This window comes from Equus przewalskii, chromosome 20 (assembly GCF_037783145.1).
Source record: "Equus przewalskii isolate Varuska chromosome 20, EquPr2, whole genome shotgun sequence".
In the NCBI taxonomy this organism is placed as follows: domain Eukaryota; kingdom Metazoa; phylum Chordata; class Mammalia; order Perissodactyla; family Equidae; genus Equus; species Equus przewalskii.
The window spans coordinates 46,732,008-46,804,096 of NC_091850.1; the positions used below are offsets into that span (position 1 = coordinate 46,732,008).

A 72,089-nucleotide genomic window follows, 5' to 3' on the forward strand; every position below is an offset into this window, starting at 1 on the left:
ACATCTTATTCACCAAGTTACTGATTCTGAGACACCAATTTCCCGTGTCCATGACAAGGCATGCTTCTGCCTGCACAGTTTGTTAAAAGATATCAACAACATATTTCAATTCTTGCTTCTTATCATCCCCACTGCAGGATATGTGTTGTTTTAAAGCAGAGCTTCACTTCTAAGGGAGACATTACAAGAAAAGATGTTAACTTTGTGCCCATCTATGACAACTAAGAACTCATTGTTTGGATTGAGACCCCAGCATGCTGTGTACTTATAGCCCATTCCATGGATTCTAATCTCTTCAAGTCTAGAAAATACTAATGTATACTTTGGCCAAGTTAGCTTGGATAGAGACTTTCACAGTTGATTCCAATCAACCAAATCGAAGAGATTGTGCAGACACCAACCATAGTAAAGGCTGAGAGAAACACACAGCCACAGTCTTGTACCAGGTTGCGCGTGTGAAGATCTGATTAAGGTTGCTCTCTGGCAGTAGGTTGGACACGGGTGAGGGTCACTGGGCTTTGAGTCAAGCAGAGTAGCACAACATCTGCATTATTAATAATGTTTTCCCTAAGAAATGACCCAAGGGAGAAACTTGGAAAATGTGGCAAGTCTGTCTCATTATATCAAAAACACAAACAGTATATTAGTTTTGTCTAAAATTCTACATATGGAATGCCACATGACCCCCTGTGTAGATTCAGTTTCATTCCTAAAATCACTTGAATTAGTTTAAAAAGTTCCATATTCTGCAAGTGAAACAAATAAATGCTTAAGAAAAATGAAGCAAATGGAAAATAGACACAGGAACTAATGATCAAGCCTGGGATTAGATTAATGTGGGAAATAGGTTATCCCTTAAGGTCTTCCTTAGTTCTTAGACATTGGCTGAAAATTTGCCAATCGAGATTCCTAGGCTCCAAATTAAAAAAATAAATAAATTAAAGTACAGCCTAGGGTATTTAGGTGAAATGTAAACCAATTAGCTCTGACGCATGAGTTTTTCTCCTGTGGATACTCAGTGAGAGGTGTATAATCAAGGTGATAGAAAAGATGCTTAAGCCATGCATATCATTACTGTAAATACTGATTTACATTTTCGTATGGTCATTCTGAGGTTTTATACCTGTGCTGAGGTAGTATAGTAATAAAATGCAATTCAATAAAAGCAATTCTGTGAAGTGCCAAAATAATAAAATCAAAATATAATATGGCATGAAATAAGATGAAAAATATCTACTATATATTAAAAACAGTGCGTTCTGCTAACTCTTAGTCACATGTGGCACTGCGTTCCAGACTGGTGTCAAATGGAAGCCTACACACCTTGAGGAACTTTGAGAAACGGGTTCAGAAAGCCAGGAAGGGCCCCAAGAGGAGTATGGAAAGCACAAAGGCCTGGAGAAGGCTCTCAGTGAGGGATGGAAAGAAAATAAAGAGAAAGTTTACCGGAAATTAGAAGAAAGAAGACCTTTGCTATTCAGTGGTAATTTGGTGATACTGTAACTTGCAGTAACATGAAGAATAGGATACGTACCTAATGAACTTGATAATCTAGTTAGGAAGACTTCCAGGCAGAACTGACTTCTTTTTGCTGTATAGAAAAAAATACAGACAGAGATGAGCTAAGTACAAAAAAGGGCTTCTTAAATTGAAAAATAAAAATAATAGCTTTCTAGACAAAGGTATAACCCAGGTTTCTATCAGGAAAATATAAAAAAGTAAACCCAACAGTGTCATGTAAAACCCTTTGTTAAGACCTCAGGAAGATCTAAACTCCTCATTTGAAAACATGATCTACTTTTTTTTAAGATTGGCCCTGAGTTATCATCTGTTGCCAATCTTTTCTTTTTTTCTTCTTCTTCTTTTCCCCAAAGCTCCCTTAGTACATAGTTGTATATTCTAGTTGTAGGTCCTTCTGGTTGTGCTATGTGGGATGCTGCCTCTGCACGGCCTGATGAGCAGTGCCACGTTCCTGCCAGGATGCACACCAGCAAAACTCTGGGCTGCCCGAGGGGAGTGCGTGAAATTAACCACTTGGCCCCATGAGCTACTTTTTATGGAAAAGGAAGATCGACACAGCAGAGCCAAGAGGCAGAGAGAATAACTACCAGGAGGAAGGTCTGAGCCCTAATCAAGGAATGGGAAACATACACCTGGCTTGATTTGAAGTTGTCAGTATTTGAAAACAAACATATAATCAATCAAAAAACATTATCTCGCTTTAAATCTGATGTGAAGGTTTGGCTATGTGTCAAATTCTGAGTTAATGGTTATTTTTTGTCGTCCTCAAGTATTTGCTATTTTTGATGAAATCTTTATACCGAAATTTGGGTACCCTGTGGGTAGCATGAAACTTGAAACTTCCCATGATGTCAAATATTTGTCTACAGAATTTTCCTCTCCCTATACCTATAACTTGGCTTTCCCTACTGTGTTCCTTGACTAATGGACACAATTTTTCTAGACCTATTGTATACTGGAAAAAATTCTGACTGAACACTACTTCTGGGTTTGAATCTCAGCTTCGATGCTTAACAAGGTAGAATTGGACAACTGAAACCTTCTATGATTATGTGTTTTTATCTGTAAAATATTGAGAGTTTTACTATTTAAGTGAATAAGTGTTGAGAAAAGTGATAGAATTCCGTGTCATTGAAATTTTTGTTCTTATTACATTGCTAGTGTCATTATTGCTGTTTGAAGTGACTGCTAAATGCCTAGACATAACCTGGCCTGTGACTTTAGAGTAAATTGGTCACTTCCAAAGGCTCTGGGATGAGAAACCAATGAATATTAATAAAAATTATTTTTAGAGTCCAAGACACTGGATGGGGGAGTCAGCTTTTGTAAACTCTTTATGTCGTAGATGAAGGCTCCAGCTGTCCTAAAGTGTTTTTCACTTAAGAATGTTACAGGGGCTGGCCCCGTGGCCAAATGGCGAAGTTCGTGCACTCCACTTCTGCTGCATGGGGTTTTGCTGGTTTGGATCCTGGGTGCAGATCTAGCACTGTTCATCAAGCCATGCTGAGGCGGCGTCCCACATAGCACAGCCAGAAGGACCTACAACTAGAATATACAACTATATACTGGGGGGCTTTGGGGAGAAGAAAAACAATGATTAGCAACAGATGTTAGCTCAGGTGTCAATCTTTAAAAAAAAATGTTACAAAAGGAGAAGCTTTGACATTTTATTTTTTTCTCCTTTAATATTTCTAAAGCATTAATTTTGTTAGTTAAAATCTAAATGTCTCCATGGAAAAATAATCATATTTAATAAAAATGTTAAATTAAGGTTGAAAGTCTCCTGTTGGTATTCATTGGCACATTTTGTTCTTGTTCTTCTAGGGATTTTCTTTAGAGAGGGAGAAGGCAGACAAGGAAATGGATCTTTGACATATTTTTATGCTTTCTTCCCAAGCAGTAGCCTCTGAAGTGATATGACAATCTGCTCTGGTGTCATTGCATTGCTCTCTTTGAAGAACTTAACTGCTAAAGTAATATCAGAGAAATAAAAAGACAGTTTAAAAAAGAAGTCTAGAAATATCCGACATTCAGGCAGAAAAATAAATAAGGGATGATATAGTAAACATTTTTTATTTGGTAGTATCCCATTAGTATTATAGTTTTTAACTGCTGACCAATAAACGGAATAGAAAAGTAAGTGCTCTAATATCTTGACACAGCCTTTCTTTAATCAGGAAAAGAGAAAAGGGGGATTTAATACTGTTCTGGAAATTTTCCCCATGTTGAGACTGTGATGAGGTGTGTCAGCGTGAGTACAGGTCTCCATGTTGGGAAAGGTGTATATTTAGGAAAAGAGAGCATTTGTCTCCTTGTGGGTGTTTTCCTGTGCTTTAGTCATGTTGTTGCACAGCTTTATGGATAACATGCCAGCTTCTAAAGGGGTGGGGCATGGGCTAAAATCCTGCAGTCACTTTCAAATAAACTAGAAGTTTCAGTGTGTAAAATTGTGTGACAGTCCTACTACTGTCACTATGCTATGTCATTAAAATACACAAATTGTCAGAAAATCACATTGCAAATGCAGAAAAGCATATATAGGTGTTAACAAACCCAGGGAATATGGGAAGAACTTAATTTGTTTATAAGGGATTAAATGAATCATGGCTATGAGACCTAGGGATGACTTTAGGACAAAATTCCGTGAAACGCAGTCTCGATAGGTCTCATTATTTTTTGTGAGACTGCTCCTGGGTGAGGGGCCTCTGGACACTCTTCTGGATCCCTTTTCCAGTCATGCTCCATTTACTGATACTGTTGAGTGTTGCTTGCTAAGCATTCACAGCTGCCCCCTTCCCAGAGAGGTGTCCTGGCCAAACAAGGTCTGCCTCACCAGCCTGGGAAGGGGAGATTCACTTCCACCCTCCACCCACCACAGGCAGGCACGGTAAAAAGGACAGGCTGGTGAGTCATGGACTCTGTTTTATGGTGCGATTGGAGCTTTAACCAGTCCTGTTCTTGTTTCAATGATCTTTCCTTTCCTATCTGGGTTTTCTCCCTGCCCTTCTAAGGACACTCTTTCGCTTAATCACTTAAACACGAATCTCAGTCTCTGCTTCTGGAGAACAGACCAAAGGCAGTGCCTTAAAATTTCAATTATTATCAGTTGTAGTGATTATCAACACTTAGCCGAATCAGAAATGAACATGGGCAGGGACACTTTGCCAATGAGCAAAGTCTGGATATACAATAATGACAAGGAAGAAAGACACAAAGCCTCTGCATAAAAAGCAGAAAATCATAATTTGAACAATACAGTTCTTTTTTTTTGCCGAACAAAGCCATCTGGGATTGTTTATTTCCTTGTGAGAACCTTTTTTTTTCGGTAATATACAAATAATGATCTCAACAGAGCATTATTTAGATTAATATGATGAATTTCCCTTTTTTTTCTGTTTGGTTTTCTTTATGGGCACAAAATTATTCATCAGATCACTTTGTGCTCCTTTTTATTGTCTGCATAATCTGTGGATATCTTTCACATTTCTGTTATTAGTTTGTGTATTCTCTCTTGACTAATATTACCCCTGGTGACTTAGGAGATTCTTATTTTCTTCTTAGAAAATTTGTAGAGAATCAATTCTGTCTTTGTTGATCTTCTCTAATCTATTTTTCCTATTTCATTAGTTTCTGTGTTTACATTTATCATTTCCTCATTTCTTCATCATCTGGGTTTAATTTCTGTGTTCTCTCTCTAATCACATGGGTTTATGCTTAGGTAGGATTTTGTGCCTCTTATAGTTTACATTTCCTAAAAAACATAAGTTGATCTCCCTTTCATATGTGTCAATATTTTATATTTTTATTATTAATCAACAAACTATTTTTAATTTGTATTGCAGGTTGTTAGGTAGCTCCGGGATGCTTACAGGTATATGTCTTCATTTCCAAGCGTAAGATAATTATCTTGTTATCTTTATCTTTAGTTGATTTCTTACCTATTTGCAATGTGACCAGAGGACATTTTGTTTTTATCTTTTGAAATTTGTTGAGACATGCTTTTTGGCACTAAAACATAATTTTTTTGTGTGTGTCTAAATATTACATTTGGACTGGAACAACATTCTGACATTTTGGACGCCAAGTTCAATACAGGTTCATTAGATCAGGTTTGCTGGTGCCCTAGTTCTCATGTCCTGTTTCTTTGCTGGTTGTTTTTTAAGAATCGCTCATTAGGATTCTGAAATGTTTTATTTCTCTTTTCACTCTATTGATTTTTATTTGATATATTTTGAAACTATGTTATTAGGTAAATATAGATATCTACCTTTTAATTTTTTGATTGTTATGAAATGCTTCCATTTCTTATATTTTCTTTATCTTAGAGCATAGTTACTTATATTAAGATAACCATGCTGATATTCTTTTATTCAGCATTCTTGATATTTATTTCTACGCTTTTGCTTTTAAGCCTTTCGTATCCATGTATATGTGAGTCTTGAAAACAAAATGTAGTTTATTTTTTAATCCAGTCTGATAATCTTTGAATTTTAATTAAAGCATTCAGTGCATACCCATTTAACATAATTACTGCTATGTTTGGTGTTAATTATCTTATCTTATTATGGATTAACTTATTTAGTATTTATTATATTATTTTATATTATATTATCTATGTTCTTTCTTTGTCCTGGCTACTAATTATTTCTCTCTCTCTTGCTTTACCTTTGATTCAACTGAAAGTTTTTCATTATTCCATTTTTCTCTCAGAGAATATAGTATGGATATTTTATCTTACTATCCTTCCACACACTGCAAGGACCTTAGAATACTTTGTGTGTTCATTTTCTCTTGTGTTATGGGATATTTTTCTATGACTTTTAATTCTCCATATTTTTTTCCTTCTTTTTTTTCCTTTGAGGAAGATTAGCCCTGAGCTAACATTTGCTGCCAATCCTCCTCTTTTTGCTGAGGAAGACTGGCCCTGAGCCAACATCCGTGACCATCTTCCTCTGCTTTGTATGTGGGATGCCTGCCACAGCATGGCTTTCTAAGAGGTGCCACGTCCACACCTGGGATCTGAACTGGCGAACCCTGGGCTACTGAAGCGGAACGTGTGCACTTAACCTCTGCACCACCAGGTGGCCCCTTAATTCTCCATATTTTTAATGTCACATCATTATAATTATTATTTTATAATTCAATATTAATTTTGAATTATGTAAATTTACACTGACTGCCTCTAATCCATTGCCATGTGGATCACTCCAGCCCACTTCCCTTGCCAACTGTAACCTCCCACTCCAAAAGAGAGAAATATGCCTCCCATCATCTGCCATCCTTTTTATTAATTGTTCAATTCCAGGATATATTCATCTATAGTGGAGCCAGAATTGTTAAATACTGCCCCCATGGAAAACAACATTAGCAGCCAGACTGATACCGGTTTCCTTTGTCTTTGGTCTTGCAGACCACACTCATTTCCAAACTTATTTAGGTCAGTACATTTTTCCCCAACCCACTTCCTAAGGCAGTTTCACATATTTGTAATACAGTTTGATTGTTTTGTCATATTCTGCATTCCATCCTGGAATCCCTGACCTTCTAAATTTTACATATATATGTAGACATGAAGGTTCACCTTTTTGGCTGTGAGGGTCTATGGATTTTGACAAATGCATAGTGTTGTGTATCTCAAACTATAGTATCATACGGAATAGTTTCACTGCTCTAAAAAGTTTCCTCTTCTTCACCCATTCAATCCTTTGCTTCTCCAGAATTCCTGGCAACTACCAATTTTTCATTGTCTCTATAATTTTACCTTTTCAAGAATGCTGTATAATTGGAATTCATTGTAGTATGTAACATTTTCAGATTGGCTGCTTTCACTTAGAGATATGGATTTCAGATTCATCCGTGTCTTTTTGTGGCTTGATAGTACATTTCCTTTTACTGTTGAATAATGTTCCCTTGTATGGGTGTACCAGAGTCTGTTTTTTCATTCTTCTGTTAAAGACTACTACATTGCTTCCAGTACTTGATGATTATGAGTAAAGCTTCTATAAACATTAGCATGCAGGTTTTGTGGGGGCTTAAATTTTAAATTAACTGAGCAAATACCTGGGAGCAAGATAGCTGGATTGTATGGTAAGACTATGTTTAGCTTTGCAAAATAACTGTTAAACTGTCTTGCAAAGTGTGTCATTATGCATTCCCACCAGCAATGAATGAGAGTTCCGGTTGCTCTGCCAGCAACTGGTATTTTCAGTTTTTGAATTTTAGCCTTTCTAATAAGTGTGTAGGATCTCATTATTTTAACCTAATTTAATTATCTTCCCACATGCTTCTTGTCATTTGTCTATCTTCTTTAGTGAAGTTTCTCTGCTTAGATCCTTTGCTCATTTTTAAATTGGGTTGTTTTCCTGTTAAGTTTTAAGAGTTCTCTGTATATTTTGAATACAATTTCTATACCAGATTTGTGTTTGTAAATATTTTTCCCCATCAGTGACTTGTCTCTTCATTCTTCTAATAGTGTCTTTCTCAGAGAAGTTCTTAATTTTAATAAAGTTTTTTCCTTTATTCACTGACCTTTTGGTGTTGTATCTAAAAACTCATCAGCAAACCATAGAATTTTCTTCTATGTCTTCTTCTAGAAGTTGCGTAGTTCTATATTTTGCATTTAGGTTTATGATGCTTTTGAATTTTTCTTTATGAAAGACGTAAGGTCTGTGCCTATGTATGTGGAAACCCAGTCATCCCAGGACCAGTTGTTCTAAAGTTTCATCTACTGATTACCCTTGCTCCTTTGTCAAAGATCAGTTTATTGTATCTGTGTGGTCTCTTTCTGGGTTCTCCACTCTGTTCCATTGACCTGTATGTCTGTTCTTTCAACAACATCTCACTGTCCTGATTACTGCAGTTTATAATGTCTTGAAATTGAGTAATGAGTGTCCTCCAACTTTGTTCTTTTTCCTCAGTGTTGTTGGCTTAGTCTAGATCTTTTACCTTTCCATATACACTTTAGAACCAGTTTGTCAATATCTACCAACTAGCTTTCTGGGATTTTGATCAGGGTTGTACTGGATCACATGGTGAACAACATCATAATATTGAGTCTTATGTTCCATGAAAACTAAGTTTCTCTTCATTTATTTACGTGTTCTTTGATTTCTCTCATCAGAGTTTTACAGTTTTCTTCATATAAACACTTTACATTTCTATTATATTTGTAACTAAGTATTTCACTTTCCTGGGAGCCATTATAAATGTTTATTTTTAAAATTTCAGATTCCAGTTGTTCATTTGTGGTATATAGAAAAACAATTGAATTTTGAATATTAACCATTAAACTGAAACCTTGTTATACTAACTTACTACTTTCAGTAGTTTTTCTTTTGGTGGAGTTTTTTAAGTAGGACAATCATGTCATCTATAAATAAAAAGCCTTTTTAAAAAAAATCCATGTATTTATTTTTTAGCCATAAAAACATATTTTCATTCAAATTTCTTATTTTCCTTGAATCAAAATATGTATTCTTGCTTTCCCCCTGATTTTTCATTATGATTTATTGAGAAAAATAAGATTTTATAGGATACTCATAATTAAATCATATCCATTTAATCGTTATACATTTTGCTTTAAGTTAATATTCACCTCCTTTAAACTTAAATGATATTTTGATAATTATTCCTTTGGAAAATATGTTTAAAAGAACTTCTAGTGAAGATAAAAAAAAACTTGTTAAAGCACCAGTAACTTTTAAATTTTGATTTAGAGAGAAATAGAAAAACTTTTTATATTTTCTGTAGGATAAGTTTCTTTATATGTTGTCTTTTAGTTATATCAACACATCAATTAAGTTTCTGGTTACATATTTTAATATTTCCCGTAATCATATTAATAAAGTTTCAATTTATTGAATTACACAGATTAATGGTGATCCATCCCCCAGATGTCACCCTTTTTCATATTATACCTCTAACAATAAACAGCTAAATTTTTACTGTCTGCAGTTAAAAAATAAACTCTTTTCAGTTTTTGTAAGTATCAGCTGGCAAAGTTTTATTATTCAAGTTCTGTCCTCAAAAGCTGCTGTATGGGATATCACATGCCTGCCAGAATTTGAAGAGAGAAAATGTAAAAGAACAATGGCAATATCGGAGGAGTCATTCTATAAGCAGAAACTTTTAAATATCAGCCTGTCCTGGATCTTATCTTCACACTTTACGACAATTTATGAAAGATGAAGGCTTATGAGGACTTATTTAATTCCTGGGTCCTATTCTTTGTCTGAAGAGTTCCTTGATAATTTGACATATCAGATGCAAATAAGGAGATAAAGAGATTGAAACAAAAATGCACGTGCTACCCATTTTCTACTTAAATCCAACGTCTGCTTTTCAAAATGTGACACATTGCACTTTTATCAAGATGCAGAATTGACCCCTCTGGAAAAAAAGAAATGCAAGTATTACTTATTTTTAGTTTTTTTTCTAGTGCCTTAGTTCTGATAGAAAAAAGTCTTTATTATGACTATTTTATAATGAAATAATAATAGCATCAATAATGAAAAACCATCATGCAAATATAATACTATATTACCACTATAATTCTACTATATCATATAATACTATTATCATTAATATTATTAATGATAAAATTAACAGTAATTATTAACTGCTACTAATACTGCTAACGCAATATTTTATGGACAGCGTCCCTGAGGCTTTGTGGCATTCTTGTTCTCTTAGCTGAGGAATTTGGAATAAGTCGTGAGGAGAATACTTCAGCTGTCAACCTACCTCTTCCAAGTTCGAGCCCAAGGGAGACTTTACCCATTTTTCCCACAATCCTCCTGGCTCTGATTTACGGAGCCACCGAAGGGAGTGCTGTATATTGCAGGCCCTCCTCCTCCGCAGCTGGAGTTGCTGTGGGAGACTCCATTGCTAGAACCGTGCCTTTGCTGTTCTTACTTTCACTTCCCTCCTGTGACCTAGAATCTCTTACACTTCTTATCCTCTCCGAGCTTTGGAACATCAGAAGTCCACAATTTTTCTTTGAAGGGCTGTTGTAGAGCTAGCTTCCTACTACCACTGCGGGAAGGGAGAGCAATCAGAGCCTGATTTGGGAGCACAGTTTCACATGAATGATGAGGTATTTGTGCAGATGTGAGCGTCCGCTACAATTCTAGAATGATGCACTAAATAGGCATTTGTGTGTATCACAGGAAATTGAATTATGGCTCATTTAAAAAAATTCCTTCTCCATAGAAACCAATTTGAAATTAGCAAAAGCTAGCTGATAAAAGTAATTGCTTAAATCCTGCTATAGTACAGGGACTGGGGTTCCTCATCTTGCCACCCATGGTAGTTCATTTGATGGGGTATAGGCATAACCTTTTCCCCTAGTCCAGGAAATCTCTGGTATGTATTTAGCATGTTACAGACATAGTGTCATATTTTGTAAACACAGAAGTACTCAAACCAGAGTTACACATTATGTAAGTAATACAACCAAAATATTGGATTTTTTGAAAATAAGCAAAATTACATATGAATCTAAAAAAATAAACCTATAAACCTGCAACTTTCACAAAATTTTTTAAAAAAATAAATCTTGGAAAAATTCCCACTCATAATTGTAAGCTTCTTTATGCTTTCATTTCCTTTCTTTTTCTATATCTATTATTAATAGTTGCATCTTGGTGTTCATGTAGTTTTGCATACTGAATTTTTATAAATAATTAAATAAAATTTTACAGTGCTGTTATTCAATTTTATAACCTTTATGTTTATGATGACTCGGACTATCCCACTGAATACCAAAATCTCTTCAGCACCATACGTCTTCCATAATTCTTTGACAGTGTTTCTTCTGGCATTTGTAGTCCTTATGGACACACCTGATACTTGAAAAAAATGGAAGTTAAATTAATTATCTCCTCAGTCTCCTTTCTTTTCTTGATATATTTCTTCTGTTTCCCCATGCAAACCCTTCTCTAGTTATATCATTTGTCTCCTTCAACCCAGTATCCACTCTTTTAACCCTCTCCGACATCCAGTCCAACATGGTGGATACATGTCCTCGTGTGTGTAAGCGTTTGTTTGTGTGCATGTACAAGTTTTTTATATTTTTGAAGCTGATAGCAGTGTTTTGTGTGGTATTTAATTCAGTTTTTAAAAACATATCTGTCTATTAAAAAATCATTTTCTATTATTTTTCACGTTACCCTATTCCCATATAGTTCGTTTCTTCTACCTGCTCCACGTCTTCTGTAGAGAGCGCTCACTACAGTTCACCTGTGTATTCCTAAGTCAGGAAAATCTAAGCTGCCCCCAGCCCCCAGTTACCCTCAATGATGTCGTGGTAAATATCTTTGTGCATGATGCTTCAGGGAATTTTGTGAAAATTTCCCTGAGATTTACTCTACCATTGGCTGGTACATTAGAGGGCAAAAGCATACTTAATTTTAGTCAGGAATTCTATATTGTTTTTACTCTAAAGAGTCATTTCCTATCACTTTACCATTTCCCTTAAAGTAATCCCTGGAAAATGTTTTTCCAACTGTATGTGTTTTCCACATAACTTTTATCCTTAAATTTAAAAAGCACTGAATAAATGACAGATACATAATATGGAGAAATGGAATTACAGAAAAAGATCACAGTTCAAAATAAATATGTGTTTGACAGAAGTGCACTTGCAGCTTGGGATGAGTATTACCTGTTTTTGTTCGGAGCAGGGTGAGGCATTGACATTCGGACACATAAACCAACTTTCGAAGAGGCTGCAAGGGTAAAAGATTCAACCTTAAATCTATGTGTTTCATAATGTGCAAATAACTACTTTACCCAAATTTATTCATATACTGATGTTAAATTAACGCCTCCCCAATGTAGCAATTTTTTATGTCTTAGCTTTTGAATTCTTTTCTTTATTATTTAAGATACAGCATTTCATACTATTAAAAGTGAGAAAGCATCCAGTTGTGAGTGAAACACTTGTTTCCGGTCAGAATACAGCCTGTGAATCATTTGTGGAATTTCTTATTGCTGCTCCTCTTCTTATTTCAAAGCTGCTTTGAGCAAATTGTGAGATGAGTTAGATTTTTTTTGTTATAATTTACATATAACATTGCATAAGTTCAAGATGTACAATATGTATGTATTGCAGTATGATTACCACCCTAGCATTAGCTAACGTCTCTAACACGTCACATAATTACAATTTCCTTTTTGTGATGAGAACATTTAAGGTCTAGTCTCCCAGAACTTTGAAGTCTATTACAATATGGTTAGATGGTTTCAGTCATCCTTTGTTCTACTATTCTGTCCACTTCAGTGTTATTCCTATTATCACTTTTACTTCTCATCTTTAACACTCATAGTGGCTGCATCCTAATGACTTGTCATCCGTAGTGAGTCTCCAGTGATGAACGTCTGTCTGAGCATCCCTGTGGGCACTGTCAACAGGCTTGTCTGTCCCAAAGGGTCCGTTGCAGAGGATAAGTCTTTGAAGGCAAAATAGTTTTCCTTTCAAGACTATCTTTATTCCTCCTACTAAAAAAATAACGTACATATGGAATCTAAAATAGTCAAACACATAGAAGCAGAGAGTAGAACGGTGGTTACCGGGGGCTAAGGTGAGGGGGAATGAGGAGATCTTGGTCACGGGGTACAAAGCAGTTATGCAAGAGGAATAAGTTCTGGAGACCTAATGGACAACGATGAAACTATGGGTAACAAGAATTTATTGTATTCTTAACTACAAAGGGGGTAGGTCTCAAGTGGTATCACCACAAAAAAAAAATTAAAAAAAGAAAATGGTAGCTATCTAATTAGCTTGATGGTAGTGATTATTTTAGAATAGAAGTATATCAAATAATCAAATTGTACACCTTAAATATGCACAATTTCTAATTGTTAAACAAAATAAATAATACTGATTTTAAAAAAAAGAAAAGAAAGTACACACAGCAACAAACTTTTGGTTCAACTGGTTACTGTACCAAACTGATACATTACTAATCATTATGAAATAAGTAAAAGAAAAATTATATTCAGAAAGTAAATATGTTCCATATTACAATAAATAATTGAAATAAAATATTTCAAATAAAATAATAAATGAATGTGATCAACTGGAGTCTTTTCACAATGTCAAGAGTGAAAAAATTGCATATCTTTTAAGTTAATTTTTATTGAGTTTATGATAGTTTACAATCTTGTGAAATTTCAGTTGTACATTATTGTTTGTCAGTCGTGTTGTAGGTGCACCACTTCACCCTTTGTGCCCACCCACCCCCCCTTTCCCCTGGTAGCCACTAATCTGTTCTCTTTGTCCACATGTTTAAATTCCTCATATGAGTGGAGTCATACAGAGATTGTCCTTCTCTATGGTGCTGATATCTTAATTTTTTAATGCCTAATTCAACTAAGGTTGAGGATCATAGCAAAGATTTGTCACCTTGGTGAGGTCCCAGAGGCAGAAAGTGTAGAGTCATATATTGTGCATGAGATACGACCCTTGCAGCATGAGCTGGACCTCACACAGAATTGCCTATCATCTCTGAAGGCGGACCCCCATTGCAAAGGCGGGCCAAGAGGATGAGAAGCAGAGCTCCAAGGGTATCTGTTTATACATGATGGAATACTACTCAGCCATAAGAAATGACGAAATCCAGCCATTTGTGATGACATGGGTGGACCTTGAGGGTATTATGCTGAGTGAAATAAGTCAGAGGGAGAAAACAAACCATTCTTTGTGTAAATTATTCAATTCTAGGGGATTCTTCTGTAGCCAGATTGTTTTGGCATGTCAGGGTCAGGTACATAGATTAAGACCTCAGACCCATTGGCATGGTTGGAGTTGTGATCAGTTTACTTCCTTTTTAGCAAGGAATGCTTTTGAGAAAAAAAATGAAGTGCATACTCAGTAGAAAAATGCTTAAATAGAACCCTGCACTGTTTAATTGAGACACAGTGCACTCCCACCTCTTTCTATATGAAATGCTGGTCTAGGCTTCTCTCCAGTAGGAAAACTGGGGTGGGAGTGGTCAAAAGAAAAGGACCAACTGACATCAAAACAAAAGAAGTGCAGGGGCTGGCCCCATGGTCAAGTGGTTAAGTTTGCACTCTCCACTTCGGTGGCCCAGTGTTTTGCTGGTTGGGATCCTGGGCACCAACATGGCACTGCTCATCAGGCCATGCTGAGGTGGAGTCCCACATGCCACAACCAGAAGGACCTACAACTAGACTATACAACTATGTACTGGGGGGGCTTTGGGGGAGAAGAAGAAGAAGAAAAACAAAGAAGATTGGCAACAGATGTTAGCTCAGGTGCCAACCTTTACAAAAAAGATGTGCTTTTCAGGAATGAATAGTTAAACATTTTGGAAATTATGTATGGTGGCTTGGAGATGGCATCAATCAGCATGTTTCAAGCCAACAGTTAAATATCTGGCTCCAGAGCTATGCTCAGATCAGTTCTCCTTCCTGATGTGAGCTCCACTCTCTCTCCACCCCATTTCTACTTCCTTTTTGAAAAATTTTCAGATATGTTCGGCCCGAGGTGATTTCTTCCTCTTCTCTACTCTTGAGGAACTTATTATGAATGCCCTTTTAATATTATACTTAGCTCTTGCTAGCATATATTATTATTTATATTTTTACATATTTACCTTAGACCGCTAAACAGTTAATTAAACCTCAGCAGATAGTGTTTCATGTCACTCTATATATCTAGAGTGCATCCAAGGGCTGATCAATACTAGGACCCAAAAAATTATTAGAGCCAGAATTTATCTTCCTGAATTTTAGGAGAGGACAAACTTCCTTTTTAAAAATAAGAAAACCATAACCTTGCTAGGTAAAGTGAGTTGCCTGAAATCAGACTAATCAGATTATACAGATATACAGACAGAGTTTAGGAAATGAGACTAATCAGAAGAAGAAAATACATATGTATATATATTTATTTATTTTAAGCCAGAGTTTAGGAAACACAGTGTTTTCCCAGGAAGTGATCTAAAATAGCTTGTACAGTTCTTGGCATAAAATGGGGCAAAATGTGGTTCAATAAATCCATCCAAGAAATGAATGAGAGAATATCAGAGTCTACAGTCAGGAAGACATTTGGATTTGAGCCATATTGTTTCTCAGACAATACATCTTTTCTGACTACTCTATTTCATGTTTGAAGATGCTCATGATGGTTTAGCTGTCCATGGTTGCAAAAATTACGGAACTGAACATTGCCCTTTCTGCAATACCTAAACACAAATACAGTCATTTCTATGTTGTCTGTGGACAACATTTTCAAAGCCTGTCACTCAAGTTTCTCTCTTCACTTCACAGCTTTTTCCAACTGCTGACCTTGGTTTGATTAGTTGTGCTAAATGTGCAGGATCCAACAGCTGCTTTCTTACCCCTTGATTTCATGGTTATTCCACTGCCTTGAAATTGTGTTGCCATGGGTACTCATCCAGTTTCTTTGCCTCCAGAGAGAGCACTGCATTCTCCTCAATCTCCCCATGCATTAGAATTTTTGTCAGTGTAAGTTTATTATTTGAAAACTGTTCTGATATTAGGAATGAGTCTATCATTACTGATTCTGGAGGAAGCAAAAAAAGAAAAGAAAACCCAGAATTTCAAGTATTTCTTCAGAGTAGTCATGAAGAAATCCTCATAGTACTAAATGTGCTCCTATTGGGGTAGAATATGAGTTGTATTTTTAACTTGGGCCATAAGTAAGAAGTGAAACATTGAACATCCTGGTTCCTAGTCTTTGTGCTTCTTTTTCCACACTAGGTGAGTGGCATAGCTAAAACTTGTTGTCAAAGCTATATTTGACTCTGCTTCTCCATAGAGGGTGTTTGGAGAAATTTAAGAACCTCTGGTTCAAGAGTCTGATTATGACTCAATTTTTCAATTTTATTAATATTTCTCAGATTTTATGTTTTATTTCTCAGGTTTTTTTCCTGTCCATCTAACACTGGAGGACTTCCTTCCTTTCTTAGTACCTATTCTAAGTAATAAAGATTCAATATTACATTCTGGCTTGACATTTGGGCAACCACTCTCTGGATAAATACTTCCGTGATACTGTCAATCTACCTGCTTGGCTCTCAGTGGTAGAGGATTGCTTTGTTGGCTCCCAATGAACCACAACTTCTAGAATTCATGTCCTTGTGAAGTCTGCTCCTAAGTTGACTCTGGGTTTGGTCAATAAGACATTTATAAAAATAGTGCAAACAAAGCTTGATAAATGCTTACATATTGGGGATTTTCCTTTTGGAATGTTCCTTTTTGGAATCCCACTGCCATGTTGTGAGGAAGCCCAAGCTAGCCACTTTAAGATTTGCCTTGAGCTAACATCTGTGCCAATCTTCCTCCATTTTGTATGTAGGTCACCGCCACAGTGTGGCTTGACGACTGGTGTAGTTCTGCACCTGGGATCTGAACCTGTGAACCTGGGCTGCTTGAGCAGAGCACTTAGAACTTTAACTACTCAGCCACAGGGCTGGCCCCTTAAATAATGTGTTTTTAAAATCATTATCATCCTTTAAAATATACATCTGTCTCGTACATTTTCTTGTGTGTTACATTTCTTGATGAAAAAGAGATTTACTAGTTACTGTCACAAATCAATGTAATAATTAGTGTTAGAAGCAGACCTATTATAAATAAATTTTTTGTAAGCATTTTGAGGTTTGCTGAGCATTTTCCCACATATAATCTCTCTTAATTCTCCAATCGAATGCCTAGCGATGAAGGTTTTCTTTTTGTCATACTTGTAGACAATTTTGTGGAATAAGATAGATGGATTAGATAAATTGCCCAAAGCGAAAAAGTGATCGATGGAAGAGAAGGACCCAATACCTGGTATTCTTGTGCCAAGACGGAAAGGTTCTTCCACAATAACATGTTTATTCCAATGGTTTTCTAACTACGTTATTTCTAATATATTTTTGTTGTCACCTTTTTGATTGAAAGGAGAATAATTCCAATTTTTTATTAAACATTCCAAATTTGGTGAGGGAATTTTATGACAGCACAGTTAAATGTAAACTTAATAAAAATATTACAATTTTCCTAGTCATCCCTAAAGAATTCCCAATTCTTATGACTCTTTTTCCAAAAGGGTCGCTTTTATGTGGAGTCTGTTTTCAAGGATGGATGTGTTGTTACCATTTCATTGGTGAGTAAAAGTGATGTATCTCATTTCCTGAAGAAAGCTTATTTTGAAAACAGCATTCTGTTGTCTCCATCAAAGATTTATTCATAGAGGAATGCTCTTAACCTTACTGATTTCTAGGAGTTTGAAAACATTTTGAAAAGACAAAAAGCCTTCACTAATATTAAGAACTTGGAATGTCTTGTGCTACAGCTTATTTGTTTTAGAAGAAAATCTGGCATCTCATTCTTCAGCTGCTTCATTAAACTTTTCACTCCTATTTTTCATGAATTATACCAAGTCTGTGTCATTTAAAGGTGTGCGGTGATTTTCTGTGGTATTGCAGATACTGTTGATTTTGTCCATTTTCCTGCAAAGACTTTGTTGGCTAATACTAGCAGCAGACCATGCATTCTTGACAAACAATGGTGGAAAAATGCATTAAGACCGAGAATGATAGTGCCATGTCACTGGTGAAGTGTAGCACTCCAGTTTGAAACATTAAGGCTAATTTTTCTCCCGGGCTTTATTTTCCGAATGGGTGTTTATGGCCATCTGTAGTCTCTAACAAAATGAGGAAAGTACATTTCTCCTAATTTATGTTGTGCTTTCCTTTTTCTATCTAAATTGTTCTCAAATCCCACCTTTTATAATCATGTATTTCCCCCAGTACTCCAAAAATCATCAATCTTCCTCTTTCCTTAAAGTCTCTGGTGTCTGTAATTTCATTTGCCTTGACCCCATCCAAAGTGGTATTTATTTTGAATAATTTTTGGTAATGAGAATAAAAGGAAGCATTAAACTGAAATCCTTTTAAAGAAATAATCTTTGGGAAGAGTGGATGAAGGATTTTAGGAAATGAAAAGGAGGGGGCATCTAAGATGATTTTACTGTGGGAATCTATATGATGGGGTAATGGAGGTGCCAGCCATAATCCCTGAGATTGAGATGAGAGAATTAGTTTGATAGTGTAAGAAAACTCTAAGTTCAAAGCAGGTGAAATTTAAGGACTCATTGGGTTATATATGTGAGATTTCTAATTAAAAAGATAGGTGTGGGGGGCTGGCCCCGTGGCCGAGTGGTTAAGTTCGCGCGCTCCGCTGCAGGCGGCCCAGTGTTTTGTTAGTTCGAATCCTGGGCGCGGACATGGCACTGCTCATCAAACCACGCTGAGGCAGCGTCCCACATGCCACAACTAGAAGAACCCACAGCGAAGAATACACAACTATGTACCGGGGGGGCTTTGGGGAGAAAAAGGAAAAAATAAAATCTTTAAAAAAAAAAAAAAAAGATAGGTGTGGCTGAGAAATAAATAATTTCAGATGCAGAACTCAGAGTTATAAGTAGATATATGTCAAAAGTATACTAGTTGGTATAATTTATTTAAAATACCAAAAAAAAGATTTTCATATATAATTCTCCACTGAAGTGATCATGGTATTTAACATGTTAACTGATATGCACCCTGGAATAAAGAGTAAGAGCTAGTAGTAACATTGATTTTTTTTTTAAAAAAAATAGGCTTTATTTTTTAGACAAGTTTTAAGTTCACAGCAAAATTGAGCAGAAAATACAGAGACTTCCCATTTACCCCGTGCCACTACACATGCACAGTCTCCCCCACTATCAACATCTCCTGCAAGAGTGGTACATTTATTACAACCAATGAACCTACATCGACGCATTATTAACACCCAAAGTCCACAGTCAACATTAGGGTTCAATCTTTGTGGTGTACATTCTCTGGATTTGAACAAACATATAATTACATGTATGCACCATTAGAACATCAAATTGAATAATTTCCCTGCCCTATAAATCCTCTGTACTCCAGTTTTTCATCTCGCCACCCTCCCCACCTCTGGGAACCATTGCTCTTTTTAGTGTCTCCAGTATTGCCTCTTCCAGAAAGTCACATCATTATAATCATATAGTACGTAGCCTTCTCAGATCGACTTCTTTCACTTAGTACTATGCATTTAAGTTTCTTCCAGGTCTTTTTATGGCTTGTTAGCTCATTTCTTTTTAGTGCTGAATAATCCATTGTCTGGATGTACCACGATTTATTCACCCATTCACCTACTGAAAGCCATCTTAGTTGCTTCCAAGTTTTGACAATTATGAATAAAGCTGCTATAAATATCTGTGTGCAGATTTTTGTGTAGAAATAAGTTTTCAGCATTTCTGGGTAAATATCAGATTGCTGGATTATATGGTAGGAGTATGTTTAGTTTTGTAAGAAACTGCCAAACTGTCTTCTAGGTTGTGTTCCTACTAGCAATGAATGAGAGTTCCTGTTGCTCCATATCCTTGCCAGCTATTGGTGTTACTAGTGTTCTGGATTTTGGCACACTGACTTTTTTTTTTTTTGGTGAGGAATATTCACTCTGAGCTAACACCTGTTGCCAATCTTCCTCTTTTTTTGCTTGAGGAAGATTAGCCTTGAGCTAACATCTGTGCCAATCTTCCTCTGTTTGTATGTGGGTTGCTGTCACAACATGGCTTGATAAGTGATGTAGGGCCACCTCTGGGATCCAAACTTGTGAGCCCGGACTGTCAAAGCAGAGTGCACTGGACTCAATTGCTACACCATGGGGCTGGCCCCTTGAACTTTGAAACAAAAATTATTTACAGTAACCCATGTTATCATAACCAAAGTAAATTCTCACACAATAAAATGGCAGTGATAACCTTGAGGAAATGTGTAATAAAATGGATCAAATTATTTGACTCATGAAAACACATGATTATTATCTTGTATATATCACTCAAATAAGAACTGTTCCCTGAAGACCTGCCAATAATAGTCAAAGATTTATGAAATTTGTCTGCTCTGGAAAAATTATGTATGTATATAAAATATATATAAATTCTATATTTTTATTTTATATATAAATTTTATATTTTACTTATATTACCTAAAAATTTATATTTCTATTTTATATTCTGTTGGAGACAACACAGATGGCTAAATATAGATAAATTATAATATATATACTTTTTCCTTGAGCAAATTTCTTTTGCTCAAGGAAAATCAAACCAACAAAACAATAATCTACACAATGTTATCCCCTAAACTAAATATTCATTTCCTTTATAGGCTTTACAGGACACTTATGTTAAGATACTAAATGGCTTGTCCAATATACTGTTGAAGGATGCCTTCTAAATTTTGTGTAAAAATAAGTACGTATTTTGAGAAGTTGATCTATCACTTGTTCATTTTGCTGCATAATGTTCTTCCATCATGAAAATGTACTGTAGGGCACTGATGATCATCAATCTCCATTAATCTCTTAAGATCTCAGGCTGGGTCACTATGAACTGATTGGTAAAATAGTGTATATTGAGTTGTTTTTTTAAAAAAATAAAAATTGGGCTGGCCCCGTGGCCGAGTGGTTAAGTTCGCGCGCTCCACTGCAGGTGGCCCAGTGTTTCGTTGGTTCGAATCCTGGGCGTGGACATGGCACTGCTCATCAAACCACGCTGAGGCAGCGTCCCACATGCCACAACTAGAAGAACCCACAACGAAGAATACACAACTATGTACCGGGGGGCTTTGGGGAGAAAAAGGAAAAAATAAAATCTTTAAAAAAAATAAATAAATAAAAAATAAATAAAAATTGTCTCATTATGTAAAATAATGTGTATGGTAAATACAGTGAAAAATCCACTAACAATTGCCTGCTTTCTAACAGGCTATTCAGGAATAATAATTATTGGAATAAATGAACGATTTCACGTTATCTATTGTATACTTGTGTCTACTTTTTATCTAAGACTTCAAAATTGCCTGTGTCAGTGTTATGCTTGAAAAGTGAAGCTATTAATTCCAGTGTAAAAGCAGCAACAGGGAGAATGAATATCGAGAACTGAGTGCAGAGAAAGGGATATTTCTTTCCTCTTTAAATTGAAATAAGTCATTAGACTTTGGTTATTGGTGTTTACAAAATAAAAATTTATTGTTATTGAAGTGTAATCATTTGTCATCTTCAATCTAAGTGTTGTCAGAGCTATCTGGAGCCTGAAATTCATAATGAGAATGTGAGGCAGAAGAATACAGAAACAATACGAAGGTAAAATTCATTTCAAAGTTACAGAAGGCAGCTTTTCTTCAATGATTACAACATGTATCTTTTCTACTAAGAGACTTAGGGAAAGTAATCATGGTTTTAAATTTGTTCTCCTCTCTTCCTTACAGATATAAACGACAGGTTCATAGAATAAATTAATAAATTTTGAAGAGTTTTTCATAATGTATAGTATATAAGTGTATATTTGGATGATTCTAGAAAATGCTTTGAAATAAAACATTATGCTAATTGATACCTAGGGCTGTGTGGTCTCTGATGGATTGTGTCTGTTTGTTCTTTCCTCACTGAGCAGTGAGAACTGACAAGCTGCCAGTTCTGGCTCAATGATTTTTGACAGTTTAGTTTCTTTGGGGATAAATTATTAAAGGATGTAATAAACAACAAAAAGTTAGCTTTTTCAGGAATAGTGAGCATTTCTCCATTTTAAAATGCATTGGAAGATAGGTAATGACAAGCCCACATTTATTTTGGACATGATGATTTTCATTGTATCACATCTGAAAGGATGATACATCACAAACTCTGCAATACAAACATTAGGAGCTCCTGATTTCTGTAAATAAGGTCAGAAGTGTTATTATATCATCTGTCTCCAAACTTCAGAAAAAAAATAATATGTATGCTTTTACTGGTAAATGGTAGTAGTATGTGAACACCTGTTCACTTACTGAATTGTTTCAATCAACCTGAGTAAAATATGTTTATAAATCTTCAATAATCTGATGTGAATGGAAGCAAACATTTATATCTAAATCAACATAATTTAGTAAACAAGTCTGGGCACATCTGGCATAATTTTTAAAGATAATGTGCACTGTTAACTAATTTGAACTGGTTTCTGAGCCAAAATGAGTGATTTTTGAAATTGTTAGGACTCAAAATTCTTTGAAGTAAGATTGGTAACAAATAGCACTCATATGACATTCTCTAGTATCAAAATTCAACCACTGTCTACACATCAATGAGGACTTCGAGTCTTATAAAGTCACATACTCAAATAATTTATATGACTCAATTTACTTTAAGAGAGAACAACTTTTTATTCCATAATTACCCAGAAGAATTAAAATAGATATATTCAAGGGTGAAGTGACCCATAATTAAACATCTTTGTCCCACATAAGGTGCACATGCCTATTATCAGATTATTTCCCAAGAACAAGAGGAGATTAGACTAGAAGAGTGAGTAGATTTTTAAGAGCAGCTAATAATCTATTAATATACAAAAGGGAACGTGACCAATTGCTAGTGCTGAAGAGAGAAGAAGTAAGCATCAAAATCAAATTTCAATATGGAATTTGAGAACAAGTATGACAACACAAGAGCAACAGGTGGAGCTAAAGCTGGAAGCAATTAGTGGCAACACTACACAGCTGACATGGTTTTCCTAAGGCTTACTCCATTGTGTCAGTCTCAGAGTGGTGTGTGGACCCACCAGGTGAGTATAAATTTTGGGGATGGGAGAGCATGTCCATGCTCAAGTTTGCTTACATTTGAAGTTGAGAATAGCATTACTTTTTCAGTCTTCTTAACTTTGCCTTACTCCAAGACAATGGGTCATACTAATCACAATTACTTGTCCTAAAGGAATGGGCCCCTTTTAGCCTCCTTGGGCTTCTGATTTGCTGAACACAGAATGAGTCTAGTTTTTGGACCATGACTGAGGCAAGATAACCTTCCACTTGGTATATCCTAACATATAAACGAATAAACAGAAGAAAGTTCCCAAATCCATAAAATAATGTTTGACGTTTTAAATTAATACTGATATTTTGTAAAGATAATTTTAAAAATTTATAATCTTTTTTCAAAAAAAAAACAAAGAAACAAGCACTCAAAAAGTCTGTGGAAAGACAAATCATGCCAGAATTAAGTCTAAAAACTCAACATCCAGTTTCCATCTTGTTCTCCAAGTCTTCACTTCAACAGCTAACGTTCTGTTTTGTCTTAAATATTGCTATTGCATTGGTTGACCTATAGACTATACTCATTTAGGTGAAATTTTTCTATAGAGGTTCACAGTATAAAGGTAGAAACTTTTTATTTTTATTTAGAAAAATTTATCTGGTTGTTCTTCAAACATCTACATTCTATCTAACTTTCATTAGAGATTCGAGATAACTACCCATTTCAGTACTTATGAGCTCCTGCCTCTTGACAGAAACAATGTCACTCACGTACGTCCTTTCAGTGTTATGCTGGCTCATCTGACGAGGGGCTGCATTTGCTCATTTGCCATACTCTCATCTTATTGCCCTAACAATAGATGGCTATCTAATATCTTGTCTGGGATTTCATACCCTTTTGCCTCTCCAGAGTTGGATTAAGCTCTTGGTGAATGGAGAGGACTCTATATTAATGTACTCCAACATTCTAAACTGCATGTTTCAGGCTTTGAAAAAAATTGCAGCAGGAAATTGTATCTTCTGCCAAAACTCTACCCAGTGAGTGACAGTTCGGATTCAATCTTATGCTCTGTTCCTCCAGGATGCACCTCCTAGGCCTGCCAGTGGTTTTGAGTTCATTCAATTTCTGTCAAGCCCCATGTGCCATAATTAAATAAAGCACTCAACAAATGCTTTGTTAGAATTAGGATTATTGCATTTTAATGGAGAATGTCAAAAAAAGGTGACCTGACTAAACTATTTGACTGTTCTCCTTCCTTCACAGAAACACATAGATACTACTGAGTTCATGTTGACTAGAGAAAGAAAGAGGGGTTTGAAAGAGACAAATGACAGAAAAGAAAGAATAATATTGAGCTGGAAACAAGACTTTTTATGAAAAGCTAATTCAATTAACACAGAATATTTGTGCAGAAATTAAGCTGAATAAGATAATATGCTGCCATTGTTCCAGTAAATGAACTATAAATGAGGCGAATGAATGAACATTTTATAGAAAAATCAATGATTGACTCTGGTCAAGGCAGCAGCATAGAAATGTTTAGAAGGAAACTTGAAATTATTGTCCTTGTACTAATTTAATAAGGTTGCAAACAATGATTGTTGGTTCTTTATAATCACGTGCCAGATCTCAAATATTAAGGTGATAATTGCTACAGACTACAACCATTATAGCATGTAGCACGCCTCTTTAGGGCCTCATATCTACGACAGAAATTTTTTATGTGCCGCTTATTCTGGCCAGAGCCTAGAACCAAACCCAATACAGGCATCACTTATTATTTATAATTTCATAAATTTTAGAATAAAAGTTGTCTGGTGACATAAATATTAAGTTAAAATTAGACAACCAAATATGCATATCTATATAATTTATTAAGGTAAATATTAATAGTTATAGGATACTTATATAATTAATAATGTAAAGATCGCCATGTGCTGCTTTTGAGAATCAAATTATTGAAAGTATACAAATCAATAAAATAGACGTATTGAGGACAGATTTCTATTTTCTTATCTTTTCTTTTCTTTTTTTATTGTGGTAAAATTGGTTTATAGCATTATATAAATTTCAGGTGTAAATAATTATATTTTGATTTCTGTGTAGATTACAGAATGTTTGCTACCCAAAGACAAATTACATTCCATCGCCACATGCATGTGCCTAATTGAGGACAGACTTTTAAAACTATGACTGTAGGCCTTTGAGGCCATACTTTGATTTAACTTCTCTAATATTTTGTTAAGCATTTTTGGGTCAGTATTTGGACTTTATTATAAATGCATTATTATGTGAAAAACATTAAAAATATATATATTCCTCTTCTTACTTTCTAAATAAAGAAGAAAATAGCATGCTCCAACGACCCTATGTTGTAAATGAAAGGCATATTTCCAGTATTATTTATAAATTCTCTATGGGAGGTATTGCTATGCTTCTGCTCACAGGTCTTCAAGAAAAGAAAAAAACTATTTTAAGATGCTAATCTGGGAATATTGGAATTCTACATGTACCTTGTTTTCTTAAGTGTTTAATACTACCAAGTGAAAATTCATATCTTGTCTATTGGAGTAATTCTGACATCTGATAGTGCAAGTTGTACTCTCCATTATTTATGAAAAAATTAATGAGTGCTTGCTCACTTCAACATCAACCAAAAGAAATGTCACTCCAGCTGTTAAATGGGGAACTGTCGCCAGGATTTTAAATCAGTCAGGCTTAGTATTACAAGGCAATTGTCAGTGTAGAGAAGCATGGCAGGATCTGCCAACAATGAGGAGTAGTAAGTGAGGATTGAAAACACCTGGGTTTAAACCATATCTCAACTAATTACAACTTAAGGGAAATTATGAAAATGAACTCCTGCAGGCATCATCGCCCCCATGTGTGACATGATAATGATAAATTAAGATTTTTATAATTGTTCTGAAACTTATAAATATCATAGAAATGCAATAAATAATGGTATACTAATAGTTTTAGTCACACATTATGCTTCAAAAGTATATAATTAAGATGGTGAGAAAAAAGAAAAATAAAAAATAAGGACAGGTTTTCGAAGAGGGGCAATAAAGGGAAACAGGAAATTAATGGAAAATAATGAAAATATTACAGATAGGATCTTGTATGGATGCAAATAAAGACAGAAATGAGGTACAAGATGAAAATGATATTTGAAAAGAAAAAAATGTAGATCAGAAAGAAGATAAGAAAAATAAAAGGAATAGAACAGAAAGGAAGAGACAAGAGGAAAGAAGGGAATTGAGGGAAGAAGAAATGGAAAAAGTAAGGAAAGAAAATGTTCCATCTCTTACACTCCTCTCTGCGGAAATCCTCCAGTCTCAAGAAGCTCACAGGCTATTTTTACTCCTGGAACGCCACTCAAATCTAATCCAGGACATGGTGTGTCCTTTTGGATACTTGTATCTGTTAGCCTTTTTGTTCCATTCTATTTTACACTTAATTTTAATAGATAAAGAAAAAAGAGCACTATATCCTATTCACTTTTGAAGCCATATTTCTAATTCGACTGTTATTAGATTCTGGAGAATATTTTTAAGATTAAAATTAAATCTTAGAGCCAATGAAAATATTGTTGCAAACAGGTTATTTTCATCACTTTATAGAAGGATAACTAACGTATAATAAATTTCACTTATTTAATGTGTACTATTTGTTGAGTTTCGACATAGGAATATACCCATGAAAACATCAGTATGGTCAAAATAAAGCACATTTTCCTCACTCCCCAAAATTTCCTCATGCTCATATGTAATCTCTTTCCCTCCACTGCTCTTCCCAGGAAACCATTGATCTGTTTTCTTTTACTCTAGATTAGATTTTATTTTCTAGAATTTTATCTAAATGAATTTATACAGTACGTACTTGGTATCATCTGACTTGTTTCACTCAGCGTGATGGTTTTGAGACCTATCTGTACTCTTGCATGGAACAATAGTTCATTCCTTTCTATTGTTCTGTAACATTCTGTTGTATGGATACAGCACAAACTGATCATGCATTATTTACCTATTTATAATCATTTGGTTATTTCTATATATGATTACAAATACATTTTTATAAACACTTGCATAAAGATCTTTATGTGGCTGTGTTTTCATTTCCCTTGTGTACACACCAAGGAAGCGAATTGTTGGGGTTTTATGGTAGATATATATTTAAAAGTTTTAGACCCTGCCAAACTGCCTTTCAAAGCAGATGTGTTATTTTCCATTTCCAACAGCAGTACAGGAGGCTTCCAGTTGCCTGACATAGTGGTCAACACTTGATATTATCTACATTTCAGACTTTAACTATTTTAATAGACATGAAGTCGTATTGCATTGTGATTTTAGTTTTCATTTACCTTAAATTTGTGGAGCATCTTAATGTGCTATTGACAATTCATTTATCTTCTTATGTGACACGCCTGCTCTGATTTTTTTTGACTGTTTATATTGAGTTGTTTTTATCATTATTACTGAGTTGTAAGAGTTGCTCATATTTCTAGAAAGCTGCTTCATGTGTGTGGTCTGCCTTTTAATTTTGTGAATTTTAATTTTGATGAGTCCAATTACCTTTTTTAAAATTTTATAGTTTGTGCATCTTGGGTTCTAACTAGGAAATCTCTCCATATGCAAATATTTTCATTTCTGTCTTTTATAATTTTATATGTTTTGGTTTTACTAAAATACGTAATTTGAAGTAATACAAAATATATAAAATATTTTATTTGGTGTATAATTTATTCCAAGTTTTGTTTGGTGTGCATGTGTGTTATGCGTGTGTGAGTTAATGCTTGACTACTATTGTCTTTCTTGTGAATATACAGTTGAATCTACCCAAGTTTTGAAATGACATTCATTTCCTAAATGACGCTGACGCTTGTTAAAAATCAGCTGGTCCAGGAGCCAGCCTGGTGGCATAGTGGTTAAGTTCACATGCTGCGTTTTGGCAACCTGAGTTTGCATGTTCGGATCCCAGGTGGGCATGGACCTAACACCGCTGTGAAGCCACGCTGTGGTGGCATCCCACATAAGATAGAGGAAGATTGGCTCAAATGTTAGCTCAGTGACAATCCTCCTCAAGCAAAAAGAGGGCGTTTGACAGCAGATGTTAGCTCAGGGTCAATCTTCCTCATAAAAAAAAAAATCAACTGGTCTATACATTTGGTTAGTCTAGAATTCTTTGATTTAGGTCCTTTGAAATTTAGGAAAGACTTTTAATCTTTAGCAAAAATCTTACTGGAATTTGATTTAGATTTTTTTTTTTCCTTAAAGATTGGCACCTAGGCTAACAACTGTTGCCAATCTTCCTTTTTCTTTTCTTTTTTTTTTTTAAGGATTGGCACCTGGGCTAGCAACTGTTGCCAATCTTTTTTTCTTTTCTTTTCTGCTTTATTTCCCAAACTTCCCCCCCCCCCCGCCCTGTACACAGTTGTATATCTTAGTTGCATGTCCTTGATTTAGATTTTGTTTAATCTATAAATTAATGTATGAATAATTGGCATCTTAAAAATATTGATTCTTCTGATATATAAACATAATATATCTTTTTTCGTGTCTTCTTTTGTTTCTCCTAATATTGTTTTGCAAATTTCAGCATAGAGATCGTGGGTATGGTGTTATATTTATTCCACAGTATCTTATGTATTTTTAAGCAGTGCTGTAAATGGGATTTTTTAAATTTATTTTTTCCAGTTATCTGTTGCCAGTATATAAGAACACAAGTGATTTTTGCATGTCAACTTTATATCTTTGCTAAATTTATTTCTTACTTTGAAAACTGATTTGTAGACTTCTGGAGCTTTCTATGTAAAAATATTATATCAAAATAAAATTTTATTTTATTATGAATTTTATGGATTTTATTTTAATTTCTTACTTTATTATAATGGCTAGAACCAACAGTAAAACAGTTGTATAGAAATGGTGAAATCTGGCATATTTGGCTTTTGCAGATATTAGTGGAAAATAATTCAGTATTTTATCATTAAACATCATGTTAGTTGTTGAATTTTCATAAATGGTTTTTATCAGCTTGAGTATTTTTTATTATTTTAGTTTGCTTAGCATTTTTTTAAAAAATCATGAATGAGTGTTGAATCATATTTTTTCCATGATTTTGTGAATATGATAAATGCATTTATTGATTTTTGCACCTTAAAAAGCCATGTATTCCTGAGAATCAACTTCTGGCAGTGCAAGGACCTCCCCTGACCTACTCCTGAGAATCATATGATTCTGAACCCTCAGGGCAAAGAGCAATGAGGAAACACCTACTCAAGGAATTCTGTGAAAATTCAGTAAGGAAGGTTAGGGAATAGGATGGTTGGCAGGAACCCTTCTAGAGTCAAAAAATATCAAACACAGACCTACAGACTTCCTGATTGGAGAGTTTTTGTTAAAAGTTTTTAAAATTTTTATTAGATATGAAATTATTTAGATTTTCTGTTTCTTCTTATATCAGTTTGGTAAGTTTTGTTTTTAAAGCGATTTCTCCAATTCATCCAAATTATTGAATTTGCAGGCTAACTATGAATTACCACATCTAAAACAAAAAATTCACTTAGTGAATTTTTCCACTTAGCACAATGGAGAATACAGAAAAAAGAGTCAGTGAACTTGAAGATAGAACAGTAGTAATTATCCAGTCAGAAGAAGAGAGGGAAAATGCAGTAAAACAAACACACACAAAGAATATTTGGGGGACTTGTGGGAAATTATCAGAAGGTCAACTAATACTTAACTGGAGAAGAAGAAGAAATGTGGAAGAGATTTAAGTTGACAAAATATTTGAAGAAACAATGGAGGAAAACTTAGATTTTTTAAAATGACGTAAATTTCAGATTAAAAATTCAACAAATCATGGATAGGATAAGTTAAAAGGAAACTAAACTTATTTACACAAAATCGACTGGCTGGAAAACAAAGATAAAGAAAAAATATTGAAAGAAAGTAAAGAAAAATGATATCCTGTTTTAAACAGAAGGAAATAAAAATTAAAATGATTGTAGATTTCAAATCAGAAACCATGAGTCTGGGAGACTGTGGGAAAACATCTTTAAAGTGCTGAAAAATGGTAAAATAAATTTCTACTGCAAATTTTATAGTCAGGAAAAAATATTTTTCAAGAGTAAAGGAAAAGTAAAATATTATTAAATGAAGAAAAATAAGAAAATTTGATACCAGAAAATGTTTTCTATAAGAAATGTAAAAGGACATTATTAAGGCCAAAGAGGAAAGTCTACTGCAGAGAAAGGTTGATATTTGAGAACAACGGAAGAGATCAGAAATGGTAAATATCTCAGTAAATATAAAAGCCAATGTTTTCTTGCTTAGTCTTTAAAAAATACACATGACTGTTTCTGCTGTTTTAAGCCTACCAGTGTGTTGTACGTTGTTATGGCAACCCTAGGAAACTAAACATAAAATAATGGAAATAGGGTGGTCAAAAGGCATATCATTTTATAATCCTCTGTACTTTCTGTATTTTATTTGAAGGGGTAAAATATTAACTCTAAGTAGGCTGTGAAAAGTTAGATATGTATATTGTAATCTCAGGAGCAATCACTGAAAACTAGTAGAAAGAATTTTGGCCAAAAAGCCAGTAGATGATTTAAAATAGTCTATTAAAATTATGACAGAAAAAGAAAAAAAAAATGAAAACAATGGAATAAAACTTAGAACAAACAACATATAATAAAATTGGAAGATGGGCTTAACATTTTCTGTACGTTATTAAAGGTTAATATTATAAGCACTCTTTTTAAAAGACACATATTGACATAATAGGTTCAAAAAAGGAGACCCAGCCACATGGTACCTAAAGGAGATGCAATTTTAATATAAATGTAGATATGAAAGTAAATGAACAGAAAACGATAAAACCTGCAAATAGTAGGCATGATATTAATCAAGACTTAAAAGAAAGAGTGTCACTAGAGAGAAAGAGAGGTGGTTTATAAGGATTAAAGGAATTGATTTTATACCTAGACTGATGCATGTGTTTCAAATATCAGTTCAGTTTTTTAGCATTTGTGGTGCTGGTTTGGGTCTGTCCTGCACATGTGCAATTTGAAGTCAAGTTGAGAACTGTGTGCATTCACACCAGAACTACAGGATTCACTTCTTTGAGTCTCTCCTCTCCAAAATTCCCTCTCACTTACCTGCTCACAGTGACTTCTTGCCCTGCTTTCTATGGCCAGAAAGATGGCATATTTCTACCAGGGTTTTAGCAATGGATAAGCTGCGCTGCTCCATCACCGGAGTTCATCCTCGGGGCAAATCCAGAAGAAAAACAGGACACAAAGGAGAAATAAAAGGGGACCCTCATCTCCTTGTGAGTCTCTTCTCCAAGTGTTGACCGTCTTCCAAAATTTTCCTACTTTTCTTTTCTTTCAGAGTCATCAATAGTTGTTTGTTTTTCTGCACCTATTACCATGGTAGGCAGTATTGTGGATAAGCTGTAGAGGCTAACGCCAGCATGGCAGAAGTGGAACTTAAGAGCTTTGGTTAAAAAAGCAACTTTGAACTTCTTCAGAGACTAAAATTAAATTAATCGTCCCTGGGCCGGCTTCGTGGCCCAGTGGTTAAGTTCACATGCTCCGCTGCGGCGGCCCAGGGTTCGGATCCTGGGCGCAGACATGGCACCGCTCGTCAGGCCACGTTGAGGTGGCATACCACATCCCACAACTAGAAGGACCGGCAACTAAGATATACAAGTGTGTACAGCGGGGGTTTGGGAAGATAAAGCAGAAAAAAAAAAAATAATTGTCCCATTTGCTAAACTAGAGAGGGATATGGGAGCCAATTTTAGTTACTGGATTTTGAATATAAATATAGAACTTTCAGGCTATTCTAGGTAAATTTCGATTTGATATTACTATTCCTATTTGCTGTGATAATTGAGTCTAATTCATGTTGATATCATATTGTGGGTATATTCACTCTTAATACATCCCAGGTAAAAAGGAGAACACAGTGAGCACCTCATGATAGAACAATCAAGAAGAACATTTGGGATCATGATGTCTTACAAAACCACAATTAGGAAAAGCAATTTCTATATAAACAGAGCTAGCAATCTTTGGCAAAACGTGGCATAAAACCAACATGTTCCAGAATCAAAATTATTTTCTCAAAGGTTTGCAAAGAGACTCAGACTTCAAATAACTTGCCTTTCAGAATGATCAAGTTGTTTTTAATATTAGTGACATTGCTTTCACCTTAAATTCCTGCCCTTAGCCGAAGAAAGTCAACCATTAAATTGTGAATAAAATGCTTTCAGGTGACTAGTTTCTCAAAAGCTGTCAAAGTTAAGAGCCCCAGACAAAAGCTTTCCCCCCACGAAAAATTTTGAAGCTGACAGCACTTTAAACTTTACTCTATACAATGGCACATGATTTACATGTGACAGCTTTTGAGAACTATGACTTCCCCATGACTGAAGGGTGAAAACTTGCTTTCCTTTTATATCTAAGACTTTAGTCACTTTTGACCAGATGGGAATTCAGACTCCGGTGATGAGCTGGTAGAACAATGAACTCTACTTTTGGTTTGCACGGAATGCACTCCACTCCTTGCAAATATCCTCAAAAATAAAAATGAGCATCACAAGCTTCTGTGTGACGCAAGTTCCCCCAATGTGCTGGTCTCTCCTCTGTTATGACACTTGCCATGCACAGTCCACACCTATGAAAGCACTCAGGAAAAAAAAATGTCTCTTCAAATTGATGATTCTTCAAATCTTACATTCTGTCTCACACTTAATTGTCAACTATTTGCTTTTCTCTGCTGTTTGGCTCCATACTTGATTTTTGCTCCTTATCTAGACGACTTCCATCAGAAGCAAGATCTAGACATGTTTTTCCTGTTCCTCCCTTACACCCCTCGAGGCAGTTTTATATCCGTGGTTTTGCACATTATGGCTGTGGTTAAAACGTATTTGTTTTTTATGCCGTGCCCATTGTTGTGTAAAGTCTGGAGTGGAATGCTATTAGCACTGACATTGCTAGATTAGTAATATTCATATTTAGATTTCCAATTTCAGCTTCAACTGTAAAGAGCATGCAAGTCCTCAATCCTGTCATTACAACAGGCAAAGGCTGGGCAAATGGAAAATCAGTGACTTATCTTGGACCCATCATATGACTCAGTTTGGGGGAAACTACCACCTGCTAATCTGGAGAGACAGGCTCATCTAGAGGGACATAGTGAGATCTGCTTACCTGGAAGAGAAGCTGCTGAATCTACAACTGGAAGGAACTCTGAAATGGTAATTTGGACAAGCAGCTTGAGGCAGAGTGTGGAGTGACATGAATGTGAGAAATCCCTGGACACTGCATTCGTAAGTGGGGCCCTCACACCTCTGTGGATTTTACCTGTGTGAACCTCATAAGTTGCTCGCTGTGAATATCTGAGAAACATCTCTTCGTGTATCTGGAAGGAGCAGGGGAAGATAAAAATCACTGTGAAATAGCGTCAGCGCCTTCTGCATAACGAAGGTCTAGACGCCAAGGCCAAAGATTTGACGGAGATTTATTCCACTTGTAGGAAGGGTATTCCTCTCATTCCAGCCCATCTAGCATTCCTGCCTCCATTAAGGGAAAAAAACAATAAATAACAAGAAAAAACAAAACAAAACAAATTTAACAGGTATGAGAGCTTCGAAGAGATAGATTGGGAATGCTGATACCAGGGAAGGAAATAAGGGATAGAGGAAAAAGCTATACCACTGAAGACAATACATATGAACCCCAAGACGATAGTCCACTAAAAGTCCAGATCACCCCTCCACAGCAGGTTAGACACACATTATTGGCCAAGCCACGGACTGAAAACTCTTGGGTTAGCTCCTGTCACCAGTTCATGATACGTGTCTGATGATGCAGTCATGTGGTACACAGCATGGCTGCCTAAGTGATGCTGTCTCAACAGTGGAAGCTATCATGACCTACCTCTCTTGAAGACAGGGACAATGTTAGGTTTGTTATTATATCTCAGCTAACTCTAATAATGGTTGCTCAATAAATATTTATTGAATAAAGGAATAAATAAACGATAATCTAATATAACATTAAACTACACAAATCAAGAGGAGCTGGTAAACCTACCCACAATGAGACACTACTAATGCCTGGGAGAGGAAGAGGAATGAGATTCATACTCATCTATTTGTTGCATGGTTTTAAATCGTGAGGATGACTGTAGATGCTGTGATCTCTTAAGAAGATAAACAAAAGAATTCTATGCAGGGTGTTGTTCCTGATTTTCTAAAATGCAATATATTGGAAGAAGATTAACACAAATCATAGAAAGGAGATCAACAGTAATATGATATGAAGACCCTAACGCTACCACCAACAGCAACAACTAAAACAACAACAGCAATTATAATCACATGTACATGGCACATTTGCTATTGTTATACCCCAGTAGCCACAGAATCTAACACATGACAGGTACACAAGTTTTGATGAAAGAAGATTTATATATTTGCTGCTTGAATGACTGTGACTTTATTCTGTGTGAATTGAAGGTAAGTAATATTAAACGAGTCACTTTCACCATGTTGGTAAAATCTTTGTAACACATATGTAATTATGGTATCATGTGTAACAAGTAGCCTCCTCTTCCTGGATTTTGCTCCAAAAATGTCAACAGCCTGGGTAAACAATACAGCCATCTGTAAGTTTTCTTCGTTTTGTCTGTCCAATAAGTAATCCATTCATTAACACAAATATTAATAAATATACATATGTAAAGTGTTTAAAACAGTGCCTGGCACATAGTGGGCTCAGTTAGCGATTTATAGTGGGGGTTAGCAAGCAGTATTCCTCTTACAATTCTTTTTTTTTTAATTGAGGTAACACTGGTTCATAACATTATAAACATTTCAGGTATGCATCATTCTATTTTGATTTCTATATGGACTATATCACATTCACCGTCCAAATCATGTTCACTGTGCTCATGCGCCCTTTTCCTCTTTTCACCCTCCTCCGTCTCCCTTTCCCCTCTCGTAACCATCAATCTAATCTGTGTATCTATATGTTTGTTTGTTGTTGCTGTTGTTTTTATCTCCCACTTATGAGTGAAATCATCGGGCACTTGGCTTTCTCTGTCTGACTTATTTCACTTAGCATAATACCCTGGAGGTCCATCCGTCTTGTAGCGAATGTCAAAATTTCATCTTTTATATGGCTAAGCAGTATTGTCTTTATATAAAACATCTTCTGCAAATTTTCCTGGTATAATACTGTAGAAAGCATAGTATTTAATAAATCTTCAACAAGCATAATATTACTAAGATACTCAAAACATAGATAAAAATTGCACCATATTTATCATTCTGTACTTCAAAAATTAAACTAAATAAAGAATGGAGGAAGAGAGGTGCATTTCTTAGTTTCCAAGATCCGCCATTTTTCTGGTGGCATCCTTATTCTTGTGCCTCTGTGTCAGATTTCTTGATGTAGAATGCTTTCTTAACTCTGTTTGTCAGGCACAGTAGTGCCTTTTTGAAGTTCTGGTCAGAACTTTAATCTTAAAGCATACCTACACATAGCTTTTTCTGGGAACGTGCTAGAATTTAGCAGGACAAGACAGCCTCATCATTTACTTAATTCTAGAAGTCTATAGCACTACTGGGAATAAGTAAAACAAAACAAAAAGATTCCTATCCCACAAAACTCATCATTCGATCTCCCACTCAGACTACATGGAAGCTCCATTTTACATTCTCCAGATTGTTAATATTTCATTTTCCAGGAAATGATGCATTCTACAATTCATTGTCCAACTTTCCAGAACAAAAACTCAGAAGAAACAGAGATGCTTCAAAAATTACAGTGAGCTACAGTGAAGTATAAATTCATAGTAACTATCTTCATAAATAATTAAGCACATGACTTATTTACTTAGTCTGCAGATAATGGTTTAATTTATTTAGACTGTTTAAAATTAAACCTCCTCATTCATTTTAATTTTAAAGATGAAAAGATTATTTCCTTCCCCCTGATTTTCAGCAACTGTATAATCCTTCTTTCTGCTCATTTCCTCTATGTGTAAACATGGTTTCTTCTTTATTTTTAATTCTTTAATTTTATCTACTTAGCAGCTATCATTCCACGTCTCTATTTTCCTAGTTTCTTGGAAGACTGCGATCATTTTTAGCAAGTCGTGTTAGTCAAACTCTACATGTGTTTACTCTTTCATTCTCTAAAATCTGTTGCTTCTTCCCAATATCCTGTTACACAATTCTTTGTTTTTGTTTTTTGCAGCTTGTCGCTATCACTGTTATAGACCCTCTGTCCATAGCATACAAGATCCAGTGGTGACAAGCTGCATTGCAATTTGCATGATTTGCTTTCAAGTCTTGCTTATAAACATGACAGTTTGCCTAGCTGCTGTCACAAACACTATATTAATATTCCTTCTCATTAACTCCACATTGGGTTGAAGAAGGGTTACTTGTAATCTAGGGACCAAGTCGGTGTTTATATCTTATGGTTGAACAATGAAAATTACCAAGCATCCTAGTTAAGCAATTAATTAGGTCCTGAGTATATTATTTTGTACAGGCTAGTCTTACAATCTGGATGCCCACACAAAAAATAACTCAGAAAGATGACAAGTTATTTTTTTCAGGCTGGGCCATAATTCCATCAGATTATTAAGCATTTTAAAGCTACAATTTAGGTAACTGATTATTGTCAGTCTTATTTCTCCATGTTACTCAGGAATTTATATGTATTAAATATGCAGGAGGGGTAAGTTTATTATACGGTTTCCTTAAACCACTGCTTGAAAGTGAAATGCATACCAATTTCTCTAGAATGTATCTACAGAAGGATCTTTTGATATGATTTGTGATATGTTATGGTTTCTAATGTTCATAACTAGGATTGCATAAGAATCTGGAAATATAGAATTGGTAATGGATAAATTAGGAACACAAGTAAACAATCCTATAAGATTATGTTGAAAGTTAAGCTGCTTGGGGATCATGTTAATAGTTGTACAGAGTGTAATATTACTCATTTTGATGCACTTGAGGAAACCTGGATCTAATTCAGATATCCTCATTTCTACAGAGTGAGGAGTACTGGCTGCAGCCCCAGCAGCTGTCCACGAAGGGTCTTCTGGAAGCAGAGAAATAATCTCCAAGGGCTCTTGAAATTGCTCTGGACCCCAAAGTCCAAATCAGTGAAGGAGATTTTCCTTATCAAGAAAGGTGTCTTGAGATTCAGATAATACAGGTAAAGTTATTTTATACACTGTACGATCACACAATTTTTGGAGAAATTTCCCAGGAACTTTCCATAAGTAAATTGATTTACATGCCACAGCAAATTATAGATACCTTTCTTCTGTTTTTGTCATATTATTTCATATTTAATTGCTTCATGCCTGATTCTTCTCACTTCTGAACTAAAGGCAGGAACCTGGAACAGCGCTTGGTAAATGGTACCTGTGCAATAGATATTTGCTAAATTTAATGAAATTTGTTTTTAATGTAATTCTGAGTTTTTCATCATGTTCAGCTTCAAAGCCTTTTGGTGTAGAATTCTTTTAGGAAGGAAATTTTTTAGGCCACTATTGTTTCCACGAGCAGCATATATTTATTGGAAAATCAAAATTCATTTATGGATTAAAACCTGCTTTGGATCCTTTATGCCCCCAGGATTTGTGTTTATGAAATTCATTTAGAATGCTGTGTTAAGTTCGTACCTCTTGGTCCCAAAGCTACTGCAACATGAGTACAAATCATCAATCTGTAAACATATTATTTTGAGGAAGAAGCAGTAAAAGCCACAGACATTTGAAACCTTTTCTAATGTGTTAATGATATCAGGATATTTTTAATATATCTAAGTTCATTTACTTTTGAAATTCAAAATTATTGGTGCAAAGTATTTTATTAAATGCTAGATTCCAATTTTTGTTTCTGATCACTCATAAGTTTAATTTATGTTAATGTGCTATTTTATTTAGCCTTTAAAAGTACAAGTTACGGCTTTGTAGTATATTTTGAAGTTAGGGATTGTGATGCCACCAGCTTTGTTCTTTTTTTCAGGGTTGCTTTAGCTATTCAGGGCTCTTTTGTGGTTTCATATAAATTTTAGGATTCTTTTTTTTTCTTTTTTTTGAGGAAGATTATGTCTGAGCTAACTGCCGCCAATCTTTCTTTTTTTGCTGAGGAAGGCTGTGCCCATCTTCCTCCACTTTATATGTGGGAGGCTTACCACAGCATGGCTTATCAAGTGGTGCCATGTCCACACCCGGCGAACTGGCAAACCCTGGGCAGACGAAGCTGAACGTGTGCACTTAACTGCTGTGTCACCAGGCCAGGCCCAATTTTAGGATTCTTTGTTCTATTTCCGCAAAGAGTGTCACTGGGATTCTGATTAGGATTGCATTGAATCTGTAGATTGCTTTAGATAATGTGGACAATTTAACTATGTTTATTCTTCCAATCCATGAGCGTGGAATATCTTTCCATTTCTTTATGTCATCTTTGATTTCTTTCAATAATGTCTTATAATTTTCAGTGGTTTCTTGGTTTCACCTCCTTGTTTAAATTTATTCCTAGGTTTTTTACTCTTTTTGTTGCAATTGTAAATGGGATGGTATTCTTGAGTTCTCTGTCTGCTTATTCATTATTAGTGCATAATAATCTAAACAGCATGGTACTGGCAAAAAAAACCAGACACACAGATCAATGGAAAAGAATTGAGATACTCCCAAGTACTTGATCTAATACATTAAGTTCCAACTCCTGGGGGAATATACACACATGGATAAATTTATTAGATTTAACTTCATATTTGTAATAATTACTTTTTTGGTCTGCCCCTATAGTATACGTCTTCCAAAATACCATAGAGATAAATTCATTTGGTATTATACTTTTTTGTGTCTGGCTTCTTAGTATAATGCTTTTTAAATTCATATATGTTACTGTGTGTATCAGTCATACATCTCATTTCATTGCTGAGCAGTATCCCACTGTATGGATATACCAAAATGGTTATACATTAGCTATTGAATGCGCATTTGGGATTGTTTACTGTTTTCTGAATCATTTTCTATATAAAAAGTTTCATAAGGAAAATAGCAATTCCACTGACAAGTTTAGGTTTAGCAATAAATATTAGCCTCGTCTAGTTTTCTTTGCCATGTTATTATATCATTTTATTTATATTTTTATTTATTTTCTATTTTTTATTTGATTAGACTAGACAGATTGGAAATTTTCAAATAATGTGTTTTATTTGTACATTTCAAATCTCATGTATTGAGATTTGATATTAGTTGTTAATTTATTCTGATTTATCTTTTTGCTAAAGTATTGCCTTATTATTCTGTCTATTTTTTTGTAATTTCTCTCTTAACAATGAGGTCATCTGAGGCTGCAATGATTTCAATATATAATGTTTTATTTTGCACCAGACTCAAAACAAAATGGACTGAAATATAATAATGATCCTTTATTTTCCCAGATCAATCAAAGGTTTCCTAGGGGAATAATTATTTTTCTTTCTGTTTTTTTTTTTTTTTTACTATTTTGATTTTGGATTTGTTTTAAAACCCCTGGCATATTTCTCTTTTAAAACATTAATGTTGATAAAAATTACTGTGATCTGTTTCACAGTCTAGTGTATGACTTTTTTTTTTATGGCTTACATTTGCTTTTTTTTTGAGTTCATAATAGTTGAGGGCCCGCCTGGTGGCACAGTGGTTAAGTTTGCACGGTCTGCTTTGGCGGCCCAGCGTTCACCAGTTTTGGATCCTGGGTGCAGATCTACACACTGCTTGTCAATCCATGCTGTGGTAGGCGTCCCACATATAAAGTACAGGAAGATGGGCACGGATGTTAGCTCACAGCCAGTCTTCCTCGGCAAAAGAGGAGGACTGGTGGCAGATGTTAGCTCAGGGCTAATCTTCCTCAAAAGAAAAAATTTAAAAAATTTAAAAAACAAGAAAATTACCTTGATATTTCAGGTTTCTTTTTTTTTCCAATTCTGAGCTCAGCTTGTGTCGAAACTTTCATAGTTATAAAGGCCAGTAGTAAAACCTTTTTTCATCATTGCTCAGAATTTCATACACACACATCACCCCCCCCAAACTCATTTATCTATTGACAAGTCCTCAGTTATCCACTGCCGTCTTTATACACACACACTCACACACACACACATTACCCTAGACATGAGCCAATATTGTACTCTATGCTTTTGCTTCTCAGAACTCAGAGATCACTCATCAGGTAGACTTGAAGCTCATCTGGTGCTCGGATTTGGCTATTTTCATCACTGGTCCACTTCAGTAAGAGCAGATCTCAGAGAAGATATTTCAGCTTTCAAAATAGTTTTCCTGGGTGGGCTCAAATGTGTCTCTCTCGTAACGCACGTCCCTCTCCTTTGAACTGTGGCCTACACTTCACCTAAAAGTCTTAGGAATATTGGATATTCTACCAGAATTTTAACTCTGTAACCCAAACTTTAAGCCTGCTTTTCAGCCATGTCTGTTCTGCATATCTATAAGCTAAAGGATTATTTGAATCTCTCTGATTCTCTACCTACGCTTTGACTCAGGAGGTCATATTTATCTCATATTTAAACTCTCCTTTACAGCTGGAGCAGCTAGTGCATGTAAAAATTCCTATTAACCAACATTGCCCATAACTAAAACCTGCCACAGGGGCATGCTGCCCCAATGTTGTGTCCCCCACCTGAAATTAAACACCAGTTTCCATTTACTTCAAAAAAGTTAGTTTTCTGCACTCTGACTAAATCTGTGAATAACCTAATTCCACAATACCATCTTAAATATTCATTTTCTGGTAGTAATCAATGTAAGCAATGGGGATCCAAGTAGAAAACCCAAGGCATATTCAGCTAAGATTTTTAAACAGATTTTGATAAATGGATTACTTATTGAGATGTAAATAGCCTTTAGAAAAACTGAAAGGGATGTCAAGGCACACAGAGACTAGTAATAGCGTGAAGACATGACCATCTGTAATAAACCCAAAAGTTCAAGGGGAAGAGCTCAGTGAGAGGCAATATTCTTCTGTCTCAATCATTGTAGGACCAGGTACCAGGCAACTAGACACCACCTCTATAGCTCAGAGCCTGACCAAATTATTCAAACCAGCTGATTCTAAACTCTTTACCCTGCTCGGCCTTGCTTTTCCCTTGGAAACTCCAATAAAGGCTCTAGCCTAAACCTTGTTTTTGCTCCTGTCTTCTGCCTCCTGATCAGCCTGGTGTTTTTCCCTGTGGTCCTACGTGGTGCACTGTGCCCCCTGTTTCTAGGACCTATGAGTATAATAAACTTTGTTTTCCTGAGCTTCTTCTGTGCCTCTTCTTGTGGCCATACTTGACTGGCCATCTCATAAAAGAATACACAACAGGAATACTTCCACAATCAGAACACAGCGCCAAAGAAAGGAGAGAGTGAAAAAATGTCTTTGTCACTCTTCCTTCCAGTGCTGTGATTTTTCTACTCAAACCATTCATCCAGAGGCCAGAGGGTGAAGAAGCCCAGGTAATGACATGTCTAGGTTTAATAAAATTCATAGAATTGGCCATTTTGTTTGTTGTTGTTGTTGTTGTTGGAGGGAAGAGAAAAGAAGGCATCTTCAAGTATGACATATAATCAATTGGTCCTCTTTTAAAGATAAAATTACAGCTTTTTTCTTTTATTTTGTAAAATGTTTACACCATATCTCCATATTCTTAACATTCATGTATCTTAACTAACTCAATTTTGTCCTCAATTATTTATATTAGTCTTTGGGGAAGGAAATATGTTGGTCAAAATGGAGTTCCAAACTCTATGAGTGGGTAATGATAAATATATTTCATGCTCTCACCACTTTTCTAATGCTGGCTATTAAGGGGCTCTGCCTAACACAATCACTCAAGAATCCATGCTGATGAAGATGCCAACTCATCATGTGCTTCCCTCATTACGATGGTAAGCCATGCAGTGACTGTTAAGGTTTCTGCCTGGAAGTAAACACATCATCCCTGCTAGTATTTCATTAGCCAATAATTCACATCTTTCTACCTAGCTTTAATGCAGTAGAGCTGTGCGATCATACTGTGTGATTCAAGAAGCAAATTGAAATATTTTCAAATAATTGTAATAATTACCATGGAGAATGTATTTTATTTGGCTTTACTTCTCCCTAGATATACATTATTTTGTCATTTCTCCCCGCTCATCTCTCTAAAAAGTCCCTGTAGACATTAGGCAAAATATTTTCTCATCTTAACTTAAGAAGTTTTATATTATTGTGAAGGACTCTCTCACCTGATCTCTGCTTGGCATGAATTTTTGGCCCTGATATAAGGTTGAATGAAAAGTCACTGTGTGGATACTGGATTTCTGTGGATGTCAATGCCAAGAGCAGCTATTAGTGGCATTAGAGGAAATAAAAGAGACCTCTAAGTGCTTCAGCAAAGAATCTTGCTTCCTATCCAGACCCCTCTAAGTTGAGCAGTATGACTAAGTTAGGGATTCTATCTAAATTTTCTTTAGAGGTGTCTAGATCATGTTGAGTTTTCAGAGCAAAACAAAAGAACTGGATGATGACTCTGTCATCAATATGATTTTTCCTGTACTATATTTGGCTAAACTATTGAAATTCCTGGTATGTCAAAAGCATCTTTTGATAATTTCATTGGAATCAGGAGGAGAGAGGAGTATTTAGAGATAAAAGCTTATGTCATCATCTTGCCATAATTTCTGGTTTTGGATAATAGCATTGAGGATGCCATAGAGCGAGCAGAGGTGACAAGTAAAGAGTATAGGCAATGATGAGAAGAATCTGAACCAAGCAAGAGCCAGCAAAGAAAAGGGAGACGTTAAAATTTAGATGCATCTGTAATTTTTATTGCACGTTGTTCCAACGTTTTTGATTGGGCTGGGGTGAGTTTCAGTAACGTGTAAGGAGAAAATAACTAAAGCAGCCACTGAAGGAGAATAGGTCATTAATTTACAAAATAGATGGAGATACATTTCAGGTATAGGAAAAGTAAAGATACAATAGTTTTTAATATGTAAAAATGCTGTAACAAAAAATTTTTTTTTACTGAAAAGTCAAAATGACCACCAACACATATATAAAAAATTGTACTAAAACTCAGCATCAATCAACTGAATTAAAAAGATTTTCAATGATATTTTTAACCCATCATATTACAAACATTTTAAATAAGCTCAAAAATGCCCAGTACTGGCAAGGTTTTGGGGGAATGGAAATTTCATATACTGTTGGTGAGTGTATACATGAAAAAAAAGTCTTTTTTCCCAAGAAAATTCAGAGATTTGTATTTAGAATTATAAGTGTATAAATATTTTCAAGCATAAATTACAATTCTAGAAATCCATCTTCCAAAATACTTACCTATGTATAAAATTATATGCTCAAGGATGGGAAATATTACTGGAAATCACTTAATGTCCATTCCCAGGTAAGTGATAATTATAGTAGAAACATATTATTTAAGAACAAGTAACCATTAATAAAAGATGAGAAGAGTAGAAAATATACTGGTCTAACCAACCTCTGAAATTTTAGAAGGCTTCAAGGAGCCTATGAGAGAAGACTTTCTTTATATATGTGTTTCTTGGCACAGAAGCAACAGATGCTGCATGCACGTTACAATTATTGCTGTATTTCATTCTCTCTTGTTGTCAAAGAAGAAATATGTGACTGGTTCATATTTGTGAGCAAGTAGAGATGCTTGTAGGGTGAATAAAGTTCAATGCCATTTCAAGATGAGATGCAACTAATCCATCTTCATATCATAAATTTCAGTTGTCTGGTACTATAGCTGAACTTTCCATTCTTGAATTAAAGATGAATGAATTAGGGTCTTCGTGTGACACCAAAAAAGTAATATATACACTGACCTGGAAATTCAATGTGTTTATCAGAGAGCTGAAAATAGAGATCATTGGTAAGACTTTTAGAAAGTAATTCTGTACAGGTCTAAAAGTAAGATCTAATTAAATAAGAATATTTGGTATTTTAGCTGCTAGTGATGTGAAATTGAAGATCGTATCAAGCAAGATTGTGATTTGAATATTTCAATAAATTTGCCTGATTGGACTACATCTATCATAATAATTCTTCAAACTTTTGTCTGTGTGTGTAATTACTTATTTCGTGACATCCTTTTTTCTTTATTAATTCTGTTACTAATTTAGATATGAATTTGAGTATCTAAACTCTACTCTAGACAATAGTTTGACAATTGTGAGTTTGAGTTTAAAATATAGTTTACATGATTAGACACCATGTCTTTTAGTTAGAATTACCTCTAATCCTCTAGACACAGTCAATATCATGAGCTCATATATCCTTACTTAGAGATACAAACTAATTTATCCTAAAGTTGTACTGCTTGATTATGTAGAAAACATCTAAATTTTACAATTTATAATAGGTATCATTTTAGTTACTATACCATGTTAAGTACTCCACTTTTCAGTCAGCACCATGAAATATAATTTGTGGGAGGAGAAACAGATTCTGAATGAATAAATGTTAAGGCTAGTGCTTACACTCCATTTCATCAGACTCCCATATCTATGCTCTCTCCAATATACTTACAGTATGAAAAATGTCATCTGGGATAAACTAATGAAATCCATCACATCTTTACTAACTCTTCATTAATTAAGTATTAATATTTACCTTAAGAAGAGGTTAGGCTTGATCATTAATAGTGTTAATAATGATATATTTCCTTTAGTGAACCAAGGGAAGTCACATGCTTATTCACAAAATGAATAAATTTATTCAGTCATACATTCAATACGCCTCATTTGAAGATCTACCATTTTCCAAGACTTATAGCACTTGCTGGGTAGAGTGTTGAACATGATAGAGACAGTGTCTGTTCATAGGTCTTATAGTCAAGGAAATAAATATATGTTATAAAAAACACTTTTGATGCACCATACCATGTGTCCGTGGCCCACCAGTTTTCAAGGCGGCTCTACTGGACAATTCTGTTGACTTTGCTGGTTTCCCACGTTAACCATGAATAGTCTTGTTTTGTTGCCCTAGGGCTATCTCCAAAACCACAGACAGATGGACAGCCAAGCACATGCACAAGTTAGAAGCACAGGGGATTTTACGTTCCCAATGTTAACCCTCAATCAGTGGAGTGCAGTTTTCCGTGGATGAGTGTCCGGTGGAAGAAACCAGCAGACAGAATGATGGAAAACCTTATTTAACACTCACTGAAAGTGACAGTTTGGGGCAACACACTACAATGGTTGGAGCTCTACCCTTTGGAGTGCTGTGCCCAAACAGCTAATATGTGGTGCTGTGTTGCCAATAGCTAGAACAGCAGCTGTGGTACCCAAAGTGTGGAAATGGGATTCGACCTGCTCACCATCACTCAGTTACCCACTTGCATAATAGGTGCTTACAGTCCTCCAAAATAAAAGTTCTGGTTTTCCATAATGGCTGCACCAGTTGGCATTCCCACCAGCAGTATATAACGGTTCCCTTTTCTCCACTTCCTCTGCAACACTTATTTCTTGTCTTTTTAATAAGAGCCATTCTGACAGGTGAGAGGTGATATTTCATTGTAGTTTTGATTTGCATTTCCCTAATAATTGGTGATGTCAACATCTTTTCACGTGCCTATTTGCCATCTGTATATCTTCTTTGGAAGAATGTCTGTTCATACACTCTGCTCATTTTTTGATCAAGTTGTTCATTTTTTGTTGTCAAGTTGTATGAGTTCTTTATATATTTTGGAAATTAACCCCTTATCTGATACATGACTTGCAAATATTTTCTCCCAGTTGGCGCGTTGTCTTTTTGTTTTGTTGATCTATGAAGATGGTTCAAAAAGTTAAAAATATAAATACCACATGATCCAGCTATTCCCTTTCTGGGTTTTATCCAAAGAACATGAAGATACTAATTTGAAAAGATATATGCATCTCTATGTTCATTGAAACATTACTCACCATAGCCTAGACTTAGAAGCAACCCAAGTGCCCATTAACAAATGAATAGATAATGAAGATGTGGTATATATATGTATATATATATATATACATATATATACACAATGGAATAGTACTCAGCCATAAAAAAGATGAAATCATGCCATTTATGAAAATATGGATAGACCTGGTAGGTGTTATGTTAAGCGAAATAATACAGAGAGAGAAAAACAAATAGTGTTTGATTTCACTCATATGGGGAAGATAAACAAACAAACACATAGATAAAGAGAACAGATTAGTGGTTACCAGAAGGGAAAAGGGTGGGGGGAGAGAGAAAGGGGTAAACGGGCATATATGTATGGTGATGGATGGAAATCAAACTTTTGGTGGTGAACATGATGCAGTCCCTACAGAAGCTGAAATATAATGAGGTACACATGGAATTTATGCAATGTCAGAAATCAATGTGACCCCAATAAAATAATTTTTAAAAAACGTTCTGGCATCCTAGTTACTAGGGGTTGATTGGGCACGTGTCTACCAGAAGGATACCCTAAGTGTTCTTCATAAATTAAAGCTAGGGCCACCATCTTGTCACTTTGGGCTCCTTATGCCTGTAATCTATAGAGGCCATCCCAGGCCCTTTACACAATAGAGGCGAGGAGGAGTATATCTGTACCTCAGTCTATTGACTGGGGAAAGTCTTGAAACATCCATGCCCTTGGATAATATGGCCTCATAAGGAGAAAACAAGTAAGAGCTTGGACCTTTCAGGAATAAAAAGTAATTTGATTTTAAATGTGAATAGTCACATGTATCTCTTGGCTACCATATTGGAACAGCACGGCTTTAGAGGGGCTGGGATGATTAATCCTGGTTGTTCATAGGAGCAATGATTTTATTGATGAAGCCTGTGATAGTTAATTTTATGGGCCAGCTTGGCTGGATCATGGAATGCCCAGATATCTGGTTAAACATTATCTCTTGGTGCGCCTGTGAAGGCATTTCTGGAAGAAATTAGTATCTATATTGGTGGACTGAGTAAAGCAGATGGCCCTCTCCCATGTAGGTGGGCATCATCCAGTCTCTTGAGGGCCTGAACAGACCAAAAAGGCAGAGGGAGGTTGAATTCATTCTCTGCCTGACTTCTCAACTGGAACATCGATCTTCTCCTGCACTCAATGCTCCTGGTTCTCTGGCCTTCAGACTTGGACTGGAATCTATACCATCAGCTCTCCTGCCCTCAGGCCTTTGAATTATACCTCCTGCTATCCTGGGTCTCCAGCTTACAGAGAGCAGATTGTGGGACTTCTCAGTTTCCATAATTGTATGAGCCTATATCTTATAATAAATCTCTTAATATACATATATATCCTTTTGGTCTTGTTTCTCTGGAGAGCTCTGACTAACACAAAACCTTAAGTGGCTTGGCTTCCTTCCCTGACATTTTCAAGATGTTCCAATTTCTCCTTTGGGGTCATTTCCTAAGTAAACTACTTCACCCATGTTTGTTTCAAAGGGGTCATTCAAAATAATAAAGTTGGACCCACACCTGACACAATATAAAAAAAATCCTCAAAATTAATTAAACCTATGAATCTCAGTTCTCCAACTCTAAAACTCTTAGAGACAAACATAGATATAAATCTTCATTATGTTGGGTTAAGCAAAATCTTCTTAAATATGATACCCAAGGCACAAGTGACAAAGAAAATATAGATAAATTTGGCCTAACCAAATTAAAATACTTCATGCTTCAAAAAGATACAATCAAGAAAATGAAATTGCAACCTGGGAAAATTGAAGAAAATATTTGCAAATCATATACCTGATAAATGACTTGTATCTGGAATATATATAATCTCTTACTATTCAATAATAAAAAAGACAAATAACCTCATGTAAGAATTGGCAAATGGGCTGAATAGATTCTATAAAGCATATATACCAATAGCTAATAAGAAGAAAACATGCTTAACATCATAAGTCATTAGGCAAATGTAAATCAAAACCATTCTTCATTCCAACTAGAACATTATAATCAAAAGACAATAAATTTTTGTAAGAATGTAGCAAAATTGGAAACTGCATATATTGATAATTGAAATGTAAAGTAATATAGCCACTTTGGAAAGCTGCCTGGCAGTTCTTTAAAATATTAAAAATTCATTAAGGTTAAAAAATTCATAAGAAGCACCATGCAAACCAGCACTTCCATTTATAGGTATACAACGAACAGAAACCAAAACATTACAACACAAAAACTTCTGCATGAATGTTCGTGGCAGCATAGTTTGTCTTAGCCAGAAAGAGAAAACAATCCAAAGGACGATCAACTAAAGAATGGATAATAAAATGTGTTGTCTCCATAGAATAGAGTAGCACTCTTTAATAAAAAGGAATGTAGTCCTGATTCATACCACAACTTGGATGAATGTAGAAAATCTTCTAAGTGAAAGAAGCTTGTCACAAAAGGTCATATACATTATGGTTCCATTTATATGACATATCCCAAATAGGCAAATCCACAAAGAAAGCAGATTAGTGGTTGTCCAGGGCTTTAATGTAGAATGACTGCTAATAGGTGCATTCATTTCAAAGTAATGAAAATACTCTCAATTTGATTGTGGTGATGGTTACACAATTCTGAGCATATAATAACTTTATCTCCATAAGTCTCTTAAATACTGCGAATACTTAAGAAAATCTAATTAAATATGAGCATGAAATAAATAACTAAAAATAATTATCATTATTGAGGCAAATTACAGAATACCTAAATAAATGGAAGAATATACCACTTTGATGGGTTAGGAGACTCAATATTGTAAGGATGTCAACTCTTCTTAAAGCAACCTATAGATTCCACACTGTCCAAATGAAAACACCAGAATTGTCGACGGGGAAGTAGAAACTGGTGAGTTTATTTTGTAATCCATAAGGAAAGACAGGGAGCCAAAAATAGGCAATGCAATTGAAGAGAAAGAAAATAAAGCCAGAGGACTTACACAATCAAGTATCAAGACTATTTAAATAGCTAGAGTAATTACGATAGCGTGGCATTGGATAAGACAAGTGTCCAGCATAACAGAATAGAGCAGCCAGAAACAGATCAGCACACACACGAAAATCAATCCCAGATAGATTTCAAATGTAATTTTACAAAAGATGGTAGAACTTTGAGAAGAAACATAAAATCTTTATTATCTTAGAGTAGGCAGATATTTCTTAAAGGGTGCATGAAAAAGCACTAATATTTTAAAAACGATAAATCTGACTTCATATATTAAAAGTAAGAAATTCTGGATCAAAGTGTATCATTAAGAGATTACAAGACAGTCCTCAGAGGAGGAGAAGATATTTGTAATACAGGTACCTGACAAAAATAAACAAATATCTCATGCTCAGATTATATATTGTCAATAAGAAAAAAGAAAAACAACACAGCCAAAATAATAGAAAACAGGGCAAACAGACTTGAATAAACACTGTAAATAAAAGGCATTCAAATAAACAATAAACTATGAAGAATGTTCAGGGTTTTTTTTCTTTTCTTTTCTTTTTGGTGAGGAAGATTGGCCCTGAGCTAACACCTGTTGCCAATCTTCTCCCTTTTTATTTTCTTTTCTCCCCAACTATTACTATACAATTAGATGAGATGCAGTTAGTACAATTAGATACAGTTAGTAGATACAATTATCCATATCTACGCACAATCACAAGGTTGACTCTCACAAACATAATGTTGAGTGATGGTTGCCACACACAAAAATGGGCAAAAGTAATTTCTGCTATTAGACATCTGTATAGTGATTGTTATTAGAGGATGTGCCTAAAAAGGTGGGGCTTCTGGGGTGCTCATAATACACTGTATCTGGATGTGGATGCTGGTTACATAGGTGTGTTCACTCTAATGTGCTTCCATTATGAACGTGTGTGTGTGTGTGTGTGTGTAGCCCATGTCAACCCAAGACCAACTGAATCAGTATATCAGATCATCAAATTTTGGCTCCAGCCACCTGAATTATTTTAAAACTCTTCAAGAATTCTGATGCAGAGAAAAAGTGACAATTGCTTCTCTATTCTAAGGTGGAGATTAATAAGAAAAAAACCCAGCTGTATATTTGTACCTTGAGTAGCTACTATTTGAGAGTGTTGTCCACATGCTTTGTATCCATGATTACCTTTAGCACTCATTTCAACCCGGAAAGACACACACTATGGTTCCCACAAATGATGAGAAAACTAAGCACAGATTGTCTCGAGTACTTGTCTCAAGGTTCAATAGCTCATAATCGTCAATGTTAGATTTGAAATCCGATCCCCTCTTATGCTAAATATTGTTCTCTTTTCATACCGTCGCTGCCTGCTAACTTTATTTCTAAAACCAACAGCAAACAAACAAAAACATAAAATTTGGAATTAAAAATATTTGGTCTTTTTCTCTTCAGGAATAGAGTTTGAAAATGTACTGATCAGTGTAAAATCAGCTTCCTTTTCGACATGAAAGATGAAGAATATGTTACAAATCCTTCAGAACAATAAAAAGTTCTTTTCATCTTTATCCACTCTGTCTTTATTCATTTGTGGTGCTCTTTGGGTCTCTTCTAATTTTTTGGAACAAATATAAAAGGAAACAAATATGGCAAGTTTTGACAAAATACTGAATAGCAGAGAGAAGATGAGGCAACGGACGGACGCAGCATCTTAGGCTTTGCTTCAAATCCTTATGCCCCTGCGCACATTTTCATTTGTAAAATTGCTCTTTCAATTCAAAATGCTAAAGATTGTTAAGGTACATTGGCAAGTGCTTTCTTTTCAAATAGATAAAGCTTAATGGATCATGGCTTAGTTTCCTGATCCTTGTTTTGTTCCTTTTGTATACTGCCATACTTGTAGCAAAGCATATTATTCTTTCGAGCATTCAATCTTCAGGGTTTAGGAAGGTCAAGCCTTTCGGGGAATGAAGAACTAGAAAGTTTTGTATGACTTTTGCCATTTGTTTGTAAAATCTCCACAACACACATATACACACACACTGAAAACAGGGTCCATGTCTTTATGATTTAATAATTACTTTATATACATTCCAATTATGCTAGATTCTCACTTATCAGCATGAATTGTTAGATATAAACTATTTTAGGAGGGAAAAGGATTATTTGGTTAATAAATTAAAACTATTTTCATGGGGGCTGGCCCTGAGGCCAACTGATTAAGTTTGTGCGCTCTGCTTCAGTGGCCTGGGGTTTGCCGGTTCAGACCCTGGGCATGGGCATTCACACCATTCATCAAGCCATGCTGTGGCGGCATCCCACATAGAAGAACTAGAACAACTTTACAACTAAGGTATACAACTATGTACTGGGGTTTTGGGGAGAAAAAAAAAAGAGGAAGATTGGCAACAAATGTTAGCTCGGGCCAATCTTCCTCACCAAAAAGCAAACAAAACACCAAACCCTATTTTTATGAAAGAAAACATGTGTGAGCCCAGTATCCAGATTCTGGGATGTTAATATAATCATTATTATTTTTTTTTAAAGTTATTTCAGTCTTCTAAAGAATTGAAAGCCCAGAAATACTTTTCTCCCTGTATCAACAATAGGCATGAAATTACGCTTGAACACGGAAAAGCACAGTGTTTGTCTTCATAAAAGAACAAAAAGCAACTCTTGAATGTTTTCCTCTTTGGTTCTTTTTGTTTTTTACACAAATAGTCACATCCTCTTTTGACAAAATAATTATCCCATTATGTTCTTCCAGAGACTAGTTAAAAGAAACGATAGTTCAAGAACATTAAGACACAACAAGGAACCATTTCTTTCTGTTTTATTTAAAAATATCTCAAATATCTGAACTTTTTTTGTTAGTAAAAATGATAGTGGCCTTGTAAGTTATGTGAGCTGATTCACAACACAGGTCATTAATCCAAAGTATTAGAAATTAAAGTTCTTATCCACACATTTTATTTTATATTACTGATTAAAATTACTTGAACTTGTCTCATCTTCACCAATGTTATCACATGCTCAAGCGGGACACAGATTGTCTACAATTTGTAATTTTATTCCTTGGAAAATTATGAGCCAGCACTTCCTTGAAAAGCAATTGTAGTGTGATGACAAATATACACACTATACTTACTACACCAAAGACATGTCACTTTAAAGGTCCAATTACTTATCAGTGCTCCATATCACGTCCCCATTCCACTAGAGGTGGAGCAGAAAAATTTCTAGTTCAATAAACCCACTACTTTATTCAGCCTCTTTCAGATGGCTTGGTTTTTCAGCTTTCCTTTTGTCATCTGTCTCTCACCAAGGGAGCAGTTAGCTTTAATGGATTTGGACATATCCCTGCCTTCTGGTCCTGCTGCTCTAGCTATGCAAGCAAACCCAGCCACAGGGACCTCCCTGGTCAGCTCATCAGTTAGCACCATCAGTGATCTTCAAGTCCCTTTAACAAGGTTGGGGGAAGGCAGCTTCTGGATGTCTTCTTATCCACATGGAACCCAAGGAAAATTCCCAGAAGTCCAAATGAGATGCTGCTCCTGCCAAATTAGGCCAGGCTCCTGGCCAGTTTGACTTCCTGTAGCTGTTTTGGGTGAGTAGAAAACAGAAAATGGACATGTGAGTGGGAGATGGAGTAAAGGCAATAGGCGACTCTTGGGCTCTCACCTCCTCGATTTTTGTGTTCCTCTCAGCCTGGCTCACCTGCACCATCTAGGACCTGAGGTTGAAGAGCTGTGTTCACATGCCTGTTTTTTTTTCACCACTGTGATCATCTCCCCGTTATCACGTTCTCTGGTGGTCTGGCACGTGGTGTTTTCTACATCTTCAAAGTGGCATTTTCTCCACCTCTCTCCTTGGTGTTCAGTGTGGAATGGCTGTGGGTACCTGGCTCACAGTGAATAGAAATAAATGTATCAGTTTAGCATTTTCAAAAAATTGCCTGCCAAACACAATTTTGGATTAAATTTCATTTACATCATGGAGTGAGGCTGAAATTCTCTCCTCTTATTACCAACCATGATTTGAGATACCAAAACAGACGTTCAGGATCCAAATGGAAAATTCCGATCTCACTTTCTAAAATTCTAGGATAGGGAGAATTATTAAAAGCAACTCTTGGTATTCTAACTATGTTTGATGACAGGGGTGAATTTCAGCCTCACTGGGAGGGATTCTCTTTCCAGGAAGGGGGAAGAATAAATAAGAAGATCCGAATCAATACCACGATAGCGCAGCTGATTTTAGCACTTTTTCCATCCATCACAGTCCATTCAAAGGTAGGTGCAGAGCACCAGAACATCGATGAATCACGTTACCTGGGAACAGAGAGAGATCTGCCCTAATTGAGTCAGGCAGACATCTGGTAAAAGAGAAAAAAACGAAGACGGAATTAAAGAAGAATTTCTTTGGATCACTAGTTTTTTATAGCATATCTATAACAGAAAGGATTAATTGATTCAATCCTTTGAAGTTACACTTTTAGTGCATCCTTTATTGTGTAACTTGGCCTTTTTTCCTTATTTCTATTGTTACTAATCCTTGTCCTGTTGCATTAAGATGAAAAGCATCATTTGCTCTTTTTTTCTTCAATGCATCCATATAGGCAAATATTAATTTCAAATAAATAACCTCTAAAATACCATGTAATGTAAATAAGAGAAATTTTTAAATATTACGCTCTTAGAAAATTAGAAATCAGCAGGCTAACTAAATAACATTTTAACCATTCCATGTTATTGGAAGGGCATGGTTTCTTTTCCTGATGAAATCCTGTAACTTAGAATTATCTGCTGTGAAAGTGACAACTTGTTAATAAAGGTTTACTTTTTCCCAGATTAAAAACACTTCAAGGTTGTAAAATCAATACAAGAAGCAAGCTGCTATTATGTTCCTTTAAATTTATGGGAGACCAGCAAACAGAATGGAATAAAAAACGGCATTTATTTACAAAGTCACAGAAGTAGGGACTGATTCTATTTACCACTGGCTATGCCAGATATTTAGATGATGAGAATAAACTTTTTTTTTGCCAATCAAAACTTTCCTTAAAAGAAAATTATATTCAGAACTTAGTTGTATTGAACTTGCTGGAGTATGTCCCGGTCAGTGAGAGTCTTGTCACTTGCTCTCAGCCTTATCCAGGGAAGGCAGCTGGATGGGTTCAAGGAATCCCTGGAACTCTTGGATCAGTTGGAAATCACTGACAGGAGAACCAGTGGGCACCATTCTTATCAGCTCTATTATTGGCTCAGGCCCTGAGTTATTTATTATCCTCTTTACAACACTGAGTTAACTTTTAATTAGAAAAATACTATGGCATGATTTTGAGAGCTGAAAAAACTTCAAAATTTTTAGATGTAAAATAATTGTTGAAAAGCTAAGAAATATGGAAAAGTATAAGAAAGAAAATAACGCTACCTTCTGTCGCCGATATACAGTGTTTTTATTTTTGGCATTTTGTTATAATCCTTACCGCCCACTGGATGCCAAAATGTCCTATGCATGTCTTCTTTTGTTCACCTCTCTCTTCCTTTCTTCCTCTCCTCCTTCCTCCCATCTATCCCTTCGACTGTTTGCTTCCAAACTTGAACTCATACTCAAAATGTTATGTTCTTTTGTCACCATTTAACATTATATAAAATATTTATTATTTTCATTAATTCGCTCAGCAGATATATATTTCACGGCTTCTATGAAAATGACTGTGCTACAAACTATGTTTGACATTTAAAAAAATAATCCCAGCATTTTGTTTCCAATTTTTTAATATAAGTATTCTATTTAGCATATGTTTTTTCTAACTTATTTCTATTAAAGTTTGATTTGGGGAGGGTCAGGATTACTTACTCTTCATTTTAATTTTCATGAGTTTCATCTTCCATGTCTTCATAGGAATTTTGTTGGAAGTGGGACAGACCATGTTTCGGGCTACCAGAAAGGATGAGACTTGTTGTTTAACCTAACATGTGTTACATTCTGTAGCTGATACTATGTGCAAAAATTATTTTACTCCAATTAGAGTTATATGATTAGGTGATGCCTTTAGCATCACGGATATTGCTTTGGAAGCTGAGTGAATCAGTAAGCTGTCTTCATTTCTTCCTGTTGCACAAGAATGGCTTCTAACCTAAGAGTTAACATGAGGTCTGATACAAGTAATTTTAAAATATATTTTAATGTTAATCATGCTGTAAATTTTTCAAATTTTCTCCAAGCCAAAAAAGAAGCATATAAGGATCAAGTCAGAACATGGCCAGTGAAGTACTGCAGAAGACGTGGGTTTGAATTTCAGCTCTGCTCCTTGCTAAATTTATAGTTTTCAAGCTTTGTGAATCTGAAATCACTTTAAAAAAAAATAGAATAATAACACTGCTTTAACTAACTCACAGGATTATTGTGAGAAAATATTTAAAAACACACAGTAAAGAGCTTTAAAGATGAATATAAATACAATAAAGCTCATAACCCTGGATTAGCCTGTACTGAGCACACTGAGTCTTTGTTTTGTCACTTAGAAAACTAGTTCAGTGGGTTATCTGATGACTAAAATGCCTCTTACTATCCTTCTCTAGGTCAGGTGGCATCATCTCCTCAACCACAATCAGAATGCCAACGAACCGGAACACCATTCACTCTAAAAATGTATTGTCTGAACAGGTCCATGTTCCAAAAATTTGCTCTTAAATTTGGACTTTTGATTCAGTCTAAAATGAGTGGTATTTTTCCAGTAAAATGTGAGAGTCAAATTAGGCTCACCTCTTTCAAGCAAAAGAGCAAATAAAATATAGTTTTGAAAGATAACTGGAAACTATAAAGACTTAAAGTGAAGTTAGCCAGTTGCGTCGTGTATTGAAAAGAGGTTTTATGAAAAGTTGAAGAATAACAGTAAAATGTGTAAGAGTTAGTATAACTAGCTAAATAAACAATTGAATGAAATATCTAAGAACTGGACAAGATTAGTCCACTTAATTGAAACCAATTATACCTACTTTCATGTAAAGCAATTCCAAGGATAACATAATTCTGATTATGAGACAGAAATGCTTAACTTTTTTACATCCAATGTCTGTAGTCAGTGGGACTGCTTTAGTGTTTTAGGTAGAGATATATAGAATTATGGTGAGTTATGCCAGCAAAAGAGTTGCAAATATTTATCATATGCAATTTCTTGGTAACCTAATGTAGCCATAGTTTTACCATGTGTTTTAGCAATAGGCTCTAGGAAAATGCCACAGATCATGGGTCCGCACACTACAGCCCACTGGCTAAATCCCACCTGTTGCCTGTCTTTTGTGAATAAAGTTTTCTTGGAAAACAGCCATGTCCACTTGTTTATATGTTATGCATGGCTCCTTTCACATTGTAACAGCACAGTTGCATAGTGGCTACAGAGATTGTATGGTCGGAAGATTCTAAAATATTTATGATCTGGCCCTTTACTGAAAAAGTTTGCTAATTCCTGCCATAGAATAGTCCCGTGCCAGGAAAAACCATGCAAGACTTTGAAAAGGGCAAAAGATCTTTGGGTGCTTTTTCAATAGACTGTTGATTTTTTAAACCAGATCCTGGTGAGTTATCTTAAAAAGAAAAAAGATAGCATGTTTTTCTTTTTAATCTCTTTTGATTTTATCTTTTTGTGCGTGAGGTTTAAAATATTTTATAAGACTTTGAGCCCTTGATTTTTCCCTGTCTGTGAATTCTTTCAATATTTTTTGCTCACTTTTTCCACTGGCTTTTGAATATTTCCCCTTTGATTTGTAGATTCCTTTATTTATTAGAGAAATTAATTATTTGTGATATAAAATGCAAATATTTTCCCCATTGGCAAACATACTAAATGTATTGCAAAGATTAGGAAGTATGTATTTTTATACAGTATAGGGTAGAAGTTTAGTTTTACTTTTCTTTATAAACTAACTGCTTTCTCAACATGCATTTAGGTTATATACGTAGTTAGTTTTAATTTACATATATTGTTTTAGGCCATCGGTCACAGGCTATGTCTTATATTTTCCATTTGACAGCATGATTTTAAGATTTAGCCATACTGCTGTAGGTACACCTATTTCATTGTTTTTTCCGCCCCGCATTGCATGTTCTCCACCACGTTTTTCTTATCGAGTTCTCTAAGCACCTCTGTTTCCTCAAACCTACTGCTATTACAAGCAACATTGCCTCCCTTATGGATTTGTGCAAGAATGTGCAATAATGGGTTCTAAAATATGCATACTTGCTATCCATCAGGTAATGTGGGTAGCCTCTAAAATCTGACAGCAGCCCCACCTGGCAGTCACCAAGCAAACGGGAACCTTAATTTTGAGGAAATGAATTCTGTCAAAAACCAGAATGATCTCAGAAGCAGACTCTTCCCCAGAGTCTGCAGAGGAAAACTCAACCCAAGTGACACCTCGGCTTCAGCCTTGTGATACATACACTGACTAGAGAAACCAAGGTGCTCAAATTTGGATACGGAGCTACAAGCTAGTAAACAAATGTTCGTTTTTTTTTTTTTTTTCTGAGGAAGAGTTGCCTTGAACTAACTTCTGTTGCCAATCTCCCTCTATTTTGTATATGAGCCATCGCCCGAGCGTGACCACTGACGAGTGGTGTAGGTCCACGCCCGGGAACCAAACCCAGGTCACTGAAGTGGAACGTGATGAACTTAACCACTTACCACTGGGCCTGGCCCTAAATAGATGTTTTAAACTCTTAATTTTGTGATAATTTCTTACACAATAATAAAAGACCAATGCAACTTTTATAAATGAATAGGGCCTAATATTAAAGCCTCAAATAAATAAAGCAAAAATTGATGGAATTAAAGGGTGAGAGTATGACTATATATTATGTTTATACATGTATCATATTTTATATTATATATCTTTATGTAGATTAATGTATCTATAGCTTAGATATACATTAGATATACATGTCTATATATATTTGATATGAAGGAGTAATGTTAGATAAAAGTAGATAATTCTACAATTATTCCAGTAGCTTTTAATGTCCCTCTCTTAGGAAGTGATAGAAAAAATTAAAAATATCACTAAAGATAGAGTATGTCTGAACAGCACAATTGACCTTAACCTCATGGTTTAACATACAACTTCCAGTGCCAGGATCATATGTGGATTTTAAGAGTTACCGAAAAACTACACTCCAGTGGAGGGCTATCAGCACGTGAAGGTAAGGATGCATGTGAAAAGTTTGAATACAATTAATTATAAACTATGAGGTAGAAATATTTCTAAATGAATTCATTAGTTTATAGAACTTAATTTTAATGTGTACATATATCAATTAATTAATTAGGTATCATAAATAGATGTTTAATTATTTTATGTACAACCCTAAAAATTTATATTTACAAGTAAGCCAAATATAAGTTTTAGATTTTTATCATCAGGGAATGGAAGAGGGTCTCCTATTTGGAATTACCTAGTATTATTTCAGTCAAACTATGATTATAAAAATCCTTGATTATATACTACCTAAAAGAATTCAATAGAACACTGAACAGATAATGTAATAAAAGCCAAAGCGCAGTGTGTTTCATGAATACATGGACATTCAATATAAGTAAATCTATTAACAAAATAAATAATTAAGAATAATACTACTAATTCCCTATTATGATTAAAAAATAGTTATTTTTATCACATATCCATTTAGCACTTCGGTGTGGCCAGTGCCGAAATGGATGGATCTTGAGAACAAATGCATTAGCCTTAGCTTTTTCACGTTACATCTGGCGACCAACAATAACCTGTCTCACATTTGCTGATTTCTTTTTAGACTCAACACAATTAATGCTCCATTTCTCCTCCTCCATACATCCCATCCTAATGACTCCCGCCGGCAAACTTCAATCTGAGACACTATGGAGAAAGAAGGTCAGAGAATATATAGCACTTGATTTCTCCTATGGAGTGAAAAAGACCTTGCAAGTCTGATATAAGATTGATTTCTAAGCCAAGATATCAAAATAAAATAGGATTTTCTGTCATATTCATTCACTAGATGATTTCCAAAAAAATCTTCTTCATAAAAACCTGACTTTCTCAATTAAATTCTTAAAATCAAACACTAATTTACTTATTTATTTACATTTTAACATCTCTGAAATTGGGATACACCTTACAATTAATTGTTCATCAGAGTTTATTTGCCTGCAGATTATTTTCTGCCCTGTGCTGAAAAACAGGTTCATGGCATAATGATTTATTTTCTAATAAGTTGGATATTCAATGTGTGAAATATGGTGGAGGTAGCCTACATGGAAATGTCTGTAATATTTCTAACCAGTAACATTGGCTGCTATATCCTGAGGAGAGAATGTAATAGTATGTTCTTCGATTTTTTTTTTTTTTGAGTGATGAAGCAAGATATTTTGAGGTAACACAAACTTGCAATTTTCTCATCTATCAAGTTACAGGACCTTGTGCAACATCTTTTCTCTCCACTCTATCTTCTTTCAGTGAAAGGGTACTTTTACGAGAGAGAAACATGCCTGAGCTTCAGCATTGTGTGGATTTATACAGAAGCTAATGAGAACAAAATAAAACGAGTGGCGTGCCCTAAAAAGTGACATTTGCAACTCTAATGCCAAGTGGAATGCTCATAGAATTCTGAGGGAAAAAAGCGACAGTTAGATCATTTTAGGAAACTTGTTGATTATATCCTTCTTAAGAGGTCTATAAAACAATTTACTGCTAGTAGAGACTTTCAAAGACGCTGCAGCGATCACGTGAGGGGTCCTCTGTCCCCTCACCTCCACATGAACCTATTCCTATCTTAGATGATATTTATCTTCCAAAGAAAAGCGTAGATCACAAATACTTGGGTTACAATATAGTTTTTTAAAGCATTGATTTTGGGGAATTAAACGCTGAGGATTCTATGAAATTAATACCTTCATTTTGATCCGACAAAGACTCTGCCCAACATTGTCTCTAAAGAAAGGAAAGAGGTGATGCTGAATCAGGGACAGTGATGTGGTCCTGAGGGGTGACAGCACAGGACAGAGAATATTATGTTATTGATGGCAAGTATGGTTTAAACTCTTAATAGTCCTTATTCAGGAAGATGTTAAGTAACGCTAGAATCCTACATTATTTTCTCCTACATTCAGATCAACAATCTGAAATTTCAACATCCCTAAAACTTTGAAAAACTAAAAGGTTTTGTAACTCTGTCTCACTAACCAGTTAAGCCAATGAGGATTAATGTGTTTTATCCAATTTAGTGTGAATACTCATGTTTCTAGGTAGAAATAATGAGATGATTAATTACAGATGCTGCCATAGACTCCACAAGGGTATTAGGTGTTGGGTAATGTATAATACACACACAGTCTTACCTTACTTTTTGAAATGCATCTGGTGTCGGATAAGAAAATAAGTACCTACGTTTAGTGTATATCTTTATATCAGATTACTAACAGTTAGCTAAATATATGTTTTGGGGGCTGACTCTGTGGGCGAGTGGTTAAGTTCACGTGCTCCACTGCGGTGGCCCGGGGTTCAGATCCTGGGCGTGGACATGGCACTCCTCGTCAGGCCAGGTTGAGGCGGCGTCCCACATCCCACAACTAGAAGGACCTGCAACTAAGATATACAACTATGTACGGGGGTTTGGGAAGATAAAGCAGAAGAAAAAAAAAAAAATGATCGGCAACAGTTGTTAGCTCAGGTGCCAATCTTTAAAAACAAAAGATAATAAATAAATAAATATAGGTTTTATACTCAAATTATATACATATATTATAATATATACATGAGCATGGATTCAATTTTTGTTAACTCATTTTTTCGTTATATTTGAACTACGAAGTAACCCTGTTGTATTAGTTTTCTAGGGCTGCTGTAACAAAATACCGCAGACTGGTTGGCTTAAACAAGAGAAACTTCTTTTCTCATTGTTCTGAAGGCCGTAAGTCCAAGATTCAAGTGTCCACAGGGTTGATTCTTCCGAGGCTTCTCTTCTTGGTGTGTAGTTGGCTTTGTATCTCCTTGTATTTTCACGTCATCTTCCCTCTGTCCACGTCTGTGTCCCAATTTCCTCTTCTTATAAGGACATTTGCAAATTGGATTAGGATGACTTTATTTACCATGACCTACCTTCTTAAAGGCCCTATATGAGTCACATTATGAGGCACCGAGGGTTAAGATTTCAAAATACGAATTTTGGGGGGGTGAAAATTTAACCCATAACACCTGTCTATATGAAGACCCTTATGTAATTGGAAGCAAAGGACAACTAATTATACAGAGATGGAAAAGGAGGAAAAATGAACCCCCACCACTAATTTTAACCCTCTCCTTTCAGATCAATCCCTTTATCAGTGCTGAAGAAAGTAGGAAATAAACTCCGAATAGTGAAGGGACAATTGCAACACTTACAACACAGACACTATGCCTGGAATACAATGTAAATGAAATGAAAACAGAGACAATTCAGGTTTTGAACTGGATTTCAAGTGGCGCTCCAAAGATGAGACTCCCCTTGTCTTTGTCAGTTTGGTTGGTGGAGTGATAAAGGTTATGCTACTTGAAATCTTAAATGTCTCTGCTTTCACTTCGAGCCTGGAGTATGGTTTGTTTTTTGAAATTATTTTACCTTTTTTTGTATTAGTCCATTTAGAATGATTATTTGTGTCATTTCTAGGAACACTGAAATGTATACTTTGTCTTTGAGTATAATGCCTTCTTGGGAAATTTTCAATGGGCATATAGCAACTATTTTTTTGGAATTAATTTTTATTTTAGTCTCAGATGTTTCTGAGATTGTAGGTTGTTAAACCTGTGTTTCACAGTATTAATCACTTAAGGTTCTAATCTGAACTGTTTTAAAGGCTTCGTAGGCGTTAGGAATGCATTTTCTCACTGATGCCATTGTTGCAGGGTACACAGTAGGCCAGGAGCCCTTGACATTTAAAAAATTCCCTCTGAATTTAGAGAAAAATTTTTCACTTGCCTCACTGCCCAGTGCCTTATTGGATTCTTGCAATATTCTAGAACGTCATTGTAATTCAGTTGTTTTGGTAAAAGATGGCATTTACTTTTTGATGGTATTTTACAAAAAACATAATTTGGGGGAAGGAAAAAACAGAGACAATATAATCAGATTTGGTTGAATAAAAATAAGCAACGTGTTACACATTTTTTATAACATATTTCAAAATAAATGGGCAATGCATTGGAACAACAAGCAGCATTCTATTTTAATATTTATGGCAAAGAATAAGAATGACAGCTGTGTGTTGTTTTCATGCCATTGAGAAGGAATCGCAGTATAAATCACTGTGTCGACAGGGGACATGATTAGATAAAAATTCTTGAAGATAGAGGAATATTTTAAAGTGTCTTACCGTGGATTTCATGTAAAAGTAGCTTTCCATGTTGTATTGCTGATTTGGTTTTGACTTGGGACCAATATTTCTTTCTCCTAGACTTTTTGGCTCTCGTACACAGCCACTTTTTTTTGAAGACTTGTAAAGCAAATTTTCCTTTAGTGTGCATTATGATGGGAAGGGTAGGGTAGGTTGAATTTTGTGTATATTCCAAGTTATCGTTCCTCCACAATTTCCGGCAGTCTCTTAGCCACTCTAAACATAAATTCAATAACATACATCTCTCTTTATGTGTGATCCATAGGTTAAAAAACAAACAAACAGTAAAATTGCAATGGAAGAAGCAAGTAGAAGTAAAAGTAATAAATATGAAATACAATTCATCGGGGGCTGGCTGTGAAAAAGAAACTGCCGGAGAGATGAAAATCAAAGCAATTTCAATTGTGTGGAAAAGAAAACATTGTTAACATTTTCTTTATATTTCAGTTTCTGAGGAGAAATAAAAGTATAACTAGTGAAGATATCAAATATAGTTTGCTAACATAAACAGAGCTGAAATAAAATATTTTAGACCATAATCATATATTCTTCTTACCATAGCATTTATGAAATTAAAGATTTGACATTTTCCCCAAACTCTGTAAGAAGTATTGACTCAGTTTGGTTTTGCTTTTTTCCAAGCTTTAATGAAATATAATTGACATGTAACGTTGTGTAAGTTTAAAGTGTACAACTAAGTTTGAGGTATGCAATGTGTTGATTTGATACGTTTATATATTGCAAAATGATGACCACCATAGCATTAGCTAGCACTTGTAATTTCCATTTCTTTTTTGTGATGAGAACATTTGAGATCTACTCTCTTAGCAACTTTCAAGTATACAATACAATATTATTAACTATAGTCATCATGGTGTATATTAAATTCCCAGAACTTGTCCGTCTTATAACTAGAAGTTTTTATCCTTTGGCCAAGATTTCCCCATTTCTCCCAACCCCCAGCCCCAGGTAGTCATCAGTTTGCTCTCTCTTTCTAGGAGTTTGGCTTTTTTTAGTTTCCATATATAAGTGATATCATACTTTTCTTTCTGTTTGTTTTTGCTTTTTTAAAGGTGCATTTTATGTTTCAAAATATTATTGATTTTAAAAGTTGTTTAAATTATTGATAATGGTGTGTTCTCATTTCCTGAAAAATAAATATGTATTTTGAAATTATTGAGATATTATTTGTTATTTTAGAAATTATATTGAGAAGTTTGGTACATTTTCTATTAGGCATAGATACGACACATTTTTAGAATAATCATGAATGTTCTAGTAAATATGATACAGGATTGATGTGTAGTCTTGAAAAATTTAAATGTACAAAATATGCTTACTTACTAAATTCATGTCTCAATAAATTATAGAATATTCCAGAAAGGGATATACATTGATATCCCTTTTCTGAAAAATCAATACCAAAACAATATAAATAAAATTTGTCAACATAAATGGAGATAATTTTTACTTTATATAAATAGGATATTTTAATTAAAATCTTTAAATAACAGGTGAAGGGATTTGTATACTAAAGTAGAAATCAGTCACTGAAACAATGTCTTTCATTTTCATTAGAATTGCAAAGGATACTATTACATTTATTCCCATATTTTCATAGAAAAGTTGAATTCTTCTATTAAGCCTTGAACTATTGACAAGAAGGTATTAAAATAACTCAGTAGAAACCTTGCTGATGTGGGTCCCTAAGAAGAATGAACCATTTCAAAAATTGCTTGTTCGCTTCTCTTAAACTAGACACTAATCTTACCGCTCTATAGTATATAATAAAACAATAAATATAAGAGGTTAGAAGAGGCTTCTAATTTAATCATCCACCTCATAACTGAATACTCTTATACACCTCTAATGTGTTTTCATAGTAGTCTTCTTATTTTCTGGAATCTCTACTACAAAGTTCTGTATTATGAGCTGATGGCTGTTTTTTTCCTTTGTCTCCTGTATCTGAACAATCGAGTCTGATGGGGTTTTACATACTCCTTTTCCAAGCATATATCATAGCCTGTGTAATTTTCCTTTTTCTATTGTCAACCCCCTGGAGTTTTCACCTACACTACCATTCCATGAATACACGACATCCCACTGCCTTGCTTACTTCTAACCATGTGATCCCAGTATCTATTTTCTCCTTCCTTTTTAGTAACAGAACCCTAATATTATTTGGAACTGCACTGTATACAATTTAAAGACCATTTTCTAAGCTATCTTCAGCTAGTGGTGCAGAGTAACATGCGCATGAAAGGCGTTGCCTGGAATTTTCAGAGAACTTTCTTTAAGGGATGCTAACTGAGTTGGGAGATGCCCGTTCTTCCTTGCCCAGTTCTCCCTCCTGCTGCCGAGAACATGAGCATGGGAGCCCCCGTCACTAATCATGGAGCAAAGTGTGGTTATGGAGCCACTCTAATGACTGTGGACTGGCTAAAACAGATTGATTTTATGTGAGATAGAAAAAACACCCCCATATGTTCAATCCAGTTCTATCTTACAATTCTCTAACCAGCAGCTGAATGCAATTCTTGATGACGCAATGGCACAGTATTTTAGTTGGCATCAACTAATATATGTGAGAGGAACTCTGTGAATATTTGGTTTTATAGACTGTGCCTCTGTCAGTGCAAGTTACGCTCACCAGATTATTATGCCTGAAACGTCACATTATTCAATGATATTGAGGATAATTTCAATACATATTTTCTTGTCCATTCTAGTTTATTTAGAAATTCTAGAAATGAAGAAAGCGTGTTCTTTCATTTTCTCAATGGAGTCCACATTCTAGTTTACCCACACTATCTATTTGCAAAACATCAATAAGAGAATAAATCTTGTCATTCTATTACATCGCATGTTATTGTTGATTATGAATATTTTAAATAAATAGATCTTCATAAAGTAATAATTCTGGAATCCTATTCTTTTAATAGACAAGTCGAGGAATTAATTCATCATCAATAAAAGAAATATTATTGCAGATATTTGGCAACAAATATATATAACACAGAGATTTGCTCAGGAAAAAAAAACCTCTGTTAAAGATAAAAATTAAGAAATGATGTCGAAATGATAATATATTTTAATATTATATCAATGAATGATGGCTGCAGTATGTTTTATTTTATAAGAAAACATCTTGACGGATGACACTTGTATTTCTACCACATGGGGAATATTATTAAATCCTTGCTCTTCGTCACCCTGCACATAAAACCGAGTTAGTTGCCGAAGTAAGAAACATCTGAAGAACAAATATGTGCCTGTTAATCAGATGATCTTCTTGTACCATTTATGAATAACTATGCAAAACAAAATTTCCCAGGAATGCACAAGAGCATATGTGGAAGCGAAGGAGGAATTTGAAAAATTCATGTGAACCTGGTTGCTTTATTCTTCTTGCTTTATCCACCCTATTGGATGGACTGGTCCAGGCTCAACATTTTTTCTCTTTATGACAGGATTCTGGATGTTGCTGTACAAATAAAGATTCTTAAGCTTTGGGCACTCCAAATGGCCCAATATGACATAACCACTTGGCAGACATTAAAATCCATTTAACAGACATTATGGCTGGATATCCCAAATCTATTTCTGAGCTACTTCTTTTTGGCCTGGCTCTCCCTTAGAGACTAAAATACCTGTTTTCTCATTCTCTTTAGTGGATATGACAGAGTTATGGACAATGACTCATAATATGTATTCTACTGAAAGTTTCTGGGAAAACACTGAATTTCTAAATGGAAGAGAAAAACGCCGTTTGTGTCAACCTCCACTCCATCTGCCCTGATGTCCAGATCCACAGCGTCAACAGTTTGTCTCAACACTAAAACTGGTGGAGTATAAAAATAGACGTATCTTGACCTTCGATTACTTCAGTGACTTACCGGACAGCCCTCAGCGGCTGCTGTCCTCCAAACATTTTTTTAAGTGAGGAAAATACATTTAAGCCACTATCATTTAGATATTCTATTACTTGCAGCCAAAACCCATTTCAAACTGCTGCTTCACAACTCTTCCTCTCAGAGGTATGACTTTCCTGGGGCTGCTGTAACAAAGTACAGTAGACCAGGTGGCTTAGACAATAGAAATTTCTTGTTTCACAGTTCTGGAGGCTAGAAGTCTGAAACTGAGCCATCAACAGGATTGGTTCCTTCTAAAGACTGTGATGAAGAATCTGTTCCATGTCCCTGTTTTAGCTTCTAGTAGCTTTGGGCTTACGTTGGCTTGTAGATCCTGTTCTCCCTGTGTCTTCCATTGTGTTTGTCTCTGCGTCCAAATTTCTCTTTTTATAAGGATACTAGTCACATGGATTAGGTTCCATCCTAATGACCTCATCTTAACTTGATCACCTGCTAAGACCCTATTTTCAAATAAGAGCACATCCACAGGTTCTGAGGCTTAGGACTTCACCATCCTTCACAGGGGACACAATTCAATCCATAACATCAGGATTCAATGCTGTAAAATATTTTACATTATGAACTGAGTTTAAATAATTTAGCAAATCCAATCTCTGTGTATATATTCTGTCTTTCCCTCTCCGCATTAACCTAGGCCTCAGGGTTTAACTTCTCTGGAGGGCAATTGTCCATGTCAATGGTACTCAAAGATTTACTTTTTTGGATATTACTTTTACTTTGCTTTGGAAGTTTCTCTCACTCTCCTTTTTTTTTAGATTGGCCCTGAGCTAACATCTGTTACTAATCCTTTTTTATTTATTTTTTCTTCTTCTCCCCAAAGCCCCCCAGTACATAGCTGTATATTCTAGTTGCAGGTCCTTCTAGTTCTGCCTCATGGAACGCCGCCTCAGCATGGCTCGATGAGCAGTCCGAGGTCCGTGCCCAGGATCTGAACCAGCGAAACCATGGGCTGCAAAATTAAGAGCACGAAATTAATCACTCTGCCATGGGGTGGGCCCCTTTTCTGTCTTAACTGGTGCTTAAGAGCCCACCTTTTTCTGATTGACATTTAGGTTCTCAGAATTCTCTTATGTGTTAAGTCTCACTAATATTAAAGTAACAGATTTTCCAGGTTGATCATTGTTTTCCAGTATAATTTCTGATGTGTCTATCTACAAAAATAAAATTAAATGATATGGAAAAAATGATGAGCATTCAGACCTGGACAGTTATTCTGATAAATAAGTTTAGGGTCGTATTAAAATAATTTGAACTGATACCAAGGAATATTTAAATAAATGTGTCACATTATTCGATATGAAAGAAGAAAATATTTTAATTGTACCCTTAGTGACATCCAAGGTGATTTCAAGGTACACCAATAATACTATATTTTAAGTCATATCATTCAAATACTCCTCTTATATTTAGTGAATATATGGCCCAGGTGATCTGTATAATATGAAGAAATAAATAAAACAATGCTTTTTTTTTTTAAAGAGTATGAGACTTTCATATTTTTTCCATGTCTGCAGCTAATAAAATATCTCACATAGTATGCAATGGTGCATGTGGCTTTTTGAACTCTATTAACCCTGTTAAATTTTCTCTTCTTTTTTTTTTTTGAGGAAGATTAGCCCTGAGTTAACTGCTGCCAATCCTCCTCTCTTTGCTGAGGAAGACTGGCCCTGAGCTAACATCCATGCCCATCTTCCTGTACTTTATTTGTGGGACGCCTACCACAGCATGGTGTGCCAAGTGGTGCATGTCCCCACCGGGGATCCGAACTGGCAAACCCCAGGCCGCTGTGCCACTGGGCTGGCCTCAGATTTTCTCTTCTTATCTGCATTCCACTGTTTAAGATTATAAGGTATCATTCAATACAGTTGAAATATCCACAGTTGTCACATTTCTAATTTTGAGGCTCTTAACTTTTCTTTTTGGCCAATCACTGAGGGGCTTCTTGTTTGTTTTTTGAATGAATGAGACCAACGGTCAATCCAGGTTCATATCATTAATTACTTCCTTTTACACTAGAATTAATTAATTAATTAGCACTCTGGAATAATAAATAGCCTTGTTTTTTCTTAAATGTACCAACAACCTAATTTGTTTATTACACTTTATCACATTTGTTAATTTAGGTTTACAAAACCATATGTTGCCTTATCAACATAAATCCAAAGTTACATGAATGGTTTGTTTATTTAAAACAAACTTAGCAAAGAGATTTGTCTCAGAAATGCAAGGTTGGTTTAATAGTCACTATTAATCAATGTAAAAAATACATTGGCAGAATAAAGAAGGGACATTTGAACATCTTAATTGATTCAGAAAAAATTATGACATAATTCAATGAAAATTTATGAAAAGAAATCTCAGAAAATTAGGAATAGAATAGAAATTATTCATAATGGTTCAAAATGAAAGAAAGCTATGCCACTCCCCCCCCAACCCTGCAAATTACTCCTAACCCAATATTGCATGGTGTAAGACTAAATGTTTTCCCCATAGGATCTGGAAAAGGAAAGGATGTCTGACCACGTATTGTCTATTCAACATTGTACTAATGATCCCAGCTAGTGCAGATACGGGGTCAAGATACAAAAAATCAAGGGCTGGCCCCATGACCAAGTGGTTAAGTTCATATGCTCTGCTTTGGCAGCCTAGGGTTTCACCAGTTCAGATTCTGGGCGTGTGGACCTAGGATCATTCATCAAGTCACGCTGAGGTGGTGTCCCACACAGCAGAATCAGAAGGACCTGAAACTAAAAATTGACATACAACCATGTACTGGGGGGCTTTGGGGAGAAGAAGAAAAAAAAAAAATGATTGGCAACAGATGTCAGCTCAGGTGCCAATCTTAAAAAAAAAGATACAAAAATCGTATGTGATTTATATAACAACAAAGAGCAACTGGAAAATAAATTTAAACAAAGAATAATATATTTATTAAACCAAAAAACTTTCAAGTATTTAAACATAAATTTAACAAAATATGTGCAAGACTTATATGTGGAAAACTACAAAGTCTTACTGAGAGAAACTGAAGATCAAAATAAATGGAGCAAAATATCATGTCGTGGATTGGAAGACTCAGTGTTGTTAACATGTCCATTCTTCTCAAATTGATCTGAGATCCGTGGCAATCCCGATAAAAAGCACAGCAGGTTTTGGAGAAACTGACAAGCAAATTCGCACAGACCTAGATGCAGTGTCTCGTGTTGAATATATCTACTATAGCTGTACATTCAATAACAGGACATCATCACAGAAGGTGTTTGTGAACTGACAGGATACAATGAGATTGAAGAAGTTCAAAACTTCAATTATCATTTGATGTTCAGAAGATGCTAGTCTGATGAAAGAAACATTCTGATTTTTAGGAAAAAGCATTAGCTCAGGTCCAATTTCCAGTAATCCCCATGAAAACTGTGTATTTCTCTTTCTTCTCAGCAGTTGCTTAACATATAGCTGCTGGTAATTTTGGGGAAGTTTGGAGCAGAGGTGCATTCTTGTCAGGTATTGAGGGATTTGTGCTCAATTTATTTGTCTTCACTTTTATCCAGTGGGCTCTGGAATTTTCAATTGATTTGAGTCTAAGAGTTAGTCTAGGGCCAATGAGTTTCCATTTTGGAGAGTCAAGTCTCAAATCAGATTTCCCCTTGTCAGATCCAGATTTTTATTGTTGTTTAATATGCATTAAGTAGGACTCTTGATGGCAGATCATTTCTTCTTTTCCAAGGACCTTACAACTTATTTGCTGTTGTCAAAGGTCGTTGTGGGTCAGATTGTTCTAATGAGCAGTCTGGACCTTCTGCTTATTATAGTGATCACTCTCACTCTGCCTCTGGCAAATCCAGTTAAAATTTGACCTCTTCCACCCTAGATACAATTATCCTCATTAAGATAAGCAAGACCATTTCAAAGCCAGCACCTCCAAACTGTATTCTTGGTGAAAACAGAAGAACCATCGCAATAATTTGTCAGTGTACTGGTTCTACCCTCACCAATGTATTTCTCAATTTTTAATTGAGAGAAGTAACTCTGGGACCCATAAGTGGAATGAGGTGAGTAGTAGGCAAGTAAGTTACATAATAAGTTATGTGCAAAATTCTCACCTTCCTAATATTGAATGCTATTCCATTACATTATTCCAATACTTTCCAATACTTTTCTCTACATTATTCCAAGGAATTTCTATTATTTTGACTTGATTTAGTGAGCTAACCCTTGATGTCAGGTTTTAGACACTAACCTAAGGAATAGAACTATATCGAGATTATCAAGCAAGCACATTTAATTCAGAATCTCTAGTGGGTGAACTAGAATTGTTAAATTCAGCAGAATCTAAATTTTATTTTTTCCTATTCTACCAACCACAGAATCCATTTATTTTATATTATCTACTTTTATTTTGCTAATCTAAATTAGCAGAACTTTATGATATTTTTGCTGTGAAAGCATTCCTTTCTTATATTTGACTTTATGATTATCTCTTTGGGAAGATATGAATCTGATAGTAGGTCAATTCTCGTGTTCAGCACATGCATTTTTGGATTTGAATTGGCCACCCCGAGATATGTCTCTTTGGTATGAGAATTATTTTGGGCTGATTACTTTTAAAAACTGCAGACATGAGAGAAACTCTGAAAAATAGAGGTTACCTTTTTTAAGAGACATTTACTTTTGTAAGGAAGATCTCCATCGGTAAAGCTGTCTCCCTTTTTTGTACCAGGAAGAAGGGAAGATGGTCTTATCTCTAAAAACTCTTAATGCGAAAGGCAAGGACTTAAATCTGCATAATAACCTTACTCTTGTTTACTGTGCTTTTCTGATAATCTCCCATAACTGACTCTCCTCATCCCCAACATCTTTCTTTGTAACTGAAGATGGTATTTAAGATGAGAACCTTCACCATTTTGGTGAGTTGCTCAGTTTTCCTGAGTCTCTCCTGTGTATACATGTCATAAAGCTTTGTTTAATTTTCTCCTGTTATTCTGTCTCATGTGAATTTAATTGGTGGTCTGGCCGGAAGGACCTAGAGTCAGTAGAGGAAATGTCTTCCTCTGCTACACTTTCTTCTTTTCTATCACAACAAACCAGGCCTAGAATATTTTAATCTGCAACCCTGTCCAGTATGCTTTTCCACTCAGATTTTGTTACTTATGTTGGAGCGAGGGAGCTACAAAACAGGAAACTACTACTGGTATATTTCATCCTAATAAGTTTGATCACATGTTGGAGGATACACTCTTGATTTAAATGCATGCTATTAAAGTATTGCATAGTAAAATTATTTCCAATAATAATACATGCAATTAGATATTCAAGATTATAGAAATTTTTGTACATATATCTCTGAGATAATATAGGATAATTAACTTCTAGTTTTAAAATGGTAGAATAAAGATCATATCTTACCCTGCTCAGATAGAAATTACTGAAAAGCAACAGGGGAAAATAAGGAAAGAGCATATAAATATCAACTTCAAGGAAATTAAGAAATTCTTTAAGATCTAATACAATATATGAAGAAGAAAAACAGTGAACATTAAAAAGGGTGCAGGAATGTAGTCTAATCTGACTATAGGCTTGGGGGCACACTTATAATTTAAACACATGCACGTGTGCATGTGTGTGTGTG

The 72,089-nt window shown here is 35.2% G+C and overlaps 1 long non-coding RNA gene and 2 other non-coding genes across 3 annotated transcripts; all 3 read right to left on the bottom strand.

The window, feature by feature from the left end:
* Positions 1 to 11,244: 11,244 nt before the first annotated feature.
* Positions 11,245 to 27,096, bottom strand: LOC139077865 (uncharacterized). Its single transcript, XR_011530462.1, has 3 exons — positions 27,022 to 27,096; positions 12,185 to 12,248; positions 11,245 to 11,369 (listed from the first exon to the last, which is right to left on the bottom strand). It is a non-coding gene; the product is annotated as an uncharacterized lncRNA (long non-coding RNA).
* Positions 27,097 to 40,163: 13,067 nt separating this feature from the next.
* On the bottom strand, positions 40,164 to 40,233 carry LOC139077994 (small nucleolar RNA U2-30). The gene has a single exon (XR_011530656.1). It is a non-coding gene; the product is annotated as a small nucleolar RNA U2-30 (small nucleolar RNA).
* Positions 40,234 to 40,380: 147 nt separating this feature from the next.
* LOC139077995 (small nucleolar RNA U2-19) lies at positions 40,381 to 40,459 on the bottom strand. Its single transcript, XR_011530657.1, has one exon. It is a non-coding gene; the product is annotated as a small nucleolar RNA U2-19 (small nucleolar RNA).
* Between the last annotated feature and the right edge of the window lie 31,630 nt (positions 40,460 to 72,089).